Source organism: Gossypium hirsutum, chromosome A12 (genome assembly GCF_007990345.1).
Source record: "Gossypium hirsutum isolate 1008001.06 chromosome A12, Gossypium_hirsutum_v2.1, whole genome shotgun sequence".
NCBI lineage: Eukaryota > Viridiplantae > Streptophyta > Magnoliopsida > Malvales > Malvaceae > Gossypium > Gossypium hirsutum.
The window spans coordinates 11,635,773-11,707,861 of NC_053435.1; positions in this window are offsets into that span (position 1 = coordinate 11,635,773).

Below are 72,089 nucleotides of genomic sequence, written 5' to 3' on the forward strand. Positions count from 1 at the left end.
TCCTCTTTTTACTTATCTCTATACACTCTCTTTAATTAATTAAATAAAGATTCATAACAATCGAGAGAACCTTTCAAAAAAAAACAAGTGAGAGAATTCATAATAATTAATAAAACAAGAGCTGAACAAACATGAAGCCTACAACAGATATTGAAAAATGAAAAAAATGAAAAAAATTTTAAAAAATCTCAAAGCAATAAACCACAAAGTAATATGAAGACGCAACTAGAAATTGAAAATATTAAACATATCTAACTGGAGAAGTAGGTAAATGTCCAAGAGAGTGTGAAGTTAAAATTGGGAGGAGAAGGTTAGGGATTTTGGTTTTCAAGCTTTTGAGAGAAAAAGAGAAAAAAAAGAGATATTTTAATTTTTGTCCTAAAATATAATAAAAAAATTATATTGATAAATATAATAAAAATAAAGGGTAATTTTATTTTAAAATTCAAATTATGCCTATAGTTTTAGATAAAGAAGAGGTTATAATAAAATTATATATTACAAGATGAGTGTAAAATAAAACTATGAGATGACAAAATATTACAATTTAAATATTATAATCTTATTTTAAAATATAAAATTACGACACATAATGTTATATTCGACCAACTAAACTATATCTTTTATATTCCAAATAAATTAAGAGAAAGTAAGCATTGTCTTGGGGTATGTATTGTTTTTTTAAAAGAAAAATTATGAAGCACTTGGTTGATATTGAATAAGAGATACATTAAATAATAAGAAATAGCATTCTTCATTATTTAAATATTGTTTGAGGGGCGGAGAGAGTGGGGAGAAAGAGATGGTGGCGGAGGTGAGAGGAATGGTGGCACATGATTTGATATGATATCTAATTAATTTATAATATTTTTGGGGTTTTAACTTATCGTAGATGATTTTTTTAATCATTTGGAAAGCATTAATTATTCCAGTTTTGAAATCATTTTTGGGGACCGTCTTTTCGATAATTGTAAGAACACCTTCACAATTATTTTTTTCTCTTCTGTTATAAGTTAATTTTAATATTTTTAATCTAATACTAAAATTTTTTATTACAATTCTTTCTGCTTTCGTGTGAGATTAATAGTTTACTAAAATTTCTAATTATATATCAAAATTTTTAATAGATACAAAAATCATATCAATATCTTTAATATACCAATATTTGTTTAATTTAATTTCTGTAATTCTGTAACTTTTAGTATATTTTGTATATTTTATTTACAACATTTTAATTATTTTATATTTTAATGCCTACAAAATAGTTTATATTTTTTTACAGTTTTTTTATAATTTTAAATAATTTTTGTAGTTTTTTTAAATTTTTAATTGATTTGCTTACGAGGCAAATCAGAATTTATAAAAGGGTACCAAAATCTCTAATACGAGTATCAAAACCTAACAAATATCAAATTTCTTAACGAATACTAGAATCTCTAATAAATATCAAAATTTCTAATGAAAAATATTAGATATTTTGGTATTTGGTGACAAATTTGGGTATCCTTTAGAAATTTTGGTATTTGATTAAAAACTTTAGTATCATCTATTAGGACCCTCACATATGCATGAAAAGAAAAATTTTGATATACCAAAATACCTAACATCTACTATTAGAAATTTTGGTATTTTGGTATCTCTTAAAAATATTTTAGTATCTATTAGAAATTCTGGTACCCATAGAAAATTTTGATATCTGTTAAAAACTTTTGATATTTGGTTACAAATTTTTGTCTGTTAGAAATTTTTGTACAATCCATTATTCGACAATGTATGTAACGTGATACAAAAATTTCATATTCTTCGCTCTTCAAAACTCTAATCATGCAAATTCAAAGGTTTCTCAAAAATACTCAAAATTTTCAAATGTCAGTAATTGAAATCTAAAAATTCTTCTAAGAACAAACTTTTTTTCTCAAATCTTTTTTGTTTTCCTTGAAGACTTCATCTTTTTCTCTTTTTCACCGAAATTTAGAAAAAAAAATTCCAAATACTTTGGGTTTCTTTCAATGACTTGATGTTTTTTCTTTTCTCTTATGAAATCTATAGTTAAACTCAAAAAATAGTTTTCAAAACTACTCTCATCTTTTCTTCAAATCAAAACAAACATCCAAAAGAATTTCTTTTAAGAATTTTTAAATTTTTTTAACACTCAAATATTTCAATGCAAACAAAAGCGAAGATGAAAATATGTAACCTCCTCAACTCGACTTAGATATATGGCCCAAATTTTGAATATTATATTAGCCACCGAAGTGACCGAGTAAGCTATCGAAGTTTTGAAAACAATCATTCTTAAACATTTATTTAATTTGGTAAAATACTTAGTTAAATACCAATTTATAATTCCTTAAATTTTAGTTATAGTATCTAGTTGTTTTAATTAAAAACTGGGGTTCATGTATACTAGTTAATAATCATAACGTGATGTCCTAAAAATTTAAATTAAGTGCCATGCAAAGTAAAAAAAAAAACCCAAAACCTAAGTCTCATACCACAATTCAAAATAAAATGATACTAAAATCTCTGAATAATAAATGTCTAGAAATATTTTAACAAATTCGAGCCAAGACCCTCCGGATGTCGCGTCCGCGTCCTAACCTAGTGGGTTATCTGTAAGGATGAAAATTTAAAAGGGAGTAAGCTATGACACTCAGTGTGAGTTCCATCACAAGGAAATCAATGCAAACAGTTGGTAAGACATATTAAATAAATCATATAAAATATTCATAATCAGTTATCAGTACAAAGTATCGTTATCTCAATGTAACAATTATAACGGAAGTCACAATAACAAATATCAGAATAACCAAAAATATAGATTTTGCCCACAATATACATATATAATCATATTTTCATGCATACATGTATCATAACATAATTTCCAGACTTGTAGAGACATGATTCAAAAGATGCCATAAAGTTTTCGGTTTTTAACAAAAAAGATCCTACCCACCGCTACAAACCACAATGGGAGTTCCCCAAAACTTTAATCACCAACACACTAGATTGTGAACTAACCACCAATAGTTTGCAGTTTTATTGCCAATGACTGTGGACACACAGCAAAACATCGCAGATGGAATCTTTATATGGTTGTGGGTACACAGAAATATATTGCAGATGAAATTTGCCAATGGCCATGGAAGCATAACATGTTTGTAGATGATGACTGCCAAAGGGTTGTGAATGCACAGTAAAATATCGCAGGTGGAATCTACTGTGGCTATGGGTACATAGCAAGATTGTCATAGATGGAATCTACCTATGGCTACGGGTACACAGCAAAAGTAAATGCAGATATATTGTCAATACTTCCTCTGATCATACTGTCCCATCCTATGCAATGTAATGTAGCAAATTTAATACAAATCATATATGGAGTCATTTAATGTACTAAGACATGAAAAATCAGTAGCAAAATCATGCTTTTCATGTATTCAGTTTAACAGTAATATAAGGCATGTCGTTCATACAATCGCAAGCATATAGACACAAGAGTAACAAATATTATTCATAATTCATACAAATATATATATATAAACAAATAATTACCACATTAATTCGATCAATCATGGAATCTAACATGTTTCATTTATCAGGGACCTACTTGCATAATTTAATTCACTAAACTATTTTGAAACTTATTCAGGGACTAATCTTATCAAAACATAAAATTCTGGGTCCAAAATGTAAATTTTTGGTTCCAAAGGACACACAACCTTGTGATTAGACCATGTGGGAATCCCTGGACCGAGTGGACGGGATACACGACTATGTGGCTAGGTTATGTGAGAGACTGTGGCTCTGTGACATTTGAAATTTCAGCCTACAGTGGAGACAAAATCATGTGGAGGGTCTTAGGTAGAGTGAGAAGTAAAAAACCTAGGGTTTTACGGGGACATGGCTGTGTGAGGGGGTTTTTTAGTCTACAAGGGCGACCCACACACTTGTATGGCTTATCTTGTAACACTCCTAACCTGTATCCGTTATCAGAATAGGATTACGAGGCATTACTGAACTTATACCCTAGCATTTGTATAAAACCAAGTAAAAAATTTGCATTCTAAATTAAAACTTTTCAAATTTTATGATAAAGTCCCTAATATGGGCCTATGAGGCCCAATACATGCTTTGGAAGTGGTTCAGGACTAAACCGACAACTTTGGAAAATTTACCTTGAAGATAGGGGCACACGCCCGTGTGGCCTAGGATATGGCCGTGTGGCTAGCCCATGGGGATCCCATGGCCGTGTGGCCAGCCCGTGTGGAATTCTAACTTGCAATTTCTTAAGTATCAAAGGAGCATACTGTCTGGGCACACGCCCATGTGGCTAGGCCATGTGGTAAACTGATTTTTCACTAATTTTAAGCCATTTTCACATGATTTTGACACACGACCATGGTTGAAACCCGTGTCCTTCACACGACCAAGACACACAGCCGTGTCTTTTTCCCATGTACTATCCTAACTTCATATTTAAGGATGCAGGGGACACACAGTCATTTCACACGCCCATGGGCTTACCGTGTGTCACGGACGGCCTAGACACACGCCATGTGGACGAAAATAGGTCGTTTTAGGCCACTTTTCTCACCCTTTCATCCATTACCTACACTTAAACACAATTATATACAAATTACAACCAATTTTTGCCCATAATATGTATTTTATATTATCACACTACTACTTAATGATTAAACTAAGTTTCATACACATATGCTGTCCCTTTTTCATACTTTAACCATTTATAACTTTATCCAACCAAATAGTTATACATGCCATATAAATCAAAAGATAATAACCCAAATAAAACTATTGGAGAACGTCTGGATAGTGTGATTCTTGGTGATCATCTGATCCTCCGACTCCACGTTAATCTACAAGACATATCAATCAGATTCAAGTAAGCTTGTGAAAGCTTAGTAAGTTCATAGGCTTAGAACATAAACTTACCAAATATGGTAAAGTATTCGTATATTATACAATTCATTAATTTCTCCTGTCATTCACAAACCAAATCAATTTCACTTAATATTATTCACACTTAAACTTTATTCTTTTGGGCCCATTTATTGCTTACCATCTCTTTTCAAATTAAAAAACTATACGGAATTGAGTACTTCGTCTTCACTTTGCCTTAGTAAAACTATGGACTTGCACATGATCACGTTTCACTTTCTGAAGCCATGGCCCAACCATGGTCTTACACGAGTCATATATCATACCGATGCCATATCCCAGATATGGACTTACACGATAGCACTTATCACTTTTCTCCGATACCATAGCCTAGCTATGGTCTTATACGGATCACTTATCACTTGTTTTCTGATGCCATAGCCCAGCTATGATTTTATACAGATATCACATATCACTTTTTTCCATGGTCCAACCATGGTCTTTTTCCGTCAATTCATCATTTGACACTGGACAAAAGTACTCAATCCGATGTTTCATTTAGTATGATCATTTCTTCAATTCCATATTTTTACATTATTCATGGTTTTATCATAATCATATAGTATAACTAATTATAAAATTCATAAGAATAACAATGATCACTAAAATTTAGCCACATGAACTTACCTAGGCGAATTTGCAACAGTTGTAGAAGTTAGAGAAAATTATTCGCCTATTTTCTCTTTTCCACGATTCACTTCAATTTCTTGATCTATAATTGCAAAACCATTCATTAATTATCTTTCATTTCAATTTTATTTTATCTCCCAATTTATACCCTTTAATTCCTAAAAGTACACTTTTACCCTAAATTTCATAATTTTCACAATTTGGTCCCTGACCAATTAACTCATCAATAAAACCTTTTCTTCTCAATTAACACTTTCCTTAGACATTTTAAGTTACTTCACAACCATTTAAATTTACAATTTTCACATAAAACCCTAATTTCAAGCTCTTTTACAATTAGGTCCCCAATATTTACTTTCTTTACAATTCTTTCAATAAAATCAACATATAAACAAATTAAAGCTTTAATTCCATGCTCAATCATCATAAACTTCCAGAACTTATTCATGGAAACTTTCAAAATCAACCATGAAATCAAAAACTAATGAATTAGATGATATGACCTAGTTGTAAAAGTCCCCAAAACACAAAAATTTCAAGAAATAATCAAGATTTGAACTTACTTACAGTAAAAATATTAAAAACCAGCTCTAAGATTTCTTCAATGGCTATTTTTAACTGAAGAGGATGAAGAAAATTGAAGAAATCTATAGATTTCCAATTACATCCCATTTTTAACTATTTAATTTTTTACTTCTTTTCCAATTTTACCCCTTGTTCACACCTAATTTCAATATTTCCTGCACACACATGTCGTCCAGCCTAATAATAGGTGTTTAATTGCCTATTTAGTCCTCCTTTAATTATTACTAGAGCTATTTAATCACATTTCACAATTTTACACTTAATTCGATTTAGTCCTTTTTACCCAATTGATTACCGAAACCTTAAAATTTCTTGACGAAACTTTAATATTAACTTACTAACACTCCATAAATATTTATAAAAATATTTATGGCTCGGTTTAATATTTCGAGGTCTCAATACCTCATTTTCACTTCTAATTTATTTAGTATTTACTATAAAATGCTATTCACTATTTCAATCATTTTCCTAACTTCACATCTAACTTATTTCATTAAATTAATAATATTTTATACTCATTTTTTGGATTTAGTGATCTCGAATCACTATTTCGACACCACTGGAATTTGGGCCGTTACATATCCTAAACTCAATTTTCCTCAATTTTCTTGTAAAAGAACACATACCTGACACTAGAGTATCGAACGAAGATCTTCACATCCAAATTTGATTCATGATACCTACAACGAGTCTTTCAACCTAAAAAAATGGCAAGATTATTTATGATTATCAAGACTATCAAGATTTTTCGGTAAAGGTTGAAAAAGATTTGTAAATGAGTTAGGAAGATTAATGAAAATAATGAAATCTTAGATTGTATGAGTTTTACTAATTGGATTAAGAATACTTACTGATATTTTAATGAGATTTCGAAGGTGATTGAGAAAAAATCAACAACCAGTGGGAAACGGGTTAAATTGAGAATTGTTTTCGACTTGGGATTTCCAGAAGTTAATTTTCCAGCAAACGGATGTAAAATCTTTGTGGAAAGAAAAAAGAGAAATAAAAAAAGAACATAAATTTAAAAAGAAGAGAGAAAAATTTTATTTAGGGTTGAAGGGGAATTTAGAATCAATGTATAATTAGGAAAAGTGATAAATACTTAAGGTTTCCAAAATTAGAGGGGTTGATTGGGTAAATAACCCTTCCTATTGTTCAAAAAGAAATGGGAAGGGAGAGAGTTGTGACTTAAACCTAGGAAGCAAGAGAGAAATGCAAAGGCCTTGTCATTTGGGCTGCTACCCACACTTGGCATGTTTTTACCAAAACTAATATATATCTTAGTCCAATTTTGTTCTTTAGTCGCTAAAAAAATAAGAAGAAAATGGAAAGAGTAGGGCTTGAAATTAGGATTTCTTGGGGATTACTCTAGCTACATAACCATCAAGTCTAAGCCATTTCTTGGTGATTTAATAATTATAACCCTATATATTTTTGGGTGTTACAGTTCTCCCCTCCTTAAAGAATTTTATTCTCGAATTTTACCTGGTTTGAATATATTAGGGTATTGTTGACAGAACATGTCTTTTGTTTCCCATGTGGCCTCCTAGACTCCATGGTTTCACCATAGAACCTTAACAAGAGAAATTCGTTTCTTTCTTAGAACCTTTACTTCACGATTTAGAATTTGTATAGGTTCTTCTTCAAATAACAAATTCGGTAATACCTCGATCTCTTTGATTAGAACAATGTGGGATTGGTAAAAAAGGTAACATCTCAGCATAGAGACATAGAAAACATCGTGGATTTGATCCAGTTCGGGAGGCAACTCGAGTTCATATGAAATTGAACTGATTCTCTTAAGGATTCGATAGAGTCCTATGAATCGCGGACTTAACTTACCTTTCTGACCGAACCTTAACATCTTTTGCCATAGGGACACCTTCAGGAAGACTTGTTCGTCAACATTGTATTCAATGTCTTTTCTTTTTAGATCTGTATACGACTTCTGTCTATCAGAAGTCGCTTTTAGTCTAACCTATATCAACCTTATTTTCTTTTTGAAATCTTGCACTAACTCGAGACCAAAAACTTTTCTTTCACCTAGTTCGGTCTAACACAAATGTGTTTGACATTTGCGACCATACAAGGCTTCACAAGGTGCCATTTGGATGATCGATCAGAAGCTATTGTTGTAGGAAAATTAAACTAAAGGTAAATGTTCCTCCCAACTGCCTTGAAATCTGATAATACAACCTCTTAACATATCTTCAAAAAATTTTGATAAGTCGCTTGGATTGCCCATTAGACTGCGAATGGAAAGCAGTGCTAAAATCCAAATGAGTTCCTAATGACTCCTGCAACTTCTTCCAAAATCAAAATGTAAAATAGGGATATCAATCTGAAATAATCGATATAGGCACCTCATGCAACCTTACTATCTCCAAGATGTATAAATTAGTCAGCTTTTGTAGTGAATAATCCTTGCGAACAGGTAAGAAGTGTTCCGACTTTAGTAATTGGTCTACTATAACCCGAATTGAGTCTTTTTTAGTTGGTGTTAAGGGTAACCCATTAACAAAGTTAATCATTATTCATTCCCATTTCCACTGTGGTATTTTAATGGGTTGTAGCAATTCAGAAGGAAATTGATGCTCACATTTTACTTGCTGACACGTTAATCACTTGGCCACGAATTCAATTACATCTCGTTTCAATCCCACCCACCAGTACAATACCTTCACATCCTAATACATCATGTTTCCTCTAAGATGCATGGCATAAGGGCTAACTTGCGTTTCTCGAAGTATGGTTTGTCTTAACTCATTTTCATTCGGCATACATAGCCTCCCTCGAAAACATAAGCATCATCATTAAACTCGAAATCTTCAGTTTTTCCCTCTTCCACTTGTTTGATTCGTGGTAATAAGGTTATATCTAAAGATTTTTTAGCTTTTATTTCATTGGCTAAGATGGGTTTTACTTGCAATTTTGCTAGCAAGCCTCCATCATCCACTAAACTTAACCTAGTAAACATCCCTCTTAAATTGGTCATTTGCTTTCTACTTTGGGCATTTGCTACAACATTGGCTTTCCTAATGTGGTATTTAATTACACAATTATAGTCTTTTAACAACTCTAACCACCACTGTTGCCTAAGGTTCAATTCTTTTTGGGTAAGAAGGTATTTAAGGATCTTATGATCAATATAGATGTGAAACTTCTCCTCATATAGGTAGCGCCTTAATATCTTTAGTGCAAAAACTACTGCAACCAACTCTAAATCATGAGTGGGGTAGTTGCAGTCATGCTGCTTCAATTTCCTTGACGCATAAGCTACCACTTTACCATCTGACATCAACACATAACCAAGGCTGTTATAGAATGCATCACCATACACCACTTTTTCTTTTCCCTATTCGAGCTAAACTAACACGGAAGCTTGGGTTAACACTACTTTAAGCTTTTCAAAACTGGATTGTTGCTCATCCGTCCACTTAAATGGAGCATCCTTTCTTAGCAACTTGGTTAAGGGTGTGACTATTAAGGAAAACCCTTTAACAAATCTACATCAATACCCAACCAATCCTAGAAAACTATAGATTCCAAAAACACTTTGGGGTTGTTTCCATTCAAGCATCGTCTCTATCTTCTTTAGATAAACTAGAATACCTTCTAATAATAACACATGACCTAAAAACATAACCTCTTTAAGCCAGAATTCACATTTAATTAGCTTAGCATAACGCTTTTTTTCAAGGAGGATTTGTAGAACCTTATTAAAGTGCTCATCATGTTCAAGTTCAATTTGGAATAAACTATGGTATCATCAATGAACAGAATAATGAACTGATCAAGGTAGGGTTGAAACACTCGGTTCATAAGATCCATGAAAATGACATGATCATTGGTTAAATCGAATGGCATTACAAGGAACATATAATGGCCATAATGGGTTCTAAAAGTAGTTTTCGGTACATCCGCCTCTTTCACCTTAAGTTGATAACACCCCGACCTTAGATCTATTTTGGAAAAGATGGTTGCACCTTAGAATTGATCAAATAGGTCATCTATCCTAGACAAAGGGTATTTATTTTTTATGGTTAGCTTGTTTAGCTGTCGATAATCTATACATAACCTTAGGGAACCATCCTTCTTTTTCACGAACACGACCGACACTCCCTATTGAGAAATGTTGGGTCTAATAAACCCAAAATCCAAAAGTTTTTGAAGTTGGATTTTCAGTTCTTGCAATTCTTTTAGTGCCATGTGGTAGGGAGCAATGGACATGAGAGCAGTTCTTAGCAACAATTTAATGTCGAATTCTACCTCACAATTTAGGGGTAATCTTGACAACTCCTTAGAAAAAATAGACGAGAATTTTTTAACATTTTAGATGCTATCTAAGGTGGTACTATTGACATTCCCATCCATCACAAAAGCTAGGTATGCTTCACACCCCTTGCGAACTAACGTCTCAGCGACCATAGCAGAAATTAAATTAGACAGATAGTCCCTACACTTCCCCACTATATCAATCTCTCTACCCTCGATTGTTTTCAAAGTTACCCTATTGTAGACACAATCTTGGCTAACTTAATATTCAACTAACCAGTCTATTCCCAAAATTAAATTATAACACCCCTAACCCGTATCCATTGCCGAAATAAGGTTATGAAGCATTACCATACAAACAGAACATTAAAATATTCATTTAATTCATAATTACAAACATAATCTAATTACACACAATCACATACATAACATCCCTTAATCGAGCCCTCGGGGCCCTAGAAATACCTTAAAAACATTCAAGACCAAATTGAAAACAATCAAAAAGTATAAGAAAACGTTAGAAAAATTGGACTGTAGGGGTCGCATGACCGTATGCCTCACATGGCTGACACACACGCCCTAGGGACACACGGCTGTGCCCCAGGTCGTGCTCTTACCCGTGTAACTCTCTAAGTTGGGTTACACGGCCAAGCCATACATTTGTGTGCTAGGCCGTGTAACTCTCGAAATAGCCACACACGCTCGTGTGCTAGGCCATGTAACATCCTGACTTGCATGCATTAAAACCTACAGGGGACACACAATTGTGTCGTCTGGCGGTGTGTGACACACGGCTGAGTCACACGTCCATGTCTAAGGTTGTGTGGACATGAATTTGCCCAAAACAAACCATTTCCATCACCAAAATCAAGCATGTACCTAAAAGCATTTTGTGCATATCATCAAGACCTCAAAACATGACCAAAAACCTATATGAAATGACCAATTCAATAATATAAGATCATTCAACCAATATGTCATATAAGGCACCTCAAATGCAAACATTCCAAGTTATCTAAACATATACACTTACCATATCTCAATCATTCACACATAGTTTAATACCATTTCCAAAACATACCATACTTTGACCATGTTGAAATTAACTCATCACATACCATTTTGGCCATTCAAAAATGCATTAAAGCATAGCCGCATGAACTCATACTAGTAAGGCATCAAAAATATCAAAACAACTTATACATGACATTATAATCTATTATGCATACATGACATCAAAACACAAACACATTTAGTTATTATTTACACATTCATCAAACACCATTTTATACATCCTAAATACGTTTCAATCTCAAATTCAACTACAAAAGTTTATACATCCCACAACCCTAGGGGATACAAAAACTACCAAAGTTGTTTGTTAGTCTGAGCTGAAGGTTTGATCCGTCCAAAGTGTCAGCAACAATAATCTACAAAAGAATCCACAAGAACGAATAAACTTATAAAGCTTAGTAAGAATGTAGCATATCATTTAATCTAACAATAAATTGAATATGATTCACATATTATTCGATTTAGAGTTACCGAAGTCTAAACAAAGTACAATAGTACATCCAAGACGATTGAAGTACAAATAAGGGCACGTATGTGCTATTTAGGGGTATTGAAGTACAAACAAGGGCACGTACGTGTAATTCAAAATTATTATTCTACTAATGTAATAATTAAAGCATCATAATAAAAGTACACAAATAGAAATTCATTACGTATTAACACACTATGAACTTACCTCGACGATACCTCGACGATTTGAGTGTAACTACGAAGTCGATTAATCCGAGGATTTAGCTTTTCCCCAATCTAAATCTGTACGAGATCTATCTTCATCTAAATAGAAAAATTCAATCCATTCAATAATTCTATTATTCAATTCAATCCATATTTCATTTTTTACAAAATTACAATTTTGCCCCTAACATTTTTACTTTTCACAATTTAGTCCTTAAGTTTACAAATTGAAATCTAAGTATTTTCATCCTTTTCTCAAGCTAAACAATTTCTCTAGGGACCTATATCAACTCATACAAACCCTCATTTCATAAATTTAACATGGAATTTTACTACTTTTATAAATAAGTCCCTAAATGACATTTTCATAAAAAATCACTTTACAAAACTTGTTTATTTAACAAAAATGACCGATAATCTTTCATTAAACATCAAGGTTCATGAAAACAATTCATGGAAAAACCATAAATATTTAACAGTTTTACAAATTGATCCCTGGGCTAGCTAGATTAAGCTAAAACAACTTCAAAAACATAAAAATATTAAAAACGGGATAAAAACACTCACCATGCACCAACTTTAGCTTAGAAAAACTTCAAACCCTAAAAATGGCTTCCTCTCTTTTAAATTTTGGTGGTGAATTCAATTAGGAAGATGATATCATCTTTGATTTAGTTTAATTTTAAGTTAATTTGTTAATTTCCTAATTTAACCTTGACTTATAACTTAAAATCACTTAAAATTGTGTCTATAAATGTCCACTAACATTTTGAATGATCTAATTTCCAACTAAGTCCATACACTTTATATTTTTATAGCTAATTGATCCTTTTAACTTATAGAACTCTACTTTTGCACCTTTTCTGATTTAGTCCTTTTTACGTAATTAAACATGCAAACGTGAAAATTTCTTAATGAAATTTTTATACAACCTTACTAACATTCCATAGACATTAAAATAATAATTTACTCGTCAGATTTGTGGTCCCAAAACCACTATTCTGATTTCACTAAAAATGAGTTGTTACATAAATCAAACTCCCCAAATGGTAATTCCATAAGATCTACGGGAAACACTACCCCTTGAACATCCAATAGACATCTCCTATTGATTTTCTTTATGAAAACGAATTTTCCTATGGGGCTTACTACAGTTACATCAGTATTGATTTCCTCTACCCCAACAACGTCTTTCTTGAGTGTTCATAGTGATTGCGAAAGTCTAAGAAGTTTAAAGTTTATCTACAGTTTAATGCAAAAGTTCAAACATCAGTCTTTATTCATAATATAAAGTTTACTGTATATTTAAAGTTCTAAAAGTAGCTAAAGTTGGACCGACACCTGAGTTTTAGATTTAATTTCCTGTAAAAACTCAAAATTTTTCCAGAAATTTATGGCATAGTTTTTCCTTAAATACCCCTTGAATGCGAGCATGCAATTTATACAAAAGAAAATTACAGTCTGAGTTTAGAAAACCTAATATTTGATACCACCAAATGTAATCTCCCAAACTCAACCTAGAAGTTAGACCCGAATTCGAAAAATTAATTAGCCACCAAAGTGACCCAGTAAGCTATCGAAGTTTTGAAAACATTCTTTCTTAAAAATTTATTTAATTTGGTAGAAAACTTTGTTAAATACCAATTTATAATTCCTTAAAATTTAGTTATAATTTAGCAGTGAAAAGTAATATCTAGTTGCTTTTAATAAAAATCAGGGTTCATGCATAATAATTGATAATCATAATATGATGTCCTAAAAGAATTAAAGTAAGTGTCATACAAAGTAAAAACAAAACCAAATCCTAAGTCTCATACCATAGAACGAAATAATCTGTTACTAAAATCTCTGAATAATAAAATATAAAATATCTAGAAATATTTTAACAAATCCGAGCCAAGACCTTCCGGATGTCACGTCCGCGTCCTAACCTAGTGGGTTATCTATAAGGATGAAAATTTAAAGGGGAGTAAGCTATGACGCTAAGTGTGATTTCCATCACAAAGAAATCAATGCAAGCAGCTGGTAAGACATATTAAATAATATCATATAAAATATTCATAATTAGATTTCAGTATAGAGTATTTTATCTCAATGCAACCATTATAACGAAATGCACAATAACAAATATCAGAATAACCAAAAATATAGATTTTACCTACAATATACATATATAATCATATTTTCATGCATACATGTATCATAACATAATTTCCAAATTTGTAGGGACATGATTCAAAGGATGCCATAAAGTTTTGGGTTTTTAACAAAAAAGACCTTGCCCCATCGCTACATACCACAATGGGAGTTCCCAAAACTTCAACCACTAACACACTAGAGTGTTGAGTAACCACCAATAGTTTGTAGTTTTACTGCCAATGGCTGTGCACACATAGTAAAATGCCATGGAATCATTATATGGTTGTGGGTACACAAAAAAAATATTACAGATGAAATCTGCCAATGGCCATGGAAGCACAACATGCTTGTAGATGATAACTGTCAAAGGGTTGTTAATGCACAACAAAATGTCGCAGGTGGAATTTGCTATGGTTGTGGGTGCACAGCAAGACCGTCATAGGTGGAATCTGCCTATGACTATGGTTACACTACAAAAATAAATGTAGATATACTGCTAATACTTTCTCCGATCATATTGTCCCATCCCATGCAATGCAGTGTAGCAAATTTAATACAAATCACATATGGTGTCATTTAATATACTAACACATGGTAAATCAGTAGCAAAATCATGCTTTTCATGTATTCAATTTAACAGTAATATAGAGCATGTCATTCATACGATCACAAGTATATAGATACAATAGTAACATATACTATTCATAATTTATGTAAATATATATAAGCAAACAATTACCACATTAATTCAAACAATTAGGGAATCTAACATATTTCATTTATCGAGGACCTAATTGCATAATTTAATTCACCAAACTAGTTATGAACTTATTTAGGGACTAATATGATCAAAACATAAAATTATGGGTCAAAACTATAAATTTTTTGTTCTAAAGGACACACGGTTGTGTGGGAAGCTGTAAGCCGTGTGGAGGGTGTACACGGTTGTATGGCTAGACCTTGTAAGAGACTGTGGCCATGTGACATTCAACATTTTAACCTATAAAGGAGACACAACCGTGTGGCAGGCCATGTGAGAAGTGAAAAACCTAAAGTTTTAGGGGGACATAGCCATGTGAGAAGGCTATGTGGTCCATACGGGTGACCTACACGCCCTTGTGGTTGGCCGTATGGTCTATCCTAAGCTTAATTTTCTCAAAAACAACATACACTTTATACCAGAGTCTCGAACAACGATCCGGACGTCCAAATCTGATCTGAGATAACTAAAATAAGTCTTCCAATTGAAAAAAGCACAATGATTAATGACCATTTTCAAGATTATCAAGATTTTTTAGCAAAGATATAAAAAGATTTATAAACGAGTTTGGAAGATTAACAAAAACAATGAAATCTAAGATTCTATGGGTTCTACTGATTGGATTAAAATACTTATCGATCTTTCAATGAGATTTCAAATGTGATTGACAATAAATCAACAACCAGTGGAAAAATCTTTAAATCAAGAATTTTTTTCGATTTGGGATTTCAAGAAGTTAAATTTCTAGCAAAAGATGTAAAATCTTTGTAGAAAGAAAAAAGAGAAATAGAAGAAAAAGATAAATTTAAAGAAAAGAGAGAAACTTTCCATTTTGGGTTGAATAGGAATTTAGAATCAATGTATAATTAGGAAAAAAGATTAAATACTTAAGGTTTCCAAAATTGGAAGGTTGATTGGGTAAATAACTCTTATTGCTATCCAAAAAGAAATAGGGAGGGAGAGTGGCATGACTTGAACTTAGGAAGCAAGGGAGAAATGCAAAGGTCTTGCCATTTGGGCTACTTCCAACAATTGGTATGTTTTTACAAAAACTAATATATATATATATATCTTAGTCCAATTTTGTAACACTTCAATGCCCATCAACGAATTGAGACGTTACACAGAAAATAAATGTATACTTAGTTTCAACGTATTACAATTGAGCTGGGGCGTTAACTTGGGAAAAATTTAAAAAAACACAAGTAACCAATTGATATATGCCATAATATTAACATATTTGAGTTTAAAACGTTGAGTTGAAATCTTTCCTTTGAAATAAAATATTGGCAGTAACAGTAACATACAAAATAGTTTGGCGTATACAAGTAGAAATCATTTTACAAATCATTATTTATAGAACTTTAACTAGTCCCTCAAAAGGTAACATTCTTTTAAAACTATAATTAAATAAAAAGGTATTTTAGTACAGATTAAGATTTCAAAACAGAATTACACGCCACCCCCCAAAAAACATATGCATATTACAAAATTAACGTATGTGGTATTCACTACAAAGGTCGCTATTTCTAGCTAAGTCCCTTTAACAAGCTTACAACGAAGCACCACGTGAAAAAAAAGGGACAGAAAAGGGGTAAGTTTGAAAGAACTTAGTGAGCTCTAAAAAAGAAAAAGTCAACCCTTTTAAGACGAATTACAAAAGCAAGAATGATACTACAACTACAAATTCATACACATAAACTAATACATCAATACCCTAAACGCAGAGATATTTAGGTGTATATACTCTTACTATTAGCATATACTTAACCATGGTGGATAGCATTTCTAGGCAGACTTTAACACTGGGCGTATTATTTCTTCCTTACTTCCTTAGAGAACATTTACCTTAACAAAGTTGACACTTTCCACTGAAAACAATCTAACACTTACCCTTATATCTCAGACACATCATCAAGGTGATTCATACACACCTCTAAAACTCACTTCTCTAGGGTGGATTCTATACGCCGCACACAAGCACTTAACAATACACTATGTGCTGAACACCTCAAAAGGGATAAAGATTTACTTCTTAACATTTAATATTATCAAAAGTTCTTAACAACAAATATACATAACATACAAAACATTCAGAATCAAATTTTCTTTCTATTTTCTTGTCATTCCTTTGGTTAAATCTCGGATCCCATAATTGTAAATTAGAATAGATATCACAATTCTTATCATTTCGAGCACATGCGTGTTCGCATGATTTCAGGGCTTTTTCCCATGAGTTCAGTAGTTACCTGACATATAAAAAAATTATAAGGTTGAATTGTGAAATGATTAAATTATATATGTTGTTAATTATAGTACAAGGACTAAAATGTAATATGATTAATAAATAGACTCGATTAAGGAATTGAGTAAGCCATTAAGTGGTAATTATAGCAAAGACTTATGTGCGAATAAACCATGTTTAGAACATGATTAGTGGCATAAGATGATATTTTCCATCCATCTCCACCAATGTTTTGATGATTGAAATTTAGCCATTAATTAATGTTTAATTCAAGTTAATTAGGTGATAGTTATATATATACATAGTTAGTGGTAAAGAGAAAAAACGCTGAAAATTTTCATCATCTTTTGAAATTAAGAAGAAAGAAAGGCACTATGTTTCTTCACCATAGAGGACCATTAATTCAAGGGTAAGCAAGCTTTTTCTTCAACAATTTCATGGATTTTTAAAGTCGGAAGCTTGGTATAACCAACCTAATAGTTAGATTTTGCTATTGTTGAAGCTAGTTTAGTTTACTATTGTTCAAAACATTGAGAATGGAAGCTTGAAATCATGACATATTTAGTTGTTATGCTTAGTTTATATAGGAAACGTTTTGGGAATGAAATGGGCAATGTTGAGACAATGTTTAATTAAGTGTTGTTAAGGAAGCTATGGATGAGTTCTTAAGGATCCATGAGAAGAATGAGAGTTGTTGCAGATTAATGTTGTAACGCCCTAATGACCTGACTTATTAGGTCCAGATCTTGGGTGTTACTAAAAACATTTACAACTTTAGTAAAATGGTTTACAAGTACTCCTTTTTATTGAAAAACTTTTTCTTATTATTTTGATGAAAGACCACTTATTAAAGAGCAGAGGAAAATACCTAAAAAATAATATTTACATCAAACTTAGTACAATTTATTACAATACAAATGTTTACAAAAAAGATAGATTATGTAGGTGTAGTCTTACAATACACCAGTTTTTCTAAAACAACCACTATATCCATAGTATCCCTTCTTTACAAGTCTGGCATAACCTTGGCGTAGTCCCTCTTGATGAACTTATCAATCGACATAACATAGAACAAAAACATAACATTTATAAGTTATAAGAACTTAGTGAGTTTGAAATACACCTTACCTAATCATTTATGTGTTGATCTTTTCATCCTATTTTATTTAGAATTCCCAATCTATTTTAGGCTGATATCATTATATCAGCAGACAAGCATATACACATTCCTATCTGCCACTTACCATACCTTTCAAATCAACCTTAACTTAACTCATTGGATAACTTCAAATCATACTAGACCATACTACATTTTCTTCTCTATCCAAACATGTTACAAAGATTTTCCCACAACAATTGATACCAAACATTATGCACAAGCGAACACTTACTCTTTTGGCAAATTCCCACAAAGATTCGAATAACATATGAAGCAAATCATATTCTATATTGACACACAACTCCTCACATACATATAACGAATTAGAAACTCATTCAGAAATTTTCCATCCAACTCTCACTACAAAACATGACAATACCCAAACTGATAAGTGGTACATATATCAAATAATTCCAAAGTTGAATCAAAATGTTATTTAAATGTGAAAAATACCAACTGCATAGATTTTCCAACTTTATATCTCATAAATGAAATTAAACTAATGAATAATTGTATAACTTTTCTTATTGAGAGTACGTCAATATTTCATAGTAATAGATGATTAAAGTGGATAACTTCTTGTTCATATACTATTTGTCCAATCAATTCAGTTGGTTTATTACCAGATCTATTTACCAAAACCTGTTCTTCACAATGCTTGAGCAAATTAGGAAAACTATACTTTTGGCAGTATCCTACACAAAGCTTACCTTTCTTTTATCGAATTTCTTCTTTCATTGAAGAACACATCAAATACTAAATCCTAATATACTTCCATGGGCATATACTCATTTTTTCGAAAACATTAATTCGCCAAAAGTTTACAATTTGGCGAACTAACTACCAGAGTGAGCCACAACAACCAACTTCGCGTCTATCCTCCTTCAATTTAGATTAGCCTAGTTTGGGGTGTGAAAAATGTTATGTAATGATAGTTTGAGGTCCCTAGAGAATAGTTACGAAGTTGGAATATGATTTGATTGGGAGAGTCGAAAGATATGGGAATTTCAAACATTAGGGTTATTAAGGACTTAAGTAAAAATGTGCATAACATGTTTTAATTACAATTTATATATGCTTGATGATGAGAAACTGGAATTCTTTTTATATTGAAATTATCGTACGTAGCTAAAGACAACGTCAAAACCTCGAAGGCCAAAGGGAAAGAGAAAGCAACCAAGGAATAACTAATTCGGGCTAACTTAATTTGCCTTTATTGCATGATCTTATTTAGTAATAAAGTCTATAGAATGAAAGGTAAGTACCAATCATAGAGTATGTTTAATGACAAAAGGTAAGTAAATGTGTTTCTATACCATGTTGAGTTGAAAACGAGTGATAAGTATTATATATGTTTATGTAAAATTATAAAATGTGTTTTTATACAATGACTCAAATTGAGTTCTATATTGATGATAATGGATAATGAGTATTACCCTATTGACGATATCGAATAATATTCGGATATAGTTGGCATGTTATAAGATTTATATGTTTATTGGTGGGAGCATTTTGCCACTTCGATGCATATCATTTTGGCACTTTGCTGCATATCATTCAGGCACTATGATGCATATTATACTATGGAGTGTTAGGGGATTAATTTGTGTATCCATCATTTACTCCATATTAAGTTAATATGGGCTAATTATGAATGTGATATATGATCTAATTAAGACTTGGATATGAAATCCTTTTACAAACATGAAATGTAATTATATGAGAATGAAAAAAGGGATTGTATTATGATATGAAAATTGAAAGTGAGAAATGATTTAATGATATTTGATTCATGTTTATGAAATACATATACATATATATTTATGTTTATATCCATATAAAAATTATAAATTAAATGACTAATGTGATATAAAGTAATAAGCTAAGCAAGAACATTAATATATTTGAGTAATGCTTAAAGACATTGTTGTAATACCCCTAACCGTATCCATCATCGAAATAGAGTTTCGAAGCATTACCGAAACTTTCAAAACAATTTTCAGATAAATCATGTCAATCATTGTTCATTAATCGAGATCATTCAAAACATCCCTTGATTGGACCCTTGAGGCCTAATAAGAGCATTAGAATCAAGTTGGAACTTAATCAGGAGCTCTAAGAACTTTTTGCGAAATTTCAAAAATTTTTCCAATGTGCAGTGCTCACATGCCCGTGTGGTCAAAGGGACACACCTGTGTGACCTTAGGATAGGATCGTGTCACCTTAGGACACATCTGTGCTACAGGTCGTGTTCGACCCTGTGTAACTCTCTAGTTTGTGGCACACGGCCAAGCCACACGCCTATGTGCTAGGCTGTGTGGCTAATTAATTCAATTTGAAATTAGGTACAGGTTTTACATGGCCAAGACACACGCCCGTGTTCTAGGCCGTGTAGTACACACGGCTGAGACACACGCTCGTGTCTCTGCACGTGTGCTCAATTTTGAGCATGTTGTTTCTCAAAATTAAGGTACATGGGACACACAGCCTAACTACATGCCCATGTACTCAATCGTGTGTCACACACAGTTTAGACACACGCCCGTGTGTCTACCCGTGTGGACAAAATAAAGCCATTTCTAGCTTAATTTCTCACCCAAAATCACACCCATGACCTGCACTTGAAACACACATCCAATACCAACCATTCCAAGCATTCAAATTAAACAAATTTCATCATTCATCATGGCATACCATTACATGCATACGTGTTTACAATCTTACCTTAGTTCAATCCATGTGTTAAATATGATTTGATCAACTACTTAACATATATATCTAGCTACAATAGCATGACATTACAAGTATATCAAAACAACCATTACTAGCCATTCCAATGGCTAGATTACAAGCATCATTATCAAGTCACTAATGGTCAAGTTGTCCTATACATGCCATTATATAAAAATGATTTTACTAAGTATACCCAAAATAAGCTAGATGATAATGTGATAATGCTCCAATGATCTTCAACCTTCGCGAGCTTCCGAGCACTATAAAACAAGGGAAAATAAAACGGAGTAAGCATTACATGCTTAGTAAGTTCGTATAACAGAAACTAAACTTACCAATCCCGTTTATTAAATCTAAGCAGACAATATCATGTTTTCCATCCATTAGCAAAATTGCCTAAACACATGCATTCAATCAAACATGTTAGTCACCAAAATCTTCATATTAATCAAGTAAACATAGATGAGCTCTTCATACTATTTTCCTTCAAGACATCATTCATTTCATTCCATAATTCTCTTATCATACCAAGAGGTTATGTGTCCGTTGAATCATTGAAATTCCGATAGATGCTTAAGTAGTACACTCAAGGTGTGTGATTCAATAATCCATCAATTACTATTCAAGGGTACCCATTAGGGTACTTAACCAAGGAACATACTCTCGAGCCACATATGGTATAATAAGATTACCAGTCCGGGCTAAATTATTTATATAACATATGCTCAAAAGAGCTAAATTAGGATTACCAATCCAGCCTAAACCCTAATCATGACGTATACTCGAGAGGTATTATATTAGGATTACCCGTCCGGGCTTAATCCTTTCTATAATGAGGTTAATAGGGTTAATTATCCGAGCTAAATCCCATCTGCAATAAATACAAGAGTTCATCCATTTCGATAAAGGACATATATTCATCGGAATTGAATATTCAATCGAACTTAAACATTTTTCACCATTTCAAGCATGTATTAAATTTTCCATTATAGCATTCAAGCAATGCATTTCAATATGAGTCACATTTCATACAAGCACAACATTCAATTAACATAATTACATGCTCGATTAAGTAACACAAACTTACCTCAACACTTATTTGCGTATAAAATCTACTAATCCGAAACATTTTCTTTTCCTCGATCTAACCTCGCCTTTGTGTTGTTCGGATCTATATAGATAGCTTTAATCGTCAATTTCACATATTTCATATTTATTTGGACTCAATTTACGTCTTAGGTAAAATTACCATTTTGCCCCTAACTTTTCTATAAATTTCAATTCTGTCCCTAGGCTCGGAATATGAAACTTATTCAATTTACTCCCTATTCCAAGCCTAACCAAAATCTCATTACAAAATTTACAGTACATGTATTCATGAAAATTCAATATTTTTCTTCAATTTCACAAGTTTACATTTTAGTCTCTAAATCATGTTTTCATCAAAAATCACTTTGTAAAAGTTGTTTATCTGTCAACAACATTTCATTTTCTACCATAAATTTCTAATTGTTAGCATATTCATCCATGACCCAAATTTCATACCTTGATAACTTTTCAAATTGAACCCCCAAATAGATAGATTAAGCTATCTCAGTTTTAAAAATATCAAAATTACTAAAAACGAGACAAGGAAACTTACCTAATTAAGCCTTGAAAGTTTCTTCTCTCTCTCCTAGGGTTTCCATATAATTTTGGGGTTGAAGATGACAAAATAAGATGATATTTCTTTTTATCATCTTTTAATTAATTAAATTATTTTAATTTCCAATTTAGTCCCTACTCTTTTCTATTTTTTCCATGGATGAGTCACCAAAAATCTACATAATTTTCTTTAATGGTTTAATTACCATATAAGGACCTCTAGTTTTTAATTCTATAGCTATTTAATCCTTATAGCTACTTGAATTTAACTTTTTCATTTTATGCGATTTAGTCCTTCTCGTAATTAAACATTTAATCGATAAAATTTTTGTATCAAAATTTTCACACGACATGTCTATCATAATACGGGCCATATAATAAAATAAAAAGAAACTTTATTTTCGGGTCGGATTTATGGTCCAGAAAACTACTGTTTCAATTTTACTGAAAAATTGGTTGTTACAATGGTATAATATGATCAAAGGATATAGGACATGTTGAATTAGATTTGGTGCTTAATCTTGATTCTTGTTAGCATGTTTTTTTCCTTCACTCTTTTTTATTTTATTTTAAAATTATGTTAGCACCATTGAGTCCTAATGCTCAGTGTGCGAAATTGTTTGTTCCATGCGCAGACGACTATTAGGTATCATTAGTTTATGATCTTTAGTAGCATCCAAGATCCTCATCTCAGCTCATACAAAGTTTGTACAACTCAATTTGAATATTAGAAGTGTCATGATATGTACCTAAGTTAATAGGAAGTTGTTGAAGTCTATTAGGCTTTGGGGTTCACCTTGGTATTTTGGATGATTGTATATTTTGAGCTAAACTATGTACGTATAATGTATATATGTAACATGTTTATGCTTAAAGACTTAGATGAAGTACTAATTATATACACAAAGATTACGCACTTAAATGATTGGTTGCTTGTTTGCCAAGTAAATTGACTTGTTGGTTAAGCATGTTAACTCTTTAGCATGTATGTGATCATGATGTTTGAAGTTCTTGTTGTGTGTGTGAATAATTTTTAAACTTGGTTCTGAGTGTCATAAGTCATAGTTTTGATATGGTGATGTTCAAGGTCTAATTAATTGAGTTTTAAGGTGACTTTTGGGTCCAAGCATAGTTGTATCGATACATGTAGCCAGCTATATCGCAACAACCTTGGCAGAATGAAAACATCTACAATACTAGGGACTTGTACCCTACTTGTATACAACTATGACAGGAAGGGGGCCCTCCCTTGTTTTGAGTTGTTTTGACCCTTAGAGTCTTGTACTAGGTCCTGTACACCTTTAGACACTTAGAAATCAAATCAAAATGTTTCTATATTGATATTGAAGTCTTAAAATAAATTGGATTATTTGAAATGGTTTGATCTAAATGGTCTCAAGCTTGATTCATGTATTCAAAGTATGAAGTTAGTCTCAGTTGCTTCGGCAACGAATGTGATATCTCGCATTCAGTCTCGATGATTGAGTTTTGTATAGGATGTCATAACTAAGTTTTTTATTATTTATTTTTAATGAATTGAATAAAAATTTTATTGTATAAAAAATTTAAAAGAGTTTTCTTTGGACACAAATTACGAACAAAACTCAAAACTTAAAAGAAGGGAAATCTACATAATATATTTAGTCACTCAACATTAATGGTTTTCATTTTCATCACTAAAATAAAAATTTTTGTAATGCCCTAAAAGTTTCTAGTACACTAGCACTATTCTTAGGACCCGTTATAGTGAAAATCAATGAAGTAAATTTTGGACGTGAAAATGTGGAAAAATATGAAGACTAAAGAGAAAAGTGGCCAATTAGAGGAAATTGGATTGATAATGATTTGTTGATATTAAATTGACATGGGAAATGCATTTATATTAAGAAAAGCAAGTTTGAACTAAATTGAACAAAGAAAAACTATAGGGACCAAATTAAAACTTCCCATGTTTGGCTTAGAAAGGATTAAAATGCAAGTTTTGCATGGTTGGATAGTATTATGGACCTTCACGATTTTATGTGAAGATTTATTGTGTTAAGTGTCATATTTGGTATAATTAAGGGAAGTAATATAAGAAAGGAACTAAAAGTGCAAAATTTCTATTAAAGAATATTTTGGGATATTTAAAGTGGGAATTGTAGAATTTATTTTATTTGTGAAAGATGGGAAAATGGATGGAATAAATTTGGAGTTTTTAAATCATGGGAAATTGTAGGTTATTCATTTAAAAATTGGGTTTGATTTTATGTGAATAAATGAAAGAAAACATGGAAGCTTTCATCTTTCTCCTTTGTGTCGTCCAGCTTCCTTAGAGAAGAGAAAGTTCTTTCTCATTTCTTCCTTCTCAATCTTAAATCCAACAAAAAATCTCCACTACGCAAGTGATTTTCTTATTAAAGTCTTGTAGAAAACCCATTTCTAAGCTTAGTTCCACCATCATATTCTTTATGGGAAGTAAAGGTTTTCATGAGCTAGAGAGAGAAAACTTGAGTTAATCTAAGAAAGTGAAGAACAATGTATGGATGTGCATTTTTTTGTGATCTCTAATATGATTATTCAAGGTTATTTTATTTGGGTTCTTCATGAGCATGATTTTGGGTATTATGTGTTTTATGTGTTTTGAAGAGAAGAGTTGATATGTTGTTGGTGGAGCTTTGAGAAAGAAAAGATAGGTCTTGGACTAGTAAAGTAGAGGATTTTGGTGGCTTTGCTCAATCAACGAAAGCTAAGTACTCAAGGAACCATTCTTACCTTGTATGGATTAATATTGGTAATCCTTAGGGTTTAAATGGTTAAATATTTTAATGAAATGGATAAATGGAAATGAGAGTAAAGAAAAATAGGAATAAATCATATTATTAGACTAAAATGTAAATATTAAGAATTTGTGTACCTTGATAATTGTGGAATCATAATGCTACCTAACAATTTTAATGAGTTTGGTTAAATTGTGAAGAAAAGAGTAAGTTATGACTTATAATGGATGCATAAATATTTTGGTGTGCAAATGTGGAAAAGGGGTTCAAAGCTTTGACTGGTGGAATAATAAGAATTTGGAAAATGAAATAGCGTATTGAAATATATATATATGTTAGAATGTCAGTATGACCCGTGGCGCAACAAAAAATAATTTGGGCTATCATAACCCATAAATCTATGTACGTGGAACGAATTCAGGTTGAGAAAGGGTGAAAATATAGCTTAAACTATATGAAAAACAACAATGGTATGGAGTTGAAAAACTTTGTCGATGTTGCAAATCTCAACTGGGACGAAAAAGTCCCCACCTCTACGTTATCCACCTAATAACTATGATTGAAAGCTCTCTCAAAAACCTTTTTGGCTAGTGAATTTGAGGACCAACTCACTACAAGCAATGTCAATTTGAGCCTTCGAGAGGCATGGCTTGGATTTTCACTGTTAAAGCGTGGGTGTTGGCAGAGAATCCTATTGAATTGGGACAAAAAGTGTTGATTTGGACAAGACCCGACAATCCCAAAAAACCAAACGCTCCAGTCCCCTATTACATAAACTCATAAAATAAAATAAAAAAACACATAAAACCACAATTTTTTTTAAAAAAAAACCTTTATCTTCAAAATATTTTTTACCCTCAATTACTATTAAATTCAAAATTAGTCGAATTTGATCCATTATAATTCTACAAAGCAGGATGAGTAAGGTAAAATTTTATTGCATTACATAATTATATTTAGAACCATTTAGAAATTTAGAAATGTAATATTTATATTATTTTCATTAATATTATGTGAAATGAAACTATGCTACATGTTAAAAATATAATGATAATAATAACGTAATAATGTTAGGTAAAAATTATGTTATAATTTAGAAATATTATGAATATTATGAATATAATAATGTAATAATTTTTTATATTAGTATAATTAATATTATAATGTCTTTTTAGTTATCATTTTTAAAAATTATGTTATATTGTGAGAAATGTTTCGAATATGTTAAATAACTTATATAATAGTGTAGAAATATTTTTTGTCTCTACTAATATCATATTAAAACAATTAGTTATATGATGCTTATAAATTAATTATCAATGTTTTGTTGATTTATAGGGTTGGAATATTAAATAAAAAATCTCAACAAATCATTGTAAGTAAATTTATCACATGATTTTTTTAAATGTATGTATGTATGAATGTATGCATGCATGTATTAGTTTGTAATTATATTTCAATTTAAATATATTTTTTAAAAATTATGTGAATGTATATTATCGGTAATTATGGTGAAACACTTAATGTAATCATAATTAATAATTATCAAGTAAATGACAAGTGATAATGGTAATAATATTTTTGGATATACTTGGTGCAGTGAAAATTGAGGTAATGTCGGTACGCTCTGTGGCACACTAGAAAAATAATTTTGGCAATCACAACCCATGGATCCATGTATGAGGAAGGGATTTGGGTTGAGGAAGATAGAAAATATACCTTACGTGATCTAAAAAACAACATTGCTACGAGGTCGATTCCACTATTAGTGTCGCAAACCTCAACCACAACGAAAAGTCCTAGCCTCTACATGATCTATTTAGAAGAGAACAATTAGAAAAATCTAAAACCTTTAGAGAGAAATTGAAACTGAAACCTCCCAACCCCGACCTAGATGTTATGGCTAGATTGAGAAGGCTACATTAGCCACCGAAATGGCTAAGCTAACTTACGTTATTTCTGAAAACCTTAAATAAAGTCATTTTAGAGAAAACCGTAGTTGTACTTTGAGTTAGCTTAAAAACATTCTTTCATTAGGTCGTGTATACTTAGGATTCAGTTTCTTGTTGATAGTGTTGTTTTTGAAAAACCGTTTTCCTACTACTCTTTTTTAAAAAAAATCGATGTAAACTAATGCAGCGAAAAAACCATTTTTTAAGTCATTTTGGAAACTTAGTTGCCTTATTGATTTCTTTTTCAAAAATGATTCCTTTGCAATATAGCAGAACCTAGGGAAAATAGCAAATTTTACTTAATCCCGATATCAAGCATTATCCAGTTATTATGCTTGAGTAGCCCATGCATTCAAAAAAATCCCAGAAGAAAAGTTACCAAGCCACAGCCTAGAAATAATTAAAAATTACAAGCCAAAACCAATAAAGACTTAATAATACTTATTAAGAATAGTCCAAGGTGATTCTCCGAATGCCTAGTTCAGTCTTAATTTTGAGGTTTACCCGAAAAGTTAAACACTTTTGGGGGGTGAGCTTCTGAAAAGCTCAGTGTGAGTCAAAAAATTATTTAAATAATCATAAGTATTGAATATAGTGAAACAAATTAGCTTTAACAGAAGAAAACAAAACCATCATAAGAATTTCATATCATTACATAGTGTAACAGCCAGATTTTGGGGCTAGTCGAAATAGTGGTCTCGGGACCACAAATCTAAAGTTTGAGAAATTATTTTATTATTATTTTGGAGTCATGGCATGTTTATAATAGTACATGAAAAATTTGGTGAGCTAATTTTGACGTTTGTGAGCCCAATTGCGAAAAAGGACTAAATCGCATAAAGTGCAAAAGCTCTATTTTGATAGCTAAAGGTGTTATTTTATTAGAGAAGAAAAATTCGGGGATTTTAAAGGGCAATTAGTCCCTAGAAATAGAGTGGCCGTCCATAGGAGACATATGTGGTCAAAATTTTCAAAATTTGTTGGGTTAGGTGACCAATTTTGACTAAAATAGAAATAAAATAAAGAAGGATGATATCATCCCTTACTCATCTCTTTTCTCCACTGAAAATTAGCCATTGAAGGGGGTTTGAGAGCTTAAAATTTTCAGCAACTTGAAGCACTCACAAGTAAGTGATTTCCATGTCCTTTGTTGATGATTTTTGTATTTTTGAAACCCTTGAAGCATGAGCTTTCAAATGAGGGGTATATCTTGCAAAATGGTTGAAGGTCTAGAGTTTTTCCATGAGAGCATTTAGGGTGTTTTCTAAAATTTTATGGAATAATATGAGTCTTAGTTGTGTAAAGGGATCATTTCGCACAAGTTGTAAAATAAGTGATAAATGTGTGAAATAGAGAGAATTTGGGGTTGCTATAAGAGTAAAAAGAGTTCAGATAGGTTTAAGATGCAAAGAAATTTGATAAAAATCAATTTTCGAGCATAGGGATAAAATGGTTATTTTGCCAAAGTTTAGGGGCAAAATGGTCATTTTACTGAAGATGTGAATTTTTAATTGCTTAAACTTACTTAGTGATTAAATGAGTGCGTTTTGCTATTATAGATCAAGAAATACCAAAATCGAGCCTAGACTAGGAGAAAGCCAAGCAAATTGACTAAACCGACTAGTTGCCACATTTTGTAATTTGAGGTAATAAATAATACAACTACATTACTAATGTATGTGTTGAATTGTACTTGAATTAATATAGCATGAATTGCTTTATCTGGAATTGAGATAACATGATGATAATAGAGATAGTAGAGTTCCTGTTTGAACTTAGTAAATAAATCAGATATTCATGCCGTGACATATGGGTTATTGTTGGCTTGTGTAAGATATGTCTGGGACATGCATCAGCCACATTATGAGAGCCAGTGTAAGACCATGTCTGGGACATGGCATCGGCATTAAGACGAGAGCTAGTATAAGACATGTTTGAGACATGTATCGGCCTCGAGACGTAAGCCTGACTGAGACATGCATCGGCTATGAGATGATAGTCAGTGTAAGACCATGTCTGGGACATGGCATCGACTTGAGATATGAGCTAGTGTAAGACCATGCTGGGACATGGCGTCGGCACCTTACCCACGACAGAGGCTTAATGAATATCTGGTAGCATTCCAAATGGTTCAACGGTGAACGTTATGTTCTTAAGCTAATGAGGAAAGTATAACTGTGTTGTAAGTGGTACATGTACCTAATTGGTACGTATGAGTTATGAGCTCATTGAAAAATATGTGACTAGTATGGATGGTAATGATTAAGTTATGCTATGTCTACCTTGGTATTATGATCATGTGGATCATTGATGAAATATCGTTGTTGTATATTTATTTATATGCAACTTACTAAGCTTTTATGCTTACTCCTTTTCCTTTCCATTTCCGTGCAGTGCTGCCTAACTAGCTCAAGGATTCCAGAAGTCAGAGATATCAATCACACTATCAACTGAAGCACTCGGTATAGTTGGATTTATATTTTTGAATATGGCATGTATAGGACTTAGACTTTATTATTTTGTGTCTTTAAGAATTGGCCAAATGTGTTGGCTCGGGATGGAAACCCTTTAATTGGTATTAAGCTTTGAAGGATAGTTAATATTCATTTTGAGTTTATGAAAGATGCATTCTCACGGTTGAATGAATGTCTATTATGGCTGATTTAGTTATGGGAGTTATACTTGTTTCGATATTGGTTGGTATTTGTATGAATCTATATATGTAAGTGTGACAATGAGGCTTCGTAAATAGCCTTATATTGTCCACATGGGTAGAGACACGGGCGTGTGTCTAGGCCGTGAGTAACACAGGTCTGCCTCATAGGCGTGTGGTCCGGCTATGTGTCCCTTGCACGTGAAAATTTTAAGTTAGTATGCATGGTAATAAACACACGGGCAGAGACACGGCTATGTGTCTCAGCTGTGTGGAGGACACGGCCTAGTACATGGGCGTGTGCCATGGCCGTGTGTCATTTTGAGAATGCTGACATCAGAAATAGAATGTCCATGTTTTTGCACACGGGCTAGGACACAGGCGTGTCGTGGTCGTGTGAGGGACACAGGCCAACGACACGGGCGTGTGTCTGGCCGTGTGACCTGTAGGTGTGAATTAGAAATTAATTTTACATGGGTGTGGGACACGGGCGTGTCCCAGGGTGCTTAGGTCGTGTAAGCCACACGGGACATCAGCACGACCATGTCGAGTTGGTCACACTGGCGCATTACCCTTCCACACGAGCGTTTGCCCTGTCTTAAGGACAAAATTTTTATAGTTGGTTTAAGGACCCGACATAGTCCCGAATGGTTTTGAACGGTCGATTTGAGGCTCGTAGGCCCATAATAATAAGTTTAAGGTCGATATTGAAAAATTTTTAAGTTTGAATCGAGTCTCAGCGACTTGAGATTGGTTGTATGCATGAGATCAAGTTAGGTAATGCCTTGTACTCCTCCCCGGTGTGGGTTACGAGTATAGGGTGTTACACTTAGCCATTATCAAATTGATGTCAAACGGTGTATGAGCATGGGACATCATTCATTTGAGTAACAATCATTAATTTCGGTACCATTCAACACAACACAATACAACATATATCATAAATCAATAACATTCGAATATGTCGTGAGCATGATGCAATGCAAAAAGGTTCTTACTCGTGCCATCTGCTACACACCACGAGTTCCCAAGAACTTGGCATCTGGACTCCAAAACATTATGGCCTTAAGCCCATTATGGTTAAAATCACCGATAACAATATGCAGAAAATTCTGCCAGTAAAAATGCAGACAAGCTGCAAGCAAAAATGAGATAAATCGCCATTCCCCTTGGTACTCCAGGTGCAGTGCACTGACTACAATTAATAAGGACTTAATATGCCAGTGGTACTCCATGGAACTCCTTTTTCAACGACAAAATCCCAACCCAATGCATATGCTGTATGTTACACAATCTCATACATAATCATATATCAATACTTTTCACATTCAATAATCACACACTTTCAGTAAATGGAAACAGTGTTTCAATCTTTCAAATTACCATTGTGTTGGTATCAATCAATATCGTTCAATTTCACATGCTTTACGGATTTTCATTATGCATTGTTAGAATTAAATGACCCAAATCCTTATTTAAATAAAATACAGTGATAAAATAAAATAAAAGTAAAATTCATATATAACTACACCTCTTTTATTTTATTTTAGAATAAGGTTTTTTAAACCTTATTAAACTCCATCTATTTTATATTGTTAGAATAAGGTGTTTCAATGTTACTAGAATATGGCTTTACAAGCTATAAATAGACATAGCCTATTCCTCTTGTAATGATTCAAATTCGACATAGTGAATTTTCTTCTCCTTTGCCTGTGGTTTTTTTCTCGAAAGGGTTTTCAAGTAAAATCTGTGTGTTCTTTATTTTATTATTTTATTTTATTTTCACAAATTGGTATCCGAGCTTCTGAGTAGTTCATCTCGATCATGGTAATGGTGTATTTGAAGTATGAAATTCTGCTGTTGGATCGCAACACTAGGTTTGCGTTGTGGCAGATTAAGATGCAAGCAGTTCTTGCTCAGATGGATCTAGAGAATGCCCTACTAGGGATAGATAAGATGCCTTCGAAATTAACAGATGAAGAGAAGAAGCGTAAGGATCGAAAGGCGTTAACACAATTACATCTGCATTTGTCCCATGAAATTTTGCAGGATGTGATGAAGGAGAAGACCGCTGCTGCATTATGGAAGAGGCTAAAACAAATATGTATGTCGAAAACTCTAACAAGCAAGTTGCATATGAAACAGATTTATGTTCATCGTTTGGAGGAATGTGCATCTGTACACGAACACTTAACAGTGTTTAAAGAAATTCTCTCAAACTTGGAGGCCATAGAGGTTCAGTATGATAAGGAAGATCTAGGGTTGATTCTACTTTGTTCGTTGCCCCCGTCTTATTCAACCTTTAGAGGCACGATTTTATATAGCCGCGGGTCTCTCACAGTGGATGAGGTTTATGATTCTTTGGTCTTGTATGATAAAATGAAGCATCTTGTGGTTAAACCCGACTCTCAGGAAGAGGTTCTCATTATTCGTGAGAGATAAGATCGGAATGCTGATGATGATTGTGGAAGGACACAGGAATGGAATCCTCGCAGTAAATCTAAGGGTAGATCGAAGTCTTCAAATAGAGGTAAAACTTGAAACTTTTGCAAGAAAAAAGAGCACATTAAATCTAAATGCTATAAGCTACAGAACAAGATTAAAAAGGAGATTGCGAATCAAAAGGGAAAACAACCAAAAAATTCTGGTGAAGCTAATGTTGTAGAAGACTACAGTAATGGTGAACTTCTAGTCACTTCTATCAACAATTCTAAAGTAAGCGAGGAGTGGATACTTGATTCATGCTGCACCTTCCACATGAGTCCCAATCAGGATTGGTTTACAACTTATGAAACAGTGTCTGAAGGTGTTGTTTTGATGGGAAATAATGCTACATGTAAAATCGCAGGTGTTGGAACAATTAAAGTTAAGATGTTTGATGGAGTTGCCAGAACACTTAGTGACGTACGACATGTTCCAGAATTGAAGAGAAATTTAATTTCGTTGAGTACTCTTGATTCAAAAGGGTACAGATACACAGCTGAAAGTGGAGTTTTAAAGATTTCCATAGGTTCCCTTGTTGTGATGAATGGGTAGAGAAAGACTACCAAGTTATATGTTTTGTAGGGTTCTACCGTTACTGGTGATGCAGCTGTCACTTCCTCTTCCTTGTCAGATGATGATATTACTAAACTTTGGCATATGCGCCTAGGGCATATGAGTGAGAATGGCATGGAAGAATTGAGCAAAAGAGGACTTCTTGATGGGTAAGGAATTTGCAAATTGAAGTTCTGTGAGCACAGTGTTTTTGGGAAGCAAAAGATATTTGATTTACCAGAGGAATCCATAACACGAAGGAGACGTTGGAGTATATTCATTCTGATCTAGGGGGCCATCTTGAGTGCCTTCGAGAGGTGGAGCTAATGATATGCTAACTTTTATTGATGATTTTTCCCGAAAAGTTTGGTCGTTCTTTCTGAAGCAGAAAAGTGATGTGTTTTTCGCATTTAAGTCTTGGAAAATTATGATTGAAAAATAGATGGGAAAAAAATAAAATACCTTTATACAGACAATGGCTTAGAGTTCTATTCTGATGAGTTTAATAGACTATGCAAGTCAGAAGGGATAGAGAGACACTTGACAGTTCGTCATACTTCACAGCAAAACGGTGTTACAGAATGAATGAACAGAATGATCGTGGAGAAGGTTCGATGGATTTTGTCAAATGCCAACTTACCAAAGTCGTTTTGGGCAAAAGCAGCCTCTACTGTATGTTTTTTGATCAACCGATCTCTATCTATTGCCATTGAGAAAAAGACTCCACAAGAGGTATGGTTTGGTAATCCTACTAATTATTCTGACATAAAGATCTGTGGGGACCTGCGTATGCTCATGTTGATAATGGAAAATTGGAACCGAGATCCATTAAACGTGTTTTTCTTGGTTATAAAGCTGGTGTAAAAGGGTAAAAGTTATGGTGTCCTAAAAATAGAAAAGTTGTGATTAGCAGAGATGTCGTTTTTGATGAAATTACTATGCTACCTAACTTATCTCTTAAAGACTCTTCCAATAAAGAAAATCAAAAGCAGATGGAGCATCAGATTAATACAAAGTCGACTCCTCAAGCCAGTACGAAAATTGAAACAGAGTTGCTTCTTCACCATAATACTCTATTGGCAAAATAGAACTAGAAGAGAAATTAAACCTCCAAAGAAGTATGTCTAGTCTGATCTAGTTGCTTGTGCTTTAAATGTGGCTAAAGATATAGATGCAAATTGACAGCCATCTAATTATTCTGAGGCAATTAGCTGTAAAGACTCAGAAAAGCGGATGTTTGCTATGCAAGAGGAGATGGAATCACTCTATAAAAATAGAACATGGGATCTTGTGAAACTTCCTAAAGGTAAAAAACCTGTTCGTTGTAAATGGGTGTTTAAAAAGAAAGAAGGGACTCTAGGAGTTAAAGAACCCAAATATAAAAGAGTTACAATCAAATTCCAGGAGTGGACTTCACAGATGTGTTCTCCCCAGTTGTGAAGCATAGCTCGATTCGAGCTTTACTTGGTATTGTGGCCATGCATGAGTTGGAGCTTGAACAGTTAGATGTAAAAATTACATTTTTGCATGGAGAACTTGAGGAGGACATTTACATGCAACAACAAGAGGGTTTTATAGTCTCAGAAAAAGAGGACTATGTTTGCTAGCTGAAAAAGTCTCTTTACAGTTTGAAACAGTCACCAAGACAGTAGTACAAGAGGTTTGATTCCTTTATGACTTCTCATGATTTCAAAAGAAGTATTTTTGACAGTGTTTACTTTAAGAAAAATAGTGATGGTTCTTTTTTGTATCTACTTCTTTATGTTGATGACATGTTGATAGCAACAAAAGATAAAGGAGAGATAAGAAAGGTCAAATCCCAACTAAGTGAAGAATTTGAATGAAAGACTTGGGACCAGCAAAGAAGATACTTGGTATAGAGATTCTCAGAGATAGAAAAATAAGTAAATTGTACCTAAGTCAGAAGGGGTACATTGAGAAAGTTCTTTGCAGGTTCAATATGCAGAGTGCTAAGCCTCTTAGTACTCCTTTAGCAGCCCATTTCAGACTTTCATCGGCTTTGTCTCCACAATCAGATAATGAGATTGAGTACATGTCACATGTTCCATACTCTAGTGTAGTGGGATCTCTCATGTATGCTATGATTTGTTCACGTCCAGATTATCATATGCAGTCAGTGCAGTTAGCAGATACATGGCGAATCCCGATAAAGAACACTAGAAAACAGTTCAGTGGATTTTAAGATACTTACGAGCTACTACTAATGTCTGCTTACAGTTTGGAAGAACTAGAGATGGAGTCATTGGGTATGTTGATGCTGATTTTGTTGGAGACCTTGATAGAAGAAGATCTCTCACAGGTTATGTCTTTACAATTGGCGGTTGTGCAATTAGAAAACCACTTTGCAAACTACAGTCGCTTTGTCTACCACTGAAGCTGAGTACATGGCGATTACTGAGGCTTGTAAAGAAGCTATTTGGTTGAAGGGACTCTTTAGTAAACTCAATAAAGACCTTCAAATCAATACAGTATTTTGTGACAGTCAAAGTGCAATCTTCATTACAAAAGATCAAATGTTTCATGAGAGAACAAAACACATTGATGTTCAGTATCATTTTGTTCATGATATTATTGCTCGTGGTGATATTATTGTGAGCAAAATTACTACTCATGAAAATCCTACAAATATGATGGCTAAGTCACTTCCTATAACCAAGTTTGAGCATTGCTTAGACTTGGTTGGTGTTCATTGTTGAAGTTAAACCCTTAATGGGTTTTATGGAAGAGGTGGAGAACTTTTTCGTTGAGAGTTTGCGATGAAGAACTTGTTCATTGAGAATTCGTGTCAAGGTGGAGATTGTTAGAATTAAATGACCCGAATCCTTATTTAAATAAATGCAGTGGTAAAATAAAATAAAAGTAAAATCCATATAGAACTACACTTCTTTTATTTTATTTTAGAATAAGATTTTTTAAACCTTATTAAACTCCATCAATTTTATATTGATTAGAATAAGGTGTTTCAATCTTACTAGAATATGGCTTTACAAGCCTATAAATAGACATAGTCTATTCCTCTTGCAATGATTCAAATTCGACATAGTGAATTTTCTTCTCCTCTGCCTGTGGTTTTTTTCCCGAAAGGGTTTCCACGTAAAATCTGTGTGTTCTTTATTTTATTTTATTTTATTTTCTCATGCATAAATAACACCCTTTTTAGTGCACGACATAATAAATATCTCATGTGTTTATATCATACATAATCTCAATATCTCAACACATTATATCATTCAGCTAAATATTCTCATATCTCATAAGTCAAATATGCAATTACAAACTCAATCAAACTTCCACTCTATCAAACTAGTAATTTTGCCAACATGTTAATCTTTAAAAGGCTCGAAACATACCTGGTTCGACCACTCACAAAATCAATAATTTGGATATTAAGCCAATCCAATCAGCAAACTAATTTATCAAATATAACATCATATTTAACATTTTCAAACAATTTTATGAGTTTAAGACCTACACCTTATTTTTCGCTTCCTCGTAGCACACTAACAAATCTTCCAATTTTCCTTAATAATTTCTTAAACGGACCTAAACCAAAATTCAGTATAAATTCAATAAATTTACCATTAAACCAGCCCCCAAACATCCACTTATGAGCTCAAACCAATCGTCAAAATTACTACTATTTTACGAATCCAAACTAGTTAGATTATATACACTATATCGATGTGAACCGTATGTACACTTGTTCTTCGCTTTTACGGATGATTTGGGGCATTTGGGTCAGCACCTAATTCAATAATATACTGGAAAATCAGTAGCTAATTAATTATTAAATTTCTTCATTTAATCAATCTATAACCTTTACCCAAAAACTATGTCAAAATAACAAACTAGTTACCTTTAATTGCACTTATGCTTCACGATCTGTGGGTTTCGAATGACTAATTGATCAAGAACATTTTTCCCTAATTGAAGTGGGTTTAAAAGCTGATTAGAAGGGTTCAAGAACTCAAATTAAGTTTGAAAAAATATAGGCAAGAACCAAGAAACAAAACAACCCCTTTCTTTCACATAGGAGCGTGCACTACCACCCATAGTGGCCAAAATTAGGTCGAAATTTCAAAATGGTTTGAGATCCCATTAAAATCTGAAAAAATACCTTTGAAATCATTAAAAATCCCCTAAGCTAGTCGAGAGCAATGACAAAGGCACTTTCTTAGCAATGTTCGGGATCGATCTTGGGGTTCAAGATTTCAAAAAATGGGTTGATTTAGATGAGGATAAATGGAAAAATAGAGTGAAAGAGATGGTTCACAATCTTGATGCAAAACTAAGAATAAATAAATGGTAAAATAGGAGGTGTAGGCCCGAAAACAATGGGAGAATGGAAGAAAATTGAAGAGAAAAGAGGAGAGGAAGAAGGTGAATGGCTAAGGTAGGGAAAAATTGAATTAAAAGCTGAAAAAGACAATAAAAAGTTGTATTTATACTTAAGGTTCAAGGGTATGGATGACACACACATTAAAAAAATAAGGGATTTTACAAAATTTAATTATTTCGCAAAGGAAAGTATTTGAACTTGGGACCTCATTTAAATTCCATGCTTTCTCATAGTTCTTTTAACCGTTAGGTTTTTTTCTCATTCTTAAAATAATTTTTCAATATTTATTTTAAAAACAAGGCGTGTCACATATTGGGGTTTAAGGCAAAATTAGCAAAATAATAAAAATGATGCGAGAGAAGAGATTTGAACTTGGGTTTCAAGAAATATTTCACTAACACTTAACCAACAAAATAATACCTCATTTATTTCCTAAAAATTTATAGATAATCTCAAAAATTAAGGAATGACCACACTCTCTCAATTCACAAACTCGATTCTACTATCCCCCGATTTTTAGAATGTTATAGAAATTTTGCTGTTAGTCAAAGTCAGATTTTGGTAGACCTAATAGATGGGAATTATCCACATATTAATTCCCATTCAAAACCCTTTTAATGAGAATCAATTAGAAAAGGATCCTCCACTTCACAATTTCAGTAAATTAGATTATACTCAGTTAAAATATGTAAAACACATTTTTACATAATTTTAATTGGATCCTCTACACATTGTGCATCTTATTATACTCATGTCAAATTAAATTAATTATAAGAAAATTTCTATAATTAATTTAACTCGTCTAACATGGTAAATATAATCCCAACATTTTTCGATTTTGATTATTCCAATAATAAGGTGTGACCCTATAGGTTAATGTAATGTTGACATTAATATTAAAACACTTCTAATATTGAAAACAATAAGCGATATCTAGTAATGCATCACAGCTACCCAAGGTAGAGGAAAACATGGTTTGACATAACCTTTTGTGTAACACCTCTTACCGGTATCCGATGCCGGGACAGGCTTTGAGGCATTACCGAACTTAAATGTACAACATTTCATAAATCCAGGCCATAAAATTTCATTTAAATTTAAAACGTTCAATCACATGCATAATGTCCCTTACACGAGCTACCGAGGCTCTAAACATGCATTAAAGGCGATTTGGGACTAAACCGCGAACTTTGGAAAGTTTTGGAAAAACTTAGAAAAATTCTCATGAAATAGGGTCACATGCCCTTGTGGACCCAAGGACTCGCCCGTGTGTCTTCAACACACCCGTGTCCTCAGGCTGTGTAACTCTCTGTTTATGACGTCAGCAAAACAATTTGAACCACACGGCCAGGCCACACGCCTATGTGCTAGGCCGTGTCCTCCACACAGCTGAGACACATGGCGGTGTCTTTGCCCGTGTGGCTAGCACTTAGGCTATTTTCCAAGCCTTTTTGTTGCCTTAATCTTTCACAAACTTAACCACTTTAAAAGACACATATATCATAGCATCATTTTAATGATTTAGCATGTCTCACTAAGGCACGTTTTTAACAACCAATCATAACATATTACCCAATAATTAATCTCTACTTATTCAACAAATGTCCATGTTCAATCATTATCAACTTAATGCCAATTTACATGTTTATTCCATAGCCATGACCCCCCTCGAATAGTCCTAAGGCATTCTCATGCACATATGTTATACTATTCATTCATAGTAAACAATTATAATCACATCGTAAGGCATTAACAAATAGTAAGGATAATTAGGCTTATAAGCCAAAACATTATAAGCCACATCTCATGGCTATATACAATGAATCATTATAAGGAAATACATTTGGCTACTCATAACAACATCTATCATAAAACTAAGTCCCTATGCATGCCACTCACTTGGAATCGCTAGCGCATATATATATTATTTTTCCAAAGATGATGTCTCGATAGTGTGATGCTTCCTCCAACGATCTCCAACCCCAAGCCGACCTAAAAACACTAAGGAAATGAAAAGGAGGGAGTAAGCATTACGCTTAGTAAGCTCGCATGAAAAATAATAAGCAATGTGATAACGTGCTATGTTTAAATTCTTTCTATTTATTTAAAGTCCAGTCAAGCTGTTTTCCTGAGTCTCAGTCACTAAATTATTTGTATCTAGAGCTACAGGACTCCAAATTGAGAAACGTTAATTTTCCCTGAATCTAGAGTCACATATCTTCTTACCATAAAAATTTCAGCATTTTTTGTCCATCCAATAAGTATATTTTATTCTTTAAATTTACCCCTATTTCACTGTCTGGTAGTTCCGAACTCTCTCCACTATGAATTAATTATCTCATACTACGGGACTCAGATGATGCTTTTGTCTATTTACCTTTAAAATATACTCATTAAGGATTTTAAGCATATAAATTATAACCCATAATAATTTTTTTACAGTTTTTAATAATTTTCCAACCTTAAGACAGGGGAGTCCGAGATCACTCTAACCCTATTTCACAAAAAATTGAATATCTCATCATATGAGATTCCTTTGCTTACATCGTTTCCTTTATCTGAAACTAGACTTGATAAGCTTTAATTTCATATTTTTCTCAGCCTCTATCTCAATTTCCACTATTTTTGGTGGATTTTCAAATTTGGACCGCTGCTATTGTACTAATCTGTCTTAGTGCAACATAATGATAATCATCACAAATTTGTCATAGAAATTATTCTTATAAATATCACTCATTCATTTGCACTCTTATCACAAGTCCATTTCATTTCACATGGCAAACACATGCTCATGGGTTTCGAGTACATACCTGTGCTATCTCTTAGCACAACCACTCATCCAAACATGACAATCATATACATCATACTAGTATCATCTAAGTGTAGATGAGTTTATCATTTCAAGTATTTCCATTCCATTTCTCATATTTATTCCCGTTAAATTCCTCGGAATCTCGATGGGTATCACATTTATCGTCAAGTCATGCAAGTGATCATTTCAAGTACGCACTCTCGCAAACCTCACTCATTACGACGAGATTACCAGTCCAGGCTAAATCCCTTACAATGACATATACTCTCATAAGCTCGGATCTGAATCACCAATCCAGGCTAAATTCAGTCCTTAATCGGATTACCTGTCCGGGCTAAATCCTTAATGCACCCATATTATTCTGAAGGCTCGATCACTTCAAGAACACCTGTCTGGGCTAGATCCTTTCTATATTGAGATCAACGGATTACCCGTCCAGTCTAAATCCTTTTTCTGCAACACATGCAGGATCTCATGTCATGTAAACAATGATTTATCCATCGGATATCCCTTTTTATTCAAATGAGAATTTTCTCTTTTCATCAAGTATATCAATATGCATAGATGATCATGCAATGTACATTCAATTCAACGCATTTTTATGTTTAATTTGGGCATTAGTCCATACAATAAAAATAACATATCACTCAGTTTTCATACAAACTTATTCATTTCATTTAAAATGTCAATTTCCATCAAATGTCCATTAAATTCAAATTTAATACAATCATAGCAAGATATATTTCATGTATAACAATAATAAAATGAATAACATGCTTATTAAATCACGCGAACTTACCTCGAATACAGAAACGACAAAATTACCATTTTAGTCCAAAACTTGTATTTTCCCGATTTAAGCCCGAATCTCGATTTCCTTTATCTATAATTTCAAATATAGCCTATTTAGGACTCAAATTATTCAAATTGACCCAAAATCATATTTTGGAAAAATTACATTTTTGCCCCTAAACTTTATCGAAATTATAGTTTTGCCCTTAGGCTCGTAAAGTGATTTTTATTTAATTTTCTCATTCTATAGGCCTAGACGAACCATTTTCAAAACTATAGAAAACTACAATTCTCATCATAACACCTTTTTATACCATTTTTGCAACTTTTACAAAACGGTCCTTTCAGACGTTTTCGTCAAAAATCGCTTAGTAAAAGTCGTTTATTTAACACCCAACACTCATTTTCTACCATTAGACATCAAAATAAAAGCATGTTACTCATGGGTAAATTTTTAAACATAAACCCTAGCTCAAAATAATGGTAGAAATGAGTAGATCATTTTACCGAGACTTCAAAAATGTAAAGAACATTAAAAACGGGGCTCGGGATCATTACAAATGAGCTTGGAAGTTGAACCAAACCCTATCCATGGTGTCCATGCTAGTTTCAGCTGGATGGAGAAGATGATAGCCAATTTTGGCTTACTTTCCCTTTTTAATTCTTTTAATTATTAGATTACCAAAATCCCCTAACTTAAAAATATTTTATTACACCCATTTCATGTCTATTTTTGTCCAAAAATTAACCAATGGTCTAATTACCATTTAAGGGCCTCCAATTTAAAAACTCATAACAATTGGACACTTCTAACATGTGGAACTCAACTTTTGTACTTTTTACAATTTAGTCCTTTTGACTAAATTGAGTGTCCAAACGTCAAAATTTTATAACGAAATTTTCACAAAATCATTCCGTGAAATCAGAGACCATACAAATATAATAAAAATAAATCTTCTTATGTCAAATTTGTGGTCCTGAAACCACTGTTCTGACTATGCCCTAATTCAGGATGTTACATTTTTGTGATAATATTATCATGCAGTATATCCCTTTGTCCTTTGATATCTAGATTGAGCACAAGTCATGGAATAGTCAAACTTGTATAGCCCAATCTATTTTTTCTTGTTTGTTTTCGAGTAAATTAATATACTCAAATAAGTTTGATATCTCATATCAACTCTTATGAGCATGACCATGCATTTCTAGTCTCACTCAATTAAGAGGCTTGAGATATCGCTCCTATTATGTAGGAGATACAAATCCTATCTTGATCAATCAAATCCCACTACATCATTGTGACACACCCAACATCAGTATTTATAGTACAATCGTTTATGAAAGATGTTTGACTGTGTCAAAGTATACGACTCACAAAGTTAGAACAATGATGATATCAAGTCTAAGGATCATACATACAATTATCACTATGAGAAATGTCATGACCATTACATAATACTGAAAGAAGCATTCTCATGGTGGGTTAGTCTAGTATATCATTCTCTAATTTATACTTATGTGTTGATTTGATATCACATATCTATAACAATACATGTAATCAATCAAACACATATTAGTCTCAAATGTATTATTGTTGTCTAAGCCCTCAATAATACTTGACTAAAGACATTTAAGAATGATCTTATCATTTTTCGGGACATTATCATTTTATAATTTATTTAAACATAGAAATAAGTAACAAATAATAATGGCAATGCATTTATTAATAAGCTAGGTAAAAATATGTTTTTACAATCATATGATTTGTCTTTAGGCATACTTCAACAAAAATGACTAAGGCTTATTATAGTCCGAGAGGTATTAGGAATTAAGAGAAGAGAGAAACAATAGCTAGTCTTGAGGCAAAATTAAGGAATTATAAAATGAACCCTAACAACAAATGCATTGTTGCATACATAAATCTTGTAATTTTCATAATACGGAAACTAATTTGGATGTGTTATCCTGATATTAGGCTAGAAATATAGAAATATAATATTTTAAGGGAAACATTTATTTGTGTAGAACACCAAGTTAGGTTAGATAGATTATGGTTATTTGTAATGAGGCATCATAATAAGAAGGAATGATATGAAATATTGATTAAATATTTTGGTCCGAGAGTATTGCATGGGAAGGTGCAAAGCGAACTATCTAGCTTTATACAGGCAACAACATCTGCAAAACCATTAGGGAAACTCTGGGAATTCCTTGGATTGGAAATTTGGTCCTTAACAATTTAAAGGAAGATTTTATTGAATCTATACCAGCAAGGGTGAAAAAGATCAAGCCTTAATATCTTGTACAAGATTAGGGTTTATAATTAGCACATTGTAATTGTAATATTAAAATATGTAAAATCTGAAATTAATTAATGTTAATCAAATAAATTGGTTCTATTTATTTCTTATTTTTCATTTATATATTTTTGCAATTATTGATTCTATATTCTTGCCATATTGCAATTCATATTGAGTTTTTTTTAATTGAACATAAAACTTGATTGATGTCGTATTGCACATCAACTGTTCACCTAGTAATGTAAAATGATTGAATTTGTTAGTTTTAAAAGGTAGGCAATTTGAAATTGATTTAATTAATTGTATGGTTATAGGGTTTGAAGATGAGCAACCAATTATTAGTTTTCGTATATTACGATGGAGAATTTCGTTGGATGGACCATGGATATGTTTTTGAGTCTAGCCAAAAAATTGCATTAAGGTTCAATATTACTACTACCATTGTGGAAATAAAAAGGATTGTTAGTTTGAAAAATGCCTGATGTTTTAATTAGAGTTTATAGTGACTTATCTACAGAATTCTGATGTCCCCAACACCTTTTAAATATAATACATTGCCACGCATGGAGGAAAAGGACGTTTAGACAATGATAACTACACATTTTGATGTTGGACTTCTACATGCCACCGAGCTTTTTGCCAAATTAGTTGAAGAGGATCAAGAAGTAGATTGTTAATACACCATCATCTTCTGAGCATGTTGTTCACAATACAAACCCATTAAACCAACATTACAAAAGGTCAACCCTCATATATAGACTCATCGTGCCACACCCAGTTTCTCTTGAAACCCAAAAATTTGGAAACTTTAGGGGTTAAATTAAAAGACACCGTAAACTGGCGGTCTCTATTAGAAAATTTGAGAAATATAGAGGCTAGTTTGAGCATAGTTGAGCATAGCTGAAAGATGTTATGGCATTATAGACCATTCGATGGGACACTAAACATGGGATGGTTTGCTAGGACGATAAACATGAAATTATATCATGTAAGACCATAGTTGAAAGACTTTATGGCATTGTAGATAGTCCATCGGGACAATAAACACGGGGATATTGAAGTGAAGGACCACAGTTAGACTATGGCAACTAATGGAGTTAGCCAGGACATTAAACATGGGAGCGGTATACTATGTAATACCATGGACCGACTATGGTAACATAAAGAGTTCGTTGGGACAATAAATGAGTGAAAATTAGAACAAAATTTGTGGGACAACCCGCATTAAGGAAAATCGATTATAAGTAAAATGGAAGTGTAGGAATGCATTAGGCAGCCATTGGGTCGAAGGAATCTACCAATAAAAAGGGGAACATAAAGAGAGAAAAGGTTGCTAGAAGAGCAATTGTAAAAGCCAGTAAGGTCGTAACCTAGCATGAGTAGTCACGGGAGTTGCGCACTAGCAGTGCCTAGTGCAAAGGCAAACAAAAATTGGTATAACAAAGGATCAATTGTAAGGATCTGCTATTAAGCAATGTCGAGGGCATTTTGAGAAACCCTAAAGGTTAGTGGCATGTCATACATATGCCAGTTATTTCATAAGGAAAAAAAGGGCGAGTTAGAACCCATCATCAAATAAGGATACATCGAATGACAAAAATGCTTGTCAGGACTATTCCTCCTTAAGGGGACACCATTAAGGAAGTATCAAACAAATGGTGAGCTGTAACATCCTGATTTTCGGGTTTTTTCGCGATTCTCGATATTTTAGTAAAGTTTTTAAAAAATTTGGTATGTGGTTGTGAAATTCATAATTTGGGTAGGTAAATGGGCTTATGGAAGGCCCATGTGTTGGCCAAAACCCGGTAGAATTTTTGAATTTAGGACTTAAGAGTTAGGGGTACTGGCTAGATGACCTTATGTAAAGTTGTGGGTAAAATGTATCACAAAAAGAGCTTTGGTAAAGTGGCAAGGGTGATGCCACTAAGCTCCTAAAAAGCTGGCGTGTGGAGCATAGAGGAAGACCTGGGTTCGATTCCCTGTGTTGGAAAATAAGGTTATTTATTTTTATGTGCAGGAAGGGTAGGCGTTGGAACCCAAGTGGATTCTGTTGGAGGAGTTTGAATTAATCAAGTGCATGGATTAAGGAGTGATAAAGTGAGAGATTTTAGGGATGATGGAGAGATAAGGGGGAGTGTATCTAGGAGAGATTTTAGGATATTTGAAATGGGAGAAATGGTGGCTGGTCAAGGGGAAGGTTTAGAGCAAATTTGGCTATTGGTGTTTTAGGGTGGCATTTTTCTCTTTTTTCTTTCTTTTCACTTGTGCCGATTGTTCTTAAGCAAATCCCTCTCATTTCTCTTCCATTATTTCTTCCACAAACTCTTTTCCTCTCATTCTTCCTCTCTTTCATTCATAGTAAAAGCCGAACCTATCATTCTTTTCATTGCTAACCGAATAGCAACAAGCCAAATCCCGAAGGAGTCAAGGGAAGTCGATTTATCTATAAAGGTATACACTTGTTCTTTTTCATTTTAGCCGATTCTTATTATTTCAAAAGCCTTTCAACTCTTTTGTCAACACCCTTTTTTTTTGGTCCACAACCACTTTTTCTTCAGTGACCCAAAAGCCAAAAGCACAGCACCCTTGGGTGACTTGGTGGCCAATTCTTAGGATCCTTGTGGTGCGATTTCTGCTAGTGTTTTGGAGCTGGGACTGCGTTGAATCAGAGTTAGCACAGGATTGGAATTGTTTGGGTAGGTGAACCTTGGTAAGTGCTCGTGGCCTTAATCAATTCGGTATTATAGAGGTTATGAAAAGCCGAAATCCCTATAGGTTAGGGAGGTGGCCGAATGTGGGTATAGGCCTTATTGGCTTCTTCTTTTAATCTTTTTATGGTTTGTATAGTGGAGGACCAGCAAGGCATAGTGTCGACTTGGATTAGCTCAACTCATCGAAGTGACTAGATCTAGTCATCAACTTCGGCAAAGGTATGGATTCTAAGGCCATTATGGAGGGTGGCCGAATGTGTAAGTATTTTTAATAGATAGTTCTTGATTTGGTTCTATTATTGTGAGCTGATCTATTAATGGATGATTATAGGAGAAATTGTGTAGGAGATCTCGTCGAGGAATATCGCAAAACAGGTGTGTGACGAACCCTTTTTTCATAGCTTAGAATGATAAATGTCGAAATGCCGAAATTCTGGCATTTCGAGGACTTGTGAGCAAGCGAACGCTCATTGGCTAGTTAGATTTGCCGGGTTGATGATCGGGAATGTTGGAAAAGGTAAGGGCATGATTTTGGCATTCACGGTAAGTTGGGCCTCGAGGGGCCAAAATCGGGCCCAATGGGTTTCCGACCCCATTTGGGTAGAAATGATAGAAAATGGAATTTGGAAGAGTTGCATGTTAACACAGTTAGTACTGTTGTAAAGTTTGAGTTAAGTCGGCTTAGTGGGCTAAGTCGGCATTTGTAGGGCCCATTAGGGGTTTTGGCCCAATAACTCGGTTTCGCTTAAAATGAGCCAGAATCGCTGTGTAAAACATAAGAATGGTTAGTAGCTAATAATGAACATGGAAAACCCTAATATTTGGTAAATTTATGAAATTACCTTTATAACATGAAAATGACTATTTTGCCCCTAGGTAAAAATGACCATTATACCCCTAGGGTATTTGTAAATTTGATATGTGGGATATGATATACATGATTGATATGATATGCACATGATATGTATGAAATGCACATGATGTAATCATAAATGCATTGGGTTGGGTTTTTATATGGATGAAGGAAGTGCAAAAAGGCTTATGCCCCAGTTTATTGAAAAGGGCTTATGCCCCAGTTTATTGAAAAGGGCTTATGCCTCAGTTTATTGAAAAGGGCTTTGCCCCAGTTGATCAAAAGGGCTTTGCCCCAGTTATTAAAAGAGGCTAGGCCTCCATTTATATGATAAAGCAGCTATGCTGCCAGTGGTGTGTTGGTTGGGTGGGTTGGGTTATTCCCCACATGGTGTGTTGGTTGGGACGGGTGGAGAGTAGCGGATGGTGGGTCGAGTAGTCTCCCTAAATGGGCTTGCATTCATTCTTTCTTTGACATTACTTGAGATAATGAAATGGGCCTACGGGCCAGTAACCGTTAAACGAAAGGCTTCGACCCAGTAATATGAAATATGAAAAGGCTTCGGCCCAGTGTTATGAAATATGAAATATGAAAAGGCTTCGGCCCAGTATATGTTGAGAATGGATTTGGGCTTAGGCCCAGCAGGCTGATATTGTTTTGGGCTCTGAAAGGGGCGTGTTGCACACTGAGTTTCCAAACTCACCCCCTTTCCTTAACCTTGCAGGTGAGCCTTGATTTGGGGACTTGGAGCCGGAGGGGATTCAGAGTGGCCACGGTGATCGCCTTTGGGCTTTTGAATAAGTGTTTGGTTTTCATAAAGTTTACTTTATTTATTATTTATTTTTGGGTTGTAATAAGGCCATTTTGACTTGATTTTCTTTCTTTTCTGGGATTATTTTATTTTTAATAACTTTAATCTGTTTGTTAATAAATAGGCTAGACTTAGGACGTGTTTTCAAAATGATAATTCTTTTCAAAATAACACCACGCCACGATTATCCGATTTATCAAAGATTTCAATTTAAATAAATTACAACTCGATTTAACCAAGTGTGGCAATAGTTGTGGGCATGTCTAGGATTGGATCCATTCGAAGAGCTTGGTACTTAAGCAGCCTTCATGGCTCACCTCCTCTGTTATAGATTCCTACCTGGTGCCCAGCTCCCATTCACTTTGTTAGTGTAACAAAAGTCGGTTTTTAAAGCATTGAAACGAAACATGGATTTTTAACTTCAATGTGGCACGTCAGATTCGGCCATAACGTCTGGGCCGAGTTTGGAGTGTTACATTTAGTGGTATCAGAGCTAGGTTGCAACAACTCGGCTGTGGATCGGGTCCAAAAAAAACTTTTCAAAAAATTTTTTTACCAAGAAGGGTATTTTTTGGTAATAGTTTTGAAAAGATCTTCTCATAAATGTTTTATAAAGGTATACATGATAAAATGGTTTAAGTTTTTTTTTGGTTTTTAAAAACGGGTCTAAAAATCGAGAATTTCAAAACAAATATAGTTTTTACAAATTTTAAGAAAATCTATTTTCTGTGATTAAATACATGGTTTGTGGTTTTTGGTTTGGAGAAAGAAGTGGCGCACCGAATCCCCGGCACCAAGTCTGTAAGTATATTCTCTTTACGATATGTGATAATGATTTGATGCTATAAATAGAACTGAGACCCTACTATGATACTTTAGATAAGGGTAGAACTGTAAAATAGTAGGAATGAAAACTGTAGCTAGGCTACAGCGATGCGAAAACAATCCTTGAACTCTCATATTTCCATAAGACATCTTGTAATAAAAAATTGAACATTATACTAATATCATAAAATTCGTAATCAGATAAGTTGATATGAGTACAAGAGGAACTCGTGGACGAGGCCGCGGACGTGGTCGCGGAATGGTACAAGCTGAATCTTCATCCTCAGGGCATAGGCCAACTGAGGAGGCATCTGTGCCACAGGCAATAGAGACTGTGTCTTATGATCAGGCTGTAGGGGATTATACTTGTCCCAAGCCATGTTAAGGGTTTTAGAAAGAGTTGCTGGAGCTAGTACTGGGACAGTAAATAGGGGATCCATCTCCAAGCGACTTCGGGCTAACAGAGCAGAAGTTTTTAGGGGTGTATCTGGAGTAGTCCCAAATGTGGTGGAGTATTGGCTAGAGGCAACAGAGTGGATTATGGACGATTTAGATTGCTCTGTAGAGCAAAAGCTGAAGGGGCTGTGTCGCTGCTACGTGACGAGGCATACCGATGGTGGATCACCGTAAGGGAGAGTACCCCAATTGAGCGAGTAACCTGGGAATTGTTCAAAACTGCTTTTAAGGGGAGGTATGTTGGAGCTAGTTATGTGGATGCTCGTCGGAAGGAATTTTTGAATCTGACTCAGGGTAATAAGACTATCGCGGAGTATGAGTCAGAGTTTTTGAGGCTGAGTCGATATGCCAGCGGGATAGTTGCAGCTGAGTATGAGTGCAGTGTTAGGTTTGAGGATGGCCTCCGCGATGAGCTTAGGATATTAATAGCTCCACAGAGGGAGCCTGATTTTGCTGCATTGGTAGAGAAGGCTAAGATAGCCGAGGAGGTAAAACGGACTGAGCGGCAGAATTGTGAGAAGGATTGACCCAGATTTAAGAGGATTTTAGACCCTCGAGTGCTACGAATCGGAACGTTAAAAGAGCAAGGGTAGAGAAACCTGTTCGAGCAGTTCCAGTAAATACTTTTAGACCGCAGGCTTGCAAGGACTGTGGTAAGGTTCATATGGGGAGTGTTGGAAATGAACTGGAGCATGTTTTCGATGTGGGTCCAAGGAGCATAAGTTCAGAGAATGTCCTCGGAGAACAGCTCAGGAACTAGCTGCGGAGCAAGGGGATGTCCAACCACAGCAAGGAGGACCACCACCACAGAAAGGTCGTGGGCAAGGTAGAGGTGGCAATGGTAATAGACGAGGACGTGAGGCACCTGGCAAGGGTGCTGGACATGTTGAAGCTCGACAGTCGGTATTGGTTTATGCTGCACGATGTCGTGAGGAGGGTGACGCTTCTGATGTTATAACCGGTACGTTCTTCATTCATAGTACGCCTTGCACTGCTTTGATTGATGTGGGTTCCACTCACTCGTATGTTGCTTGTAATGTATCTGGGGAATTGGGTGTGCTTCCTGAGGAGATTGTGAGTGGGGTATCGGTGATAAGCCTTTTAGGACACTCGGTTAAGGTAGAGAAACTCTTTAGGGCGGTGCCTTTAGAGACACAAGGTAAGATTTTTGAAGGAGATTAGATGGAGCTGCCATTTGGGGATTTTGATCTTATCTTGGGAATGGACTGACTAACTAAGCATAAGGCGACGTTGGATTGTGCTGCAAAGAGAATGGTACTAAGAACTGCCAAAGATGAGGTGATAATGGTCATAGGGGAATGAAGGAATTATTTGTCCAATGTTGTTTCGGCTTTAAGGGCTGAGAAGTTGATGCGGAAAGGTTGTGAGGCGTACTTGGCTTTTGTAAGTCAAACTGAACTGGAGGAGGTAACGGTAGAGTCGATTAGGACCATTAAGGAATTTCAAGATGTATTCCCAGAGGAACTTCTTGGATTACCTCCGAATAGAGAAGTCGAGTTCAGAATCGACTTGTTGCCTGGTACAGCTCCTGTGTCCATTGCACCTTATAGGATGGCACAAAAGGAGTTGGTGGAATTGAAAGCTCAGGTTCAGGAACTGTTGGATAGAGGTTTTATAAGACCAAGTATTTCCCCGTGGGGCCCACCAATGTTGTTCGTAAAGAAGAAAGATGGGACTATGCAGATGTGTATAGACTATCGGCAGTTGAATAAACTAACCATCAAGAACAAGTATCCGTTACCAAGAATCGACGATCTGTTCGATTAACTAAGAGGAGCCTCGGTATTTTCTAAGATCGACCTTCGGTCAGGATATCATCAGTTGAGAGTCAAAGAAGTGGATATTTATAAGACGGCATTCAGGACTCGATATGGTCATTACGAGTTTCTGGTAATGCCTTTTGGATTGACTAATGCACCGGCAGCATTCATGGATTTAATGAATCGGGTGTTCTAGCCATACTTAGATCGGTTCGTAGTCATTTTTATTGACGATATCTTGGTGTATTCGAAAACGGAAGAGAAGCATGATGAGCATCTTCGTGTTGTGCTGCAAGTGCTAAGGGAAAAGTAACTTTATGCAAAGTTTAGTAAGTGCGAGTTTTGGCTGAGGGAAGTCACTTTCTTGGGGCATGTTGTGTCTGCTGAGGGGATCAAGGTGGACCCTCGAAAGATTGAGGCAATTCTGGAATGGAAGCCACCAAAGTCAGTAACAGAGATCTGAAGTTTTCTAGGGTTGGCAGGTTATTATCAGAGATTCGTGGAAGGATTTTCTATGTTGGCAGCACCGTTAACGAAACTTATAAGGAAGGGAGCACCTTTTGTTTGGACGAATAAGCAACAAGAGGCTTTTGAGAAACTGAAGAAGGTTTTGACAGAAGCGCCAGTGTTGATTCAGCCAGAGTCTGGTAAGGATTTCACTGTGTATAGCGACGCGTCACATCTAGGTTTGGGCTGCATGTTGATGCAAGAGGGTAATGGGGTCGCTTATGCTTCACGACAGCTTAAGCCTCATGAGGTTAACTATCCTACACATGACTTGGAGTTGGCAACGGTGATTTTTTGCGCTTAAGATATGAAGACATTACTTGTATGGGGAGAGATGCATTATCTATACAGATCACAAGAGTCTTAAGTACTTGCTGACTCAAAAGGAGTTGAATCTTAGACAGTGAAGGTGGATAGAGTTGTTAAAGGACTATGACTACTCGATCGAGTACCATCCAGGAAAAGCAAATGTCGTGGCTGATGCGTTAAGTCGAAGGACTGTGACGGAGTTGAAGGCAATGTTTGCTCGTCTAAGTTTGTATGATGATGGAAGCTTATTAGCAGAATTACAAGTGAGACCGACTTGGGTAGAGCAAATTAAGAAGCAACATTTGGAGGATGAGTCATTGATTTCTCGGATTCAGCAAGTGGAGAAGGGGGAGAATCCAGACTTTGGGTTAAATAGTGAAGGAGTTCTTTGTTTTCAAGGAAGAATTTGCATGCCGAAGGACTCTGACTTAAGGTTGATGATTTTGAAAGAGGCACATAATGAACCTTGTGCTATGCATCCAGGAGGGAGTAAGTTGTATCGAGACTTGCGAGAGCTATATTGGTGGCCTGGGCTTAAGCGAGAAGTGACCGAATTTGTAGGGAGATGTTTGACGTGTCAACAAGTAAAGGCCGAACATCAACTGCCTTCAGGATTGTTACAGTCGGTAAAGATACCACTTTGGAAGTGGGAAAGGGTAACTATGGATTTTGTAAGTGGGTTGCCGTTGACACCTTTTAAGAAGGATTCGGTTTGGGTAATTGTGGATAGGCTCACAAAATCTGCCCATTTCATACCTGTCCGAACTGATTAGTCACTTCAGAAGCTGGCTAAGCTGTATATGGCAGAGACAGTGCGGTTGCATGGAGTGCTAGTATCGATAATTTCTGACCGAGACCCAAGGTTTACATCTCGGTTTTGGCAGAAGTTGCATGAAGCATTGGGAACACGATTGAATTTCAGTACGGCTTTTCACCCTCAGTCGGATGGCAGTCAGAGAGGGTCATTCAGATTTTAGAAGACATGTTGAGAGGTTGTGTTATTGAGTTTAGGGGCAGCTGGGAGGACTATTTGCCGTTGGCGGAGTTCGCGTATAACAACAGTTACCAAGCAAGTATTCAGATGGCTCCTTACGAGGCAGTATATAGGTGTCGTTCGCCTACTTGTTGGGCAGAATTGGGGGAAAGGCAAGTACTTGGGCCAGAGTTGGTAACAGATACTGAAGACAAGATTAAGGTGATCAGGAATCGGTAAAAGGAGGCAGCGGATCGACAAAAGTCTTATGTCGATCTGAAACGTAAGGATATTGAATATGCGGTAGGGGACATGGTCTTTTTGAAAGTTTCGCCTTGGAAGAAGATATTGAGATTTGGTAAGAAGGGTAAGTTGAGCCCACGGTTTATTGGGCCTTACCGAATTATTAAACGGATAGGGCTGGTGGCTTATCAACTAGAGTTACCTCCAGAGCTGGATCGTATTCACGACATTTTTCATGTGTCCATGCTAAGGCGATATCGTTCGGACCCAACTCATATCGTGCCAGTTGCAGAAATTGAAGTACAGTCAGATTTGAACTTCAAAGAGGAACCTGTTCAAATACTTGATTGCGACGTCAAGGTGTTGAGAAAAAAGTTAGTCCCATTAGTGAAGGTACTTTGGAGGAGCCATGGCAAGGAAGAAGCTACTTGGGAGACCGAAGAGGCGATGCGTCAGCAGTACCCTCAACTATTTGGATCAGGTAAATTTCAAGGCCGAAATTTCTTTAAGGAGGGTAGAGTTGTAAAATCCTGATTTTCGGGTTTTTTTGCGATTCTCGATATTTTAGTAAAGTTTTTAAAAAATTTGGTATGTGGTTTTGAAATTCATAATTTGGGTAGGTAAATGGTCTTATGGAAGACCCATATGTTGGCCAAAACCCGGTAGAATTTTTGAATTTAGGACTTAAGAGTTAGGGGTACTGGCTAGATGACCTTATGTAAAGTTGTGGGTAAAATGTATCACAAAAAGAGCTTTGGTAAAGTGGCAAGGGTGACGCCACTAAGCTCCTAAAAAGGTGGCATGTGGAGCATAGAGGAAGACCTGGGTTAAATTCCCTGTGTTGGCAAATAAAGTTATTTATTTTTATGTGCAGGAAGGGTAGGCGTTGGAACCCAAGTGGATTCTGTTGGAGGAGTTTGAATTAATCAAGTGCATGGATTAAGGAGTGATAAGGGGAGAGATTTTAGGGATGATGGAGAGATAAGGGGGAGCGTATCTAGGAGAGATTTTAGGAGATTTGAAATGGGAGAAGTGGTGGCCGGTCAAGGGGAAGGTTTAGAGCAAATTCGGCTATTGGGGTTTTAGGGTGGCATTTTTCTCTTTTTTCTTTCTTTTCACTTGTGCCGATTGTTCTTAAGCAAATCCCTCTCATTTCTCTTCCATTATTTCTTCCACAAACTCTTTTCCTCTTATTCTTCCTCTCTTTCATTCATAGTAAAAGCCGAACCTATCATTCTTTTCATTGCTAATCGAATAGCAACAAGCTAAATCCCGAATGAGTCAAGGGAAGTCGATTTATCTATAAAGGTATACACTTGTTCTTTTTCTTTTTAGCCGATTCTTGTTATTTCAAAAGCCTTTCAATTCTTTTGTTAACACCCTTTTTTTTGGTCCATAACCACTTTTTCTTCAATGACCCAAAAGCCAAAAGCACAGCACCCTTGGGTGACTTGGTGGCCGATTCTTAGGATCCTTGTCGTGCAATTTCTGCTAGTGTTTTGAAGCTGGGACTGCGTTGAATCAGAGTTAGCACGAGATTGGAATCGTTTGGGTAGGTGAACCTTGGTAAGTGCTCGTGGCCTTAATCAATTCGATATTATGGAGGTTAAGAAAAGCCGAAATCCCTATAGGTTAGGGAGGTGGCCAAATGTGGGTATAGGCCTTATTGGCTTCTTCTTTTAATCCTTTTATGGTTTATATAATAGAGGAGCAGCAAGGCATAGTGTCGACTTGGATTAGCTCGACTCATCGAAGTGACTAGATCTAGTCATCAACTTCGGCAAAGGTATGGATTTTAAGGCCATTTTGGAGGGTGGCCGAATGTGTAAGTATTGTTAATAGATAGTTCTCGATTTGGTTCTATTATTGTGAGCTGATCTATTAACGGTTGATTACAGGAGAAATCGTGCAGGAGATCTCGTCGAGGAATATCACAAAACGGGTGTGTAACGAACCCTTTTTTCATAACTTAGAATGATAAATGCCGAAAAGTGAAAATGCCGAAATTCTGGCATTTCGAGGACTTTTGAGCAAGTGAACGCTCATTGGTTAGTTAGATCACCAGGTTGATGATCGGGAACATTGGAAAAGGTAAGGGCATGATTTTGGCATTCACGATAAGTTGGGCCTCGAGGGGCCAAAATCGGGCCCAATGGGCTTTTGGGCCCATTTGGGTAGAAATGATAGAAAATGGAATTTGGAAGAGTTGCATGTTGACACGGTTAGTACTGTTGTAAAGTTTGAGTTAAGTGGGCTTAGTGGGCTAAGTCGGCATTTGTAGGGCCCATTAGAGGTTTTGGCCCAATAACTCGGTTTCGCTTAAAATGGGTCAGAATCGCTGTTTAAAACATAAGAATGGTTAGTAGCTAACAATGAACATGGAAAACCTTAATATTTGGTAAATTTATGAAATTACCTTTATAATATGAAAATGACTATTTTGCCCCTAGGTAAAAATGACTATTATACCCCTAGGGTATTTGTAAATTTGATATGTGGGATATGATATACATGATTGATATGATATGCACATGATATGTATGATATGCACATGATATGTATGAAATGCACATGATGTAATCATAAATGCATTGGGTTGGGTTTTTATATGGATGGAGGAAGTGCAAAAGGGCTTATGCCCTAGTTTATTGAAAAGGGCTTATGCCCCAGTTGATCAAAAGGGCTTTGCCCCAGTTATTAAAAGAGGCTAGGCCTCCAGTTATATGATAAAGCAGCTATGCTGCCAGTGGTGTGTTGGTTGGGTGGGTTGAGTTATTCCCCACATTGTGTGTTGGTTGGTACGGGTGGAGAGTAGCGGATGGTGGGTCGAGTAGTCTCCCTAAATGGGCTTGCATTCGTTCTTTCTTTGACATTACTTGAGATAATGAAATGGGCCTACGGGCCAGTAATCGTCAAACGAAAGGTTTCGGCCTAGTAATATGAAATATGAAAAGGCTTCGGCCCAGTGTTATGAAATATGAAATATGAAAAGGCTTCAGCCCAGTGTTATGTTGAGAATGGATTTGGGCTTAGGCCCAGCAAGCTGATATTGTTTTGGGCTCTGAAAGGGGCTTGTTGCACACTAAGTTTCCAAACTCACCCCCTTTCCTTAACCTTGCAGGTGAGCCTTGATTTGGGGACTTGGAGCTGGAGGGGATTCAAAGTAGTCACGGTGATCGCCTTTGGGCTTTTGAATAAGTGTTTGGTTTTCATAAAGTTTGCTTTATTTATTATTTATTTTTGGGTTGTAATAAGGCCATTTTGACTTGATTTTCTTTCTTTTCTGGGATTATTTTATTTTTAATAACTTTAATCTGTTTGTTAATAAATGGGCTAGACTTAGGACGTGTTTTCAAAATGATAATTGTTTTCAAAATAACACCACGCCACGATTATCTGATTTATCAAAGATTTCAACTTAAATAAATTACAACTCGATTTAACCAAGTGTAGCAATAGTTGTGGGCATGTCTAGGATTGGATCCATTCGAAGAGCTTGGTACTTAAGCAGCCTTCATGGCTCACCTCCTCTGTTACGGATTCCTACCTGGTGCCCAGCTCCCATTCATTTTGTTAGCATAACAAAAGTCAGTTTTTAAAGCACTAAAACAAAACATGGATTTTTAAGTTCAATGTGGCACGTCAGATTCGGCCATAACGTCTGGGCCAGGTTTGGGGTGTTACACGAGCCATGTAGGGATGCAGTATGAAAAGGAAACCATGAACTCAGAGGGCCTTACAACAACATTAAGCTGAGTACTGAATGCCATATTGGGCCGTAGCAGAAGTTTTTGCCACATTTAAGGGTAAGGTCATGTGACTGAAGCAGATTACAAAGAAGTAACTAGACCTTTAATTAAACTAAGCAGAATTTAGTCTGCTAGGTTACCGTGCGACCTTGTTAGTCATACCAATGGATGGAAGGTGAGTAAGTCATACGAGATTAGTTAAGGAAAGAGTTTGCCATAGACTAAAGAAGTTGAGAATACTCACCAAGAGCCTTTAGGAAGGTAAGCAATAGGTTAAAATGGCATAATGGTGGGAAGAAGAAATCCATATTGGGGATAATTGGAAGAAAGAAATTAGTTAAATGAAAGGATAGAGTCCTCCATGATGGGGTAAACATCTAAAGGAAATGTCAAAGCCGATCGAAAGCTAATATAATTGCTGAAAGGTAACCACTCTACAATCTATCCGCCAATGGATAGGATCGAGAATAAGATAAAGTTCATTGTGACGGGTTTAAGAGAAGTTACTCATACAAGTAGGGATTTATTGTTTCCAGTTCTTTCTATTTAAAACCCTTGTAAGGAGTGGTCTACTGTCGTGAAATGTAGAAACTCACTAAGTTCATTTGAACTTACAATGTTTGTCTTGTAATTATAGGATTTGTGGGATAAGAAACTCAATAAAGGTACAAGATAGATCGTGTACAATTGAGGATTCATTTTTTTTAGTGGAGTCATGCACATAGAAAGGGGGTACCTTTAGGAACTTCGCCATGAGGGCGGTCATGTTGTAATTTGTTTAGATTCCTTAGAGTCCGAAGTTAGGACAGTAAAATTTATATTAAATTTAGACTCTATTCTAAGTTTTTTATTAAATAGGTAATACAATTTGATTTTAAAATAATGTGTTCTAAGTATGTACATTAACCTGATTCAGTAGTGGCGCCCGCCCGTACTCTAATTCAACAAATGGGTAGAGTAGTGGTGTTATATACCGTTACAATTAGTTAGTAGGAGGTCTTTTGTAATTGTATTTAACTTCGACCTGAATGTTGCATTTGTAGACCTATTGATTCCTAGTTTCTAAATGGGTCTAGCATTTGTAGAAGGTCTCACAAGCCTAATGAGGAGGAGGTTCTCGATGTGCAACACAAGGACTTTAGTGATCCAAAGGTTGATGAGGTGCCCTGTAAGGGGTATGATGGTGAACATGTAAATACTTTTGATGACTTCCTATAGGTAGGGCATCATGCTAGTGAGATTGTTTTATGGAATGAACCATCAACTGTAACAACCCGTTTTCAATTAAATCGAAACAGTGGTTTTGGGACTACAAATTTGAGTTAAAAAGAAAATTTATTTTAATAATTATTGCATGGTCTGCATTATGATAGGAAAGACGTATGAAAATTTAGATAAGAAAATTTTATCGATTTCATGTTTAATTATTGAAAGGACCAAATTGCATAAAATGCAAAAGTTGAATTCTAGTAGCTAGAAGGAATAAATAGCAATGGAATTCAAAAATTGAGGTCCTTATATGACAATTAGACCATTAAATAGAGTTAGTAGATATTTTTGATGAATCATCCATGGAAAATTAGAAAAAGAAAATGACTAAATTGGAATGTTGAAAAATTAATGGATGATAATTAAATTAAATAGAAATATCATCTTATTATTATTATCTTCTTCCCGAAAATACATGGTAACCCTAGGAAAGAGGAAGGAAATCAAGTAAGCCTGATTGGGTAAGTATTCTTGTCCCGTTATTAATAATTTTTATATTTCTGAGATCGGAATAACCTAATTTAGCTCTTTTGGGATCAATTTGTAAAGTTATCAAAGCATCAAAATTTTGCCATGGGTGCTGAAATTTTGAAAATTTATGGTAGAAAATGAAATGTTGTTGATAGATAAACAACTTTTATAAAGAGAATTTTGATGAAATTATGATTGAGGGACTAAATTGAAAAATGGTAAAACCCATGGAAAAATTATAAATTTTGTGAAATTCATGGGCTGTTATTGTAACATGTAAAATTCGGTTAGGCTTGAAAAAGGATTAAATTGCATGAATTTCATTTTCCGAGCTTAGGGACGAAATTGTCATTTATGAAAAGTATAAGGGCAAAATGGTAATTTTTCCTAGGATGTGAATTGAATTAAATTGAGTATAAAATGTAATAAATTGATGATTAAATTCATTTATATAGATTCGAAAAGACCAAATACGAAATTGGATCGAGGAAAACAAAAAGTTTTGGATTAGTAAATTTTAGTATACGAACAAGGGACGAGGTAAGTTCATGTAATTTGTTGCTTGAATTGAATGTGGTATGTGTTTATGTAAATTATATGAATGTTATAAATGTATGAAATAATCACATGTCTGAAAATGTTCATAAGATGTTAAGTTCCGTTTGAATAATGAAATTCAATTGATACAAGATTTCCTATATTGATTATAGTCCTGCATATGTTGCAGACATTAAGCTCAGACGAGCATCCTGCTAAAAGCCCTCTCGAGCATTCCTATTATATAGTTCCTGCGAGCATCCTGATCGGTAGTGATTCTGCATGTGTTGCGAACTACCACAGCTTTTTGTGAGCGTCCTGTTTTATGATCGGTTATGATCCTGTACATGATGTGGACACAAAAGCAGGTCTTAACGAGCATCCTGTTATAGCTCGCTTAAACTTCCTATTAAATGGTTACCCGGAGCTCCCTGATAATAACTCTTTGGAGTTACCTGATAAGCTCACGTGAGCTTCCTGTATTAAGCTTTTATGAGTTTCCTATTATAGCCCGGATGAGCTTCCTGTTTCATGGCTCATATGAGCATCCTAATATATGGCTTGAGAGAGTGCTTCCTGTTTATGTGCCCTAATGGGTACCCTTGAATAAGAATTGATAGATGACTTCCTTGTACACTTCGTGTGTACTACCTGGGTATCCATCGATATTTCAATGAATCATCAGACAAAAATTCCTGATGTGAGAAAACATAAGTTAAATACAATTTAATTCACGAATATCCCTGAAATACTTGGAAATTGTTATATGATAAGCTCATCTCTGTTTTCTTGATGTTCATGTGAATTATGTGACTAACTTGTTTAATGAAAAAGTGTGTTTAGGTAAATGGCCATAATTTTTTGGATGTATGTTTGTATGCTTATTTTGATTGAACATAATTGGTAAGTAAATTTCTTGTTATACGAACTTACTAAGCATAAAATGCTTACTCTGTTTTATTTTCCTTTGTTTTATAGTGCTTGGAAGCTCATAAGGGTTGGAATTGGTCGGAGCATCATCACACTATTCTTCAGCTCATTTTGGTATAAATAACAAACTTATTTTGGTATATTGGCATGTATAGGCTAACTTGGCCAAAATTGGCATGAAAATGGATGTTTGTAATCTAGCCATTGGAATGGCTAGTGATGGTATGTTTTTTAATATTTTTATAAGGCTATATCATAATTAACATATATGTGTTTGGTATGGTTAGATTGAATTGTGGTAAACTTATATGATTTTACAAAAATGTAAGTTTGAATACATGAACATATGAGGATGTTATATCATGCATGATATTGATGTTTGCTTGGTTTTTAATACATTGAATTGGTTGTTATATGTGTGCAAGTATTGTTGTAGGATGATGAAAATTTTGGGTGAGAAATAAGCCTAGGAAATGGGCTTATTTTGTCCACACGAGTAGCCACGGGCGTGTGTCTTGACCGTGTGTGACACACGGCCATGCGCGTAGGCATGTGGTTTGGCCGTGTGTCCCTTTCACCTTAAAATTTAGAACAAAATGCTCAGAATGTAATTGCTCACATGGGCAGAGACACGAGTGCGTGTCTCAACCGTGTGTAACATAGGGCCTAGCACACAATTGTGTGTCTTGGCCATGTGAAACCTACACCTAATTTTTGAAAATTAAATTAACCACACGGCCCAACACACGGACTATGGCTGGCCGTGTGATCCAAGTCAGAGAGTTACACGGGTAAGGACACGAGCTGGAACATGGCCGTATGCCTCACATCGTATGCCCACATGGCCGAAGACACGGGTGTGTCATTTGGCTGGGTGAGTCACACGACCTTCTTACACGGGCGTGTGACCCCTGTATTTAAGAAAAATTTTAGAATTTCGTGAAAAATTCTCTGAGTTCCCGATTTAGTCCTGACTTGTTTCTAATTCTTGAATTGGGCCTCAAGGGACCATTTAAGGGACAATATGATTAGTTTTGGATATGAATAGTAAATGACATGAATTATCTGTAATTGCTCTGTAAACTTCGGTAGTACTCTGTAACCTTGTTACGGTGACGGATATGGGTTAGAGGTGTTACGTCAACCTTTATGCTTAACGTCGACCTAGATGCGACCCATGCTTATGAGTTCTCTGAATACCTTGACATCATTCCTAGCCATATCTGACAGCCAAAAGAGGATTCAAAGGAGTTGTGTATAGGGCTATAGTTTTCAAATAAATATGCATGCGTTGCTACCATTAGGCATTATAGCCTGAAGATGTCTGTTGATTACATGGTCACCATATCCAATCCAAAACTATATATTGGTGAGTGTTGGAATGCTAATGAAGGGTGCAAGTTGAGGGTTCGTGCTTCGTTTATAAATCACTCACAACTTTGGGAGATTCAAAAGTATGACCGACTCCACACTTGCATTGTTGTGTTGCTGTCTCAAGATCATCGAAAGCTCGATGCCAAATTAATATGCAAAATCGTTGGTTGAAGCTATGTCAACTATTTTTATTGTTGTCTTCATTATCGAGTTGTAGTCAAGATATGGGTACAATGTGTCATATCGTGAAGCTTGGGATGGTAAACAACTAACAATGAGGGAGTAGTATGGTGACTGGGATGATTTTTACAATAAGATACAATTGTGGTTAGTTGCCTGATAGGATTATGTATTGGGTATGATTGTAAGCCTACAAACCCTTAATGCGTTCGACTAGTCAGGCCAAAAGGTAAATAAATATTCCACCGTCTATTGTGGACATTCCCTCTTTGTGTTTAGGCATTTCTTCATTGCAAGTTGTTTGTCTAAATAGATGTGACTTGGGTTTATGGCAAGTATGCTCAAATCCTCCTTATTGCAGTTGCATTGGACGAAAACCAGAACATATTGCCCACCGCTTTTGCTATCGTTGACAAGGAAGGCACCAATTCATGAGAGTTCTTCCAAGATAGCATGTGTAGGCATGTTGTTCCACAAGACAATTTTTGTTTAATTTCTGATAGAGAAAATGGATCATTGTTGCAATTCGATGACCAGTCTTTTGTGGCAGTCAAGATACCGCATCAAACACATTGCAAGTAAGTTTCATAAAAAAGTTAGGAATGCAAACTTGCGCAAAAAAGTTGTCAACATGGGTAAGAAATCTAAAAAATAGCATTATCGTTCTTTTTAAAAAGTAATAATTTCTATTACTTTCAGTTTTCCAATTATGACATTTTTCTGAATACATTTGTAAGGGTATGAGTTACGACATCACTTCAACCAAAGGTTGGTGTGGATTGTTGTCGAAGCTAGTGACCAAGCTGAGGATATTTTTAATAAAATGAAGCCCCATCAGTGGACATAATGTTTTGATGATAGGTCTCGATAAGGACATATGAAAACAAACCTTAGAAAGGATATTAATATTATCCTTAAGGGTGCACTTCATCTGCCTATATCGATTTTCTTCTATACAACTTACTTCAGATCCACCACATATATCCCACGACATATGTCAGCAGGCCACATATATTGCCAGGAGCTAACAAAGGCAATTGAAGTAAGCTGATAGAAAGCAAACTCAATGTATTTAAAATATATTCTAGACAAAATGAAACGCTTTAGGTGAAAAAGTTTGTTAGTCACTAAACAAGAATCCCATCCACGAATCGTATATAAAGTTTGTTAGACCAAAAAATAAATTATAAAAAATAATTTATGTGTTATATAAATGTTAAAATTTATTTATTTATAAAAAAAATTAGTAGCATAATTTATTTATGTATCCATTTTTTATAATATAAAAAATAGTATACTCGTTTATTAAAAAAGTGTTATAACTTTTTGCCTTAATTTATTTATAGAAAATAAAATTATATTATGTATAAAAATTGTTTTGAAAGGTATTAGACACTTTATAAGACTATTTTTTTTAATAAAGTTTATACATTATAAATTTCATATATTTTTAATTTAACTTTGTTATTATAAAAATATTATAACCTTGCATAAGCCTTTCTCCAAATTAAGTTTATATAACTTTTTATAATCAAAATTATAGACTGTTTGGATCGTGAACCCAAATATAATGTGGTAGATGTGAGCTATACAAACACAAAATATTTTCTTGTACCATATCATGGAGTACGATACCATTTGAGAGATTGGCAAAAGCACCAAAGACAACTCGCAAACTCTTTAATTTGAGGTATTCAAAGCTTTGAAATACAGTTGAGAGGAAATTTGTTTTTTTTTTTTAAAATCATATATTAAAAACATCACCTCAGTGTAGGATAAAAAAGGTTGGATCATATTAATATGTTGTATACTTCATAACTTCATTCATAGGTAGAATTGGGATGATCCATATTTTGAAGAGTATAATAGAAGAAGAAAATCTTGATAATCTTAATTATACAGATTAAAATTCAAATAATGATAAAGTATACATTTAAAATTTTTAAGAGGTAATAACCGAACAAATATGAATGTTAAATCAATTAGATAAAATTTCATATGATGTTTATTTTTTGTTATTTTTATTAGTAATTGTATTATCAACTATTTTCTTGCCTAACAAATTGCATATGATGATTTGATGTCAAATTTTGTTACTCTTTTAAAAAGAATTATTGTACTAAGTTTCTTTGTAGTAATTAATATTTTTAAAAAAAATATAAATTATGTAACAGTGTTATTACATTTTGTACTACCAAATATAATATAAAAAATTACAATGTAATTATACTGTGAAAAATAAAATAAAATAAAATAAATAAAATAAAGAACACACAAATTTTAAGTGGAAACCTTTTCGGGAAAAAACCACAGGCAGAGGAGAAGAAAATTCACTATGTCGAAAAATTTGACTCAAATACAAGAGGAATAGACTATGTCTATTTATAGGCTTGCAAAGCCATATTCTAGTAGGATTGAAACACCTTATCCTAATCAATATAAAATAGATGGAGTTTAATAAGGTTTAAAAACCATATTCTAAAATAAAATAAAAGAAGTCTAGTTCTATATGGATTTTACTTTTATTTTATTTTCCATCATATTTTAATTAAATAAGAATTTGGGTCACTTAATTCTAACAATCTCCACCTTGACACAAATTCTCAATGAACAAGTTCTTCATCGCGAACTTTCAATAAACAAGTTCTCCACCTCTTCCATAAAACCCCTTAAGGGTTTAACTTCAACAATGAACACCAACCAAGTCTAAGCAATTCTCAAACTTGGTTATAGGAAGTGACTTAGTAATCATATCTGCAAGATTTTCATGAGTACTAATTTTGCTCACAACAATATCACCACGAGCAATAATATCACGAACAAAATGATATCGAATATCAATGTGTTTTGTTCTCTCATGAAACATTTGATCTTTTGTAAGAAAGATGGCACTCTGACTGTCACAAAATACTGTGCTGATTTGAAGGTCTTCATTGAGTTCACTAAATAGTCCCTTCAACCAAATAGCTTCTTTACAAGCCTCAGTAATCGCCATATACTCAGCTTCAGTGGTAGACAAAGCGACTGTAGTTTGCAAAGTGGCTTTCCAACTAATTGCACAACCTCCGATTGTAAAGACGTAACTTGTGAGAGATCTTCTTCTATCAACGTCTCCAGCAAATCAGCATCAACATACCCTATAACTCCATCTTTAGTTCTTCCAAACTGTAAGCAAACATCAGTAGTGCCTCGTAAGTATCTTAAAATCCACTGAACTGCTTTCCAATGTTCTTTACCGGGATTTGCCATATATCTGCTAACTGCACTGACTGCATATGATAAATCTGGACGTGAACAAACCATAGTATACATGAGAGATCCCACTGCACTAGAGTATGGAACATGTGACATGTACTCAATCTCATCATCTGACTGAGGTGACAAGGCCGATGAAAGTCTAAAATGGGCTGCTAAAGGAGTACTAACAGGCTTAGCACTCTGCATATTAAACCTGCAAAGAACTTTCTCAATGTACCCCTTCTGACTTAGGTACAATTTACTTGCTTTTCTATCTCTGAGAATCTCCATACCAAGTATCTTCTTTGCTGGTCCTAAATCTTTCATCTCAAATTCTTCACTTAGTTGGGCTTTAACCTTTTTTATCTCTCCTTTATCTTTTGCTGCTATCAACATGTCATCAACATAAAGAAGTAGATACACAAAAGAACCATCACTTTTTTTCTTAAAGTAAACACAACTATCTAAACTACTTCTTTTGAAATCATGAGAAGTCATAAAGGAATCAAACCTCTTGTACCACTGTCTTGGTGACTATTTCAAACCGTAAAGGGACTTTCTCAGCAAGCAAACATAGTCCTCTTTTTCTGAGACTATAAAACCCTCTGGTTGTTGATGTAAATATCTTCCTCAAGTTCTCCATGCAGAAATGCAGTTTTTACATCTAACTGCTCAAGCTCCAAATCATGCATGGCCACAATACCAAGCAAAGCTCGAATCGAACTATGCTTAACAACTGGAGAGAACACATCTGTGAAGTCCACTCCTGGGATTTGACTGTAACCCTTTGTAACAAGCCTTGCTTAATATCTGGGTTCTTTAACTCCTAGAGTCCCTTCTTTCTTTTTAAGCACCCATTTACAACGAATAGCCTTTTTACCTTTAGGAAGTTTCACAAGGTCCCATGTTCTGTTTTTGTGGAGTGATTCCATCTCTTCTTGCATAGCAAACATCCACTTTTCTGAGTCTTCACAGCTAACCACCTCAGAATAATTAGATGGCTCTTGATTCGCATCTATATCTTCAGCCACATTTAAAGCATAAGCAACTAGATTAACCTCGGCATACTTCTTTGGAGGTTTAATTTCTCTTCTAGTTCTTTTTTTGGCGATAGAGTATTGTGGTGAAGAAGCAACTCTATTCTCAATTTTTGTTCTGGCTTGAGGAGTTGACTCTGTATTAATCTGATACTCCACTTGCTTTTGATTTTCTTTATTGGAAGATTCTTTAAGAGATAAGTTAGGTAGCATAGCAGTTTCATCCAAAACAACATCTTTGCTAATCACAACTTTTCTATTTTTAGGACACCATAACTTATACCCTTTTACACCAGCTTTATAACCAAGAAAAATGCATTTAATAGATCTCGGTTCCAATTTTCCATTATCAACATGAGCATACGCAAGACACCCAAAAATCTTTAAATCAGAATAATTAGCAGGATTACCAGACCATACCTCTTGTGGAGTCTTTTCTCAATGGCAACGGATGGAGATCGGTTGATCAAAAACATGCAGTAGAGGCCGCTTCTGCCCAAAATGCCTTCGGTAAGTTGGCATTTGACAACATACATCGAACCTTCTCCATGATCGTTCTGTTCATTCGTTCTGCAACGCCGTTTTGCTGTGGAGTATGACGAACTGTCAAGTGTATCATGATCCCTTCTAACTTACACAATCTATTAAACTCATCAGAACGAAACTCTAAGCCATTGTCTGTGTGCAGGTATTTTATCTATTTTCCCTTCTGTTTTTCAATCATAATTTTCCAAGACTTAAATGCAGAAAACACATCGCTTTTCTGCTTCAGGAAAAACGCCCAAACTTTTTTTGGAAAAATCATCAATAAAGGTTAGCATATAATTAGCTCCACCTCTCGAAGGCACTCTGGATGGCCCCTACAGATCAGAATGAATATACTCCAACGTTCCCTTCATGTTATGGATTCCTCTAGTGAATCGAACTCTCTTTTGCTTCCCAAAAATACAGTGCTCACAGAAATTCAGTTTGCAAATTCCTTGCCCATTAAGAAGTCCTCTTTTGCTTAATTCTGCCATGCCATTCTCACTCATATGCCTTAGGCGCATATGCCAAAGTTTAGTAATATCATCATCTGACAAGGAAGAGGAAGCGACAGCTGCATCACCAATAACAGTAAACCCTGTAAAACATATAACTTGGCAATCTTTCTCTGCCCTTTCATCACAACAAGGGACCCTTTGAAAATCTTTAAAACCCCACTTTCAGCTGTGTATCTGTACCCTTTTGAATCAAGAGTACTCAACGAAATTAAATTTCTTTTCAATTCTGAAACATGCCGTACGTCACTAAGTATTCTGACAACTCCATCAAACATCTTAACTTTAATTGTTCCAACACCTGCGATTTTACACGAAGCATTATTTCCCATCAAAACAACACCTTCAGATACTATTTCATAAGTTGTAAACCAATCCCGATTGGGACTCATGTGGAAGGTGCAGCCTGAATCAAGTATCAACTCCTTGCTTACTTTAGAATCATTGACAGAAGTGACTAGAAGTTCACCATCGCTGTAGTCTTCTACAACATCAGCTTCACCAGAATTTTCTAGTTGTTTTCTCTTTTGATTCGCAGCCTCCCTTTTAATCTTATTTTGTAGCTTATAGCACTCAGATTTAATGTGCCCTTTCTTCTTGCAGAAGTTACAAGTTTTACCTCTGTTTGAAGACTTCGATCTACCCTTAGATTTTCCACGAGGATTCCGTTCCTGTGTCCTACCACGATCATCATCAACATTCCAATCTTGTCTCCCACGAACAATGAGACCCTCTCCCTGAGAGTTGGGTTTAACCACAAGATGCTTCATCTTATCATACGGGGTTAAAGAATCATAAACCTCATCAACTATGAGAGACTCGCGGCTATATAAAATCGTGTCTCTAAAGGTTGAATAAGAAGGGGGCAACGAACAAAGTAGAATCAACCATAGATATTCCTTATCATACTGAATCTCCATGGCCTCCAAGTTTGAGAGAATTTCTTTAAACACTGTTAAGTGTTCGTGTACAGACGCACCTTCCTCCAAACGATAGCATAAAGACGCTGCTTCATATGCAACTTGCTTGTTAGAGTTTTTGACATATATATTTGTTCTAGCCTCTTCCATAATGCAGCGGCAGTTTTCTCTTTCATCACATCCTGCAAAATTTCGTTGGACAAATGCAGATGTAATTGTGTTAATGCCTTTCGATCCTTACGCTTCTTCTCTTCATCTATTAATGTCGAAGGCATCTTATCTATCCCTAGCAGGGCATCCTCCAGACCCATCTGTGCAAGAACTACTTGCATCTTAATTTGCCACAATGCAAATTTGGTGTTGCGATCCAACAGCGGAATTTCATACTTCAAAGACGCCATTACCGTGATCGAGATGAATAACCCGGAAGCTCTGATACCAATTTGTGAAAAATAAAATAAAATAAAATAAAATAAAGAACACACAAATTTTACGTGGAAACCCTTTCGGGAAAAAACCACGAGCAGAGGAGAAGAAAATTCATTATGTCGAAAAATTTGACTCAAATACAAGAGGAATAGACTATGTCTATTCATAGGCTTGCAAAGCCATACTCTAGTAGGATTGAAACACCTTATCCTAATCAATATAAAATAGATGGAGTTTAATAAGGTTTAAAAACCTTATTCTAAAATAAAATAAAAGAAGTCTAGTTCTATATGGATTTTACTTTTATTTTATTTTCCATCGTATTTTATTTAAATAAGAATTTGGGTCACTTAATTCTAACATAGACTCTAGGAAACATTTTTATAGATTATAATTCTTTATAATTATAAGAAAGTATAATTACTACTTTAATAATTACACGTTTATCCAATCACTCTTTATTGTATAAACAACCTAAAACTTCTAATTTCGAATAGAAAAAAAATAGACAGTTAAAAATTTCTAAAATTCATCACTCTTTCTCCCTTTTTTTCTACTAATCTATATTGCATATATGAAAATTCATTAGTTGTTATAATTGTAATGGCTTCATCTCAACAAAGTTATTTCCCTTCAAATGATGTGCTATGGAACTTTTCAATAATTAAAAAGTTTCAAAAAATTCATTATTACTACTATTTATCATTATTAATGCACATAATATAATTAGTCTAATAGTACAAAATTTTGGAGTTGAATATTGACTGGAAAATTTGGAGCAAATAAAAGAAATTTTATTTATTAAATTATTAGTTACCATTTTTAGCTACATCTTTTAATACTTCTCTTCAATTGAGTTTTTGATCCAAGAATTGTCTAGACTTGATCTTAAGTGGATGCAAATCACTTCAAGAGTCGTCAAGACTTGATTTTGAAGCTAGGTTTGACAAGTTGCTTGCTTGAGAATTTCATGTGATTTGAATTCAAGAATCTTTTAGACTTAATCATGAATCAATGAAGTTTGCTTAAAGCATCATCGAGATTTTATATTGAAAATAAGTTTTGAAAGAGTATGAATCCAAGCATCTACAAGACTTGATTTGGGTGAATAATTTTCTTTCAAGGATCTTCTAGACTTGATCTCGATGAATGGGTTTCTTCTTCGTTGTGTTGATGCAATTGGATTGATGAGAGCTTTGATCCAAGGGTCTTCAAGACTTTATCTTAGATTGATGATTTTGATTCTAGAGCTTTGTAAACAAGATGTTGAACAATGAGTTTAGCCTCTTTTTAGTCAATTGAATGTGATCAAAGAGTATTTGTTTAGAATTGATATGGCGTTCTTCAAAATTTCTTCAGAGATTTATTGAGATTTTGGAAAGAATTTGTAGTTCTCAAAATATTCTCCTTAAATCTTCAATTTTTGAACTTCTGGAATCCTTAACTTATTATGTTGAATAGCTTGAAGGTGACCCCCTTTATATTGTCCATTGTTAAAGTAAAAAAGAATTTTTTTAGAATATAACTTCTTCATTTTGAGAGAAATTTAATGATTAAAATGTATTATTTATTATTTATCTCATGTTATTTTAAATTAATTGATGCCAAAATAATCCTTAAAGAATATGGATTGTTTACAAAAGAGTTCGAAAAAGATTTAATTTATTGATTTATCTCTTAATTAATTTATTTTAATTATACATAAATGATAATAACACATGAAAAATTATGATTGGTACAAAAATTTTACTTCTATGCATAGTTATTATATATTTAAATTTAGTTTATTCAAATAATATTGTGGAATTTGACCAAAATTTATTTTGGCTTTTTTTTTCTATTTAAACTCTGTTTTTAGTTTCCCACTTAAACTTTAATTAACCTAGAGTTGTTGTAGTCATATATGCTACAAATTTCAGCTTGTAAATAGGTCTTAGTTACTTTAGGTTTTACACAACAAAAAATTATTTAGATTGAGAGAATTTTGTTCTTTGTTTCAAAGGGTTTTTCTTGTGGGGCTTCTGGTTTTTCTTTTAATTCTCTCCATCTTTTGTACTCTTTTTTTATTATAGTGTAATATCCTTTTGCCCGTGGTTTCCTATCCTCTCTTGAAGAGTTTTTCCATGTAAAATTTACGTGTTCGATCTTTTTTATTCTAATTTTATTCACTTTGTTGTTGCTTAACCGGGTTTATCTGTAACACCCCTAACCCGTATCTATCGCCGGAACAGGGTTACAAAACATTTTCTGAACTTTCAAAACACTTTCAGATAATTCAAACATTTACTATTCATTCCTCAAGATTTATAACGTCCCTTAAATGGACCCTTGAGACCCAAAACGAGCATTAGAATCGAGTCGAGACTTAATCAGAAACTCTAAGAATTTTTCACGAAATTTTAATTTTTTTTTCAAGGTGCAGGGCTCACACACCCGTGTGGTCCAAGGGACACGCCCGTGTGACCCTGGGACACATCTCTACTACAGGCCATGTTCGACCCCATGTAACTCTCTGACTTGTGCACACGGCCATGCCACACGCCCATGTGCTAGGCCACGTGGTTAATTAAATTCTTTCGAAATTAGGTGCAGGTTTCACATGGCCAAGACACACGCCCACGTTCTTTAACAGCCCGATTTTATCTAAATCAGAACAGTGGTTTCGGAACCACAAATCTATTGTTGGAAAATTATTTTAATATTGTTTTCAATATTTACAGCATGTTATTTGATATGTGTGAAAATTTTGTGAGCTAATTTTATCGTTTGGTTGTTCTAATAGTTAAAGGTATCTATTAGCTATAAAACCTTAAAGTTAAAGTCCTTAAGTGATAATTTACCCATTAGAGATTTAATGGATGATAATGGTTTTGCTTGTAGTGAAATAATTAATGTTCATTAAGGTTATTTCTGTAAATTGGTTAATAAAGGTTAATTAAATAAAACAAAGTTAATTAAAAGTCCCCATTATCATCTTATAACTGAAAATTAAGAAGAACAATAAGAAAAATAGGGTTCTTCATTCGGCTAAGCAAAATTCAAGTAATTAGGTATGTATTTTGATCTATTTTTAATGATTTCTATGTTTTTGAGATTGTTGAGCTCAATCTAGTTAGTCCGTACCTTTAATTTCAGAATTGTTAATGATTTTGAGAGTTGACATTGTTGAATCTGTGTGTTCTTTAATGTTTAATGTTGAAATATGATAGCTTGATGATAGATTTTCATGTTTTGTAAAGTGATTTTTGATGAAAATGCATAATAGGAATTAAATTGTGAAATGTGCAAATTGTGGGGTTGAAATGTGAAATAAATAAAATTTTTGGGCTGCTAGGGACTTATAAATAATTCAGCCAAGCTTGGGTTTATTGAAATTATGTGAATTTTTTGTATTTGTGAAATAGGGACTAAATTGATTAAATGTGAAAGTTTAGGGGCTAATATGTAAAAATGCCCAAATATGTATTTTTGGATTAATTGAACGAGTAGATGAATAAATAAGTTAATTTTGAATTCATATAGATCAATTAATTTTGAATTCATATAGATCAAGAAAGAAATCATTCGAATTTAGATCGAGGGAAAAGCAAAGTTATCGAGTAGTCGACCCGATCCGTCTTCTGAATACGAGGTAAGTTCGTAAGTGATGATTACATTATAAATGTAGGTTAAAATGCTTTAATATTGCATAAATTGTTGAAACGAGATTATGGATAATGTATGAAGTGTGAAAACAACTCTACGAGTGCATTCGATGATAGAAACGAAAAGTGTGAAAGCCCGGTTGAACCATAATAATAGTTTTGGATACTATTGACATGTCAGTAAGTTATGTTAAGTTGGATTTGGGCCATGATATTAGCACTTCGGGTGCGTATTTTACCAATTTGGCTTCGGGCCAT